This window comes from Oryx dammah, unplaced genomic scaffold (assembly GCF_014754425.2).
Source record: "Oryx dammah isolate SB20612 unplaced genomic scaffold, SCBI_Odam_1.1 HiC_scaffold_15, whole genome shotgun sequence".
NCBI classification, from domain to species: domain Eukaryota; kingdom Metazoa; phylum Chordata; class Mammalia; order Artiodactyla; family Bovidae; genus Oryx; species Oryx dammah.
Window position 1 is genome coordinate 37,192,985 of NW_024070199.1, and position 72,089 is coordinate 37,265,073.

Sequence of the window (72,089 nt, forward strand, 5' to 3'; positions counted from 1 at the left end):
GACACGACTGAGCAACTTCACTTTCACGCATTGCAGAAGGAAATGGAAACCCACTCCACTGTTCTTGCCTGGAGAATCCCAGGAACGGTAGAGCCTGCTGGGCTGTCATCTATGGGGACACACAAAGTCAGACATGACCGATGTGACTTAGTAACAGCATCAGGTCTTCACTGCTGCTCAGTTCAGTTCAGTTCAATTCAGTCAATCAGTCGTGTCCGACTCCTTGCGACCCCATGAATCGCAGCTCGCCAGGCCTCCCTGTCCATCACCAACACCCGGAATTCACTCAGACTCATGTCCATCAAGTTAGTGATGCCATCCAGCCATCTCATTCTCTGTCATCCCCTTCTTCTCCTGCACCCAGTCTCTCCCAGCATCAGAGTCTTTTCCAATGAGTCAACTCTTCACATGAGGTGGCCAAAGTACTGGAGTTTCAGCTTTAGCATCATTCCTTCCAAAGAAATCCCAGGGCTGATCTCCTTCAGAATGGACTGGTTGGATCTCCTTGCAGCCCAAGGGACTCTCAAGAGTCTTTTCCAACACCACAGTTCAAAAGCATCAATTCTACAGTGCTAAGCCTGCTTTACAGTACAACTCTCACATCCATACATGACTACTGGAAAAACCATAGCCTTGACTATATGGACCTTAGTCGGCAAAGTAATGTCTCTGCTTTTGAATATGCTATTTAGGTTGGTCATAACTTTTCTTCCACGGAGTAAGTGTCTTTTAATTTCATGGCTGCAGTCACCATCTGCAGTGATTTTGGAACCCAAAAAGTTAAAGTCTGACACTGTTTCCACTGTTTCCCCATCTATTTCCCATGAAGTGATGGGACCGGATGCCATGATCATCGTTTTCTGAATGTTGACCTTTAAGCCAACTTTTTCATTCTTCTCTTTCACTTTCATCAAGAGGCTTTTTAGTTCTTCTTCACCTTCTGCCATAAGGGTGGTGTCATCTGCATATCTGAGGTTATTGATATTTCTTCCAGCAATCTTGATTCCAGCTTGTGTTTCTTCCAGTCCAGCGTTTCTCATGATGTACTCTGCATAGAAGTTAAATAAGCAGGGTGACTATATATAGCCTTGACGTACTCCTTTTCCTATTTGGATCCAGTCTGTTGTTCCATGTCCAGTTCTAACTGTTGCTTCCTGACCTGCATACAGATTTCTCAAGAGGCAGGTCAGAAGGTCTGGTATTCCGATCTCTCTCAGAATTTTCCACAGTGTATTGTGATCCACACAGTCAAAGGCTTTGACATAGTCAATAAAGCAGAAATAGATGTTTTTCTGGAACTCTCTTGCTTTTTCCATGATCCAGTGGATGTTGGCCATTTTATCTCTGGTTCCTCTGCCTTTTCTAAAACCAGCTTGAACATGGAAGTTCATGGTTCACATATTGCTTACGCCTGGCTTGGAGAATTTTGAGCATTATTTTACTAGCATGTGAGATGAGTGCAATTGTGTGGTAGTTTGAGCATTCTTTGGCATTGCCTTTCTTTGGGATTGGAATAAAATCTGACCTTTTCCAGTCCTGTGGCCACTGCTGAGTTTTCCAAATGTGCTGGCATATTGAGGTCAGCACTTTTACAGCATCATCTTTCAGGATTTGAAATAGCTTCACTGGAATTCCATCACCTCCACTAGCTTTGTTCGTGTGATGATTTCTAAGGCCCACTTGACTTCACATTCCAACATGTCTGGTTATAGATGAGTGATCACACCATCATGATTATTGGGTCGTGAAGGTTTTTTTGTTCAGTTCTTCTGTGTATTCTTGGCACCTCTTCTTAATATCTTCTGCTTCCATTAGGTCCATACTATTTCTGTCCTTTATTGATCCCATCTTTGCATAAAATGTTCCCTTGATGTCTCTAATTTTCTTGAAGAGATCTCTAGTCTTTCTCATTCTGTTGTTTTCCTCTATTTCTTTGTATTGATCACTGAAGAAGGCTTTCTTATCTCTTCTTGCTATTCTTTGGAATTCTGCATTCAGATGCTTATATCTTTCCTTTTCTCCTTTGCTTTTCACTTCTCTTCTTTTCACAGCTATTTGTATGGGGCTTCTCTATTTTCAGCGAGCAGAGTCTACTCTGTAATTGCAGTGCACTGGCTTTTCAGTCTTGTGCTTCTCTTGATGTAAATCACAGGCTCTAACGCACTCAGGGAATGGCAAGCCACTTGAGTATTCTTGCCTTGAGAACCCCATGAACAGTATGAAAAGGCAATACGATAGGATAACAAAAGAGAAACTCCCCAGGTCAGTAGGTGCCCAATATGCTACTGGAGATCAGAGGAGAAATAACTACAGAAAGAACGAAAGGATGGAGCCAAAAAAAAAAAAAAAAAACAATACCCAGTTGTGGATGTGACTGGTGATAGAAGCAAGATCCAATGCTGTAAAGAGCAATATTGCATAGGAACCTGGAATGTCAGGTCCATGAATCAAGGCAAATTGGAAGTGGTCAAACAAGAGATGGCAGGGGTGAACGTTGATATTCTAGGAATCAGAGAACTAAAATGGACTGGAATGGGTGAATTTAACTCAGATGACTCTTATATCTACTACTGCAGGCAGGAATCCCTCAGAAGAAATGGAGTAGCCATCATGGTCAACAAAATAGTCCAAAATGCAGTACTTGGATGCAATCTCAAAAATGACAGAATGATCTCTGTTTGTCTCCAAGGCAAACCATTCAGTATCATAGTTATCCACATCTATGCCCCAAGCAGTAATGCTGAAGAAGCTGAAATTGAACGGTTTTATGAAGACCTACAAGACCTTTTAGAACACCCAAAAAAGATGTCCTTTTCATTATAGGGGACTGGAATGCAAAACTAGAAAGTCAAGAAACCCCTCGAGTAACAGGCAAACTTGGCCTTGGAATGCGGAATGAAGTAGGGCAAAGACTAATAAGGTTTTGCCAAGAAAATGCACTGGTCATAGCAAACACCCTCTTCCAACAACACAAGAGAAGACTCTACACATGGACATCACTAGATGGTTAACACCGAAATGAGATTGATTATATTCTTTGCAGCCAAAAAAAGAGAAGCTCTATATATTCAACAAAAACAAGACCGGGAGCTGACTGTGGCTCAGATCATGAACTCCTTGTTACCGAATTCAGACTTAAATTGAAGAAAGTAGGGAAAACCGCTAGACCATTCAGATACGACCTAAATCAAATCCCTTATGATTATACAATGGAAGTGAGAAATAGATTTAAGGGCCTAGATCTGATAGATAGATTGCCTGATGAACTATGGAATGAAGTTTGTGGTATTGTGCAGGAGACAGGGATCAAGATAATCCCCATGGAAAAGAAATGTAAAAAGCAAAATGGCTGTCTGGGGAGGCCTTACAAATAGTTGTGAAGAGAAGAGAGGCGAAAAGCAAAGGAGAAAAGGAAAGATATAGTCATCTAAATGCAGAGTTCCAAAGAATAGCAAGAAGAGATAAGAAAGCGTTCTTCAGTGATCAATGCAAAGAAATAGAGGAAAACAACAGATTTGGAAAGACCGGAGATCTCTTTAAGAAACTTAGAGATACCAAGGGAACATTTCATGCAAAGATGGGCTCGATCAAGGACAGGAAAGGTATGGACCTAACAGAAGCAGAAGATATTAAGAAGAGGTGGCAAGAATACACGGAAGAAATGTACAAAAAAGATCTTCATGACCCAGATAATCATGGTAATGTGATCGTTAATCTAGAGCCAGACATCTTGGAATGTGAAGTCAAGTGGGCCTTAGAAAGCATTACTACGAACAAAGCTAGTGAAGGTGATGGAGTTCCAATTGAGCTGTTTCAAATCCAGAAAGTTGATGCTGTGAAAGTGTTGCACTCAATATGCCAGCAAATTTGGAAAACTCAGCAGTGGCCACAGGACTGGAAAAGGTCAGTTTTCATTCCAATTCCAAAGAAAGGCAATGACAAAGAATGCTCAAACTACTGCATAATTGCACTCATCTCACATGCTAGTAAAGTAATGCTCAAAAATCTCCAAGCCAGGCTTCAGCAATATGTGAACCATGAACTTCCAGATGTTTAAGCTGGTTTTAGAAAAGGCAGAGGAACCAGAGATAAAATTGCCAACATCCACTGGATCATGGAAAAAGCAAGAGAGTTCCAGAAAAACATCTATTTCTGCTTTATTGACTATGTCAAAGCCTTTGACTGTGTGGATCACAATACACTGTGGAAAATTCTGAGAGAGATCGGAATACCAGACCACCTGACCTGCCTCTTGAGAAATCTGTATGCAGGTCAGGAAGCAACAGTTAGAACTGGACATGGAACAGACTTGTTCCAAATAGGAAAAGGAGTACGTCAAGGCTGTATATTGTCACCCTGCTTATTTAACTTCTATGCAGAGTACATCATGAGAATCACTGAACTGGGTGAAACACAAGCTGGAATAAAGATTGCTGGAAGAAATACCAATAACCTCAGATATGCAGATGACACCACCCTTATGGCAGAAAGTGAAGAGGAGCTAAAAAGCCTCCTGATGAAAGTGAAAGAAGAGAGTGAAAAAGTTGGCCTAAAGCTCAACATTCAGAAAACGAAGATCATGGCATCCAGTCCCATCACTTCATGGGAAATAGATGGGGAAACAGTGGAAACAGTGTCAGACTTTAACTTTTTGGGTTCCAAAATCACTGCAGATGGTGACTGCAGCCATGAAATTAAAAGACGCTTACTCCTTGGAAGAAAACTTATGACCAACCTAGATAGCATATTCAAAAGCAGAGACATTACTTTGCCGACTAAGGTCCGTATAGTCAAGGCTGTGATTTTTCCTGTGGTCATGTATGGATGTGAGAGTTGTACTGTGAAGCAGGCTGAGCGCCAAAGAATTGATGCTTTTGAACTGTGGTGTTGGAGAAGACTCTTGAGAGTCCCTTGGACTGCAAGGAGATCCAAACAGTCCATTTTGAAGGAGATCAACCCTGGGATTTCTGTGGAAGGAATGATGCTAAAGCTGAAACTCCAGTACTTTGGTCACCTCATGAGAAGAGTTAACTCTTTGGAAAAAAACTCTGATGCTGGGAGGGATTGGGGGCAGGAGGAGAAGGGGACGGCCGAGGATGGCATCACTGACTCGATGGATGTGAGTCTGAGTGAACTCCGGGAGATGGTGATGGACAGGGAGGCCTGGCGAGCTACAATTCATGGGGTCGCAAAGAGTCGGACACGACTGAGCTACTGAACTGAACTGAATGCGCTCAGACTCAGTAGTTGTGGCCCATAGGCTTAGTTGCCCTGGGGCCTTTGCAATCTTCACAAACCAGGTCTCAAACGCATATCTTAAGCACTGGGTCAAAAGGGAAAACACTCTGAGAAGAATTTGAAATAAATTACTTTTACATGAAACTTGGCACCATGGCCTATTTATGAGGAGAATGATATAGGATTGTCCCTGCTTCAAGCAACCTCCTGAGATCAGGACTGATTCATTTTCCCCTCCCAAAGGTCCCTACAGGATCTTGAAGCTGTCCTGCCATGTGGCTTTGTTCTTGCTTCAGTTTCTGAATCCCACACTAGAGCACAGTTTCCAGAGGGCAAGGCTGTCACTTGACTCACTTCTAAGTATACGTCAGTAGATATTGTCTCATTCAGACCCTAATGTCAAAACAAGGCTAACACAAAGGTCAGTTATTCTATTATGAGTGTTAGGTTACAAGTTCAACGACTGTAATCAAAACCTAAATAACATTGTTTTAAATACAATATAATTTCAATTGTCATATAATTTTAGTGCAGGTCTGTCCACAGAGATGAGGGCCCAACTTCTTTCTTGGCACATCTTCCACCTGTGCTACTTACCTCTGGTCTAACGTGGCTGTTCCAGCTCCTGTCATTACATCTGTATTCCAGCTAGTGGGACAGAAAATAATACTTCCATTTGGAAGTGACATATCACCTCTACTCAAATTCTACTGGCCAAAGTATCTTCCATGGTCATGGCAAACCTGGGGGTGGTGGGCACACAGAAGGGCAGGGGAATGTGATCCTAATTCAGAACATTCATGATGAGTAACAAGGGCCAACACTCTTCATTCAGGTCTCTGTAATTCATTCTTCTTTGGTTCTCTCCACAAAGCTCTCTGCCTTTTTTTGGCATGCAGATATGGATATGGATGAGGTTATAATAGAGGACACGGCCCAGGCTGTACAAATATGGAGAAAACAAGAAAGGAAAGAAGATACAAAGTATAAAAATTTAAAATCCAAAGGAAAGCATGCTTATAATCAAAATTTTACATTTATACAATTTAGGTATAATGATTGATGAATCAATTTATAAAATAAAAAAATAGAGAAATGTAAAATATAAATATATTCACTAAACCCAACAAAATAATAAAGCTATATCATATTAAACACCTAGTAGTATCAGGGTTAAGGTTGGATGCACATTGAAAAAAACTAAAACAACTATAACTTTAGCAAGATAAACTTGATTTTTCGCTCCCACTGAAACAAATCTGGAGGTGGGTCAGCCAGAGCTTGGGTGGTATCCATCTCCTACGTTACACGATTGGCCAATACAACTGCAGGAGTTCCAGCCATCACAACTAAAATCCAGGTTGCAGTTAGGAAGAAAGTAAGGAAGGGAAGATTCCCATCTCTCAGCTAAATCAGCTCCTTGAAAGCAGTCTTCCAATAAATCCCTCTTACAGATCTGTTTTAATTTCTAAGTCACCAGTCATGACTAAGAGCACGGATGGGTAGGAAGTGCAGTCCTGTAGCTACTGGGCTCATGGCTATATAACAAACTATTTTCATTTTTGAAATAGAAGCAGAAAATAGATAATTTTGTAGGTAGACTCTAGTGCCTGCCTAAAAGTATAAATCGAAATAAACAAACAAACAAAAAGAATGAAATAGGCTGAATGGCTAGGCACAGTGTAGGAGCCAGGAGAAAGGAGCAGCAATGAGAAATGGCTAGATGGATCTGAACTGTGCTCCAGAAAATAGAGGCAGACTGGTCAGTAGAGATCTTCTAAGGACTGAAGTGAGGATTACACATACCACATAACCCAATTTGTTTTGAAAACTGCTCTTCCAACTCAGGTCCCAAACCTCTCTCAATTCTTCATCTTCTAAGTACCTTCTCTATGTTACTTCACATTCTTAACTACCTGTCTCACCTTCCTTATTTCTGTTCACATCACTTCTCCATCTAGTCCCCCAGCATTACAAGATCCAGTACTGAGAACTTAGCAACACTTTCTAGAAGTGGGTAGAAACACAATGACTATTTCTACTTCAGTATTTGCTTGTCCTGATCAAGGTCTTTTGAAAAGACTGAAATGGCTAGAATTATGGAGATCTCACGTTTCCTCTAAAATCCCAACCAAGAGTGACTTCTTTGGACCTGGAGGGGATGCATTCACTTTTGGATCCACAGGCCTTAGCATAACAGTAAGTCCCCTGTATATGAACAAGTTACATTTGAAAAGAGTGTTCAAACATTCCAATTTCTTCATATCCAGCAAAGTTACTTAGGTAGCCAACTAAGACAAATGCCTATATATTACTGTACTTTAATAGCTTTATGATATTTTTCACACAAATATTACATAAAAAGCAAACACAAACAATAAAAGAAACATTTTTAATCTTGCAGTACCTGGATAGGGCATGTCAACCCACTCCAGTATTCTTGTCTGGAGAATCCTCATGGCAAGAGGAGCCTGGCTGACTGTGGCCCATATGTTGAAAATTCCGACACAGCTGAGCAACTAAGCACAACTTTAAAAATAGAATAGTAGTACCATCTACATTACCACTGAATTTATGCTTCCTTTCAGACAGTATAGGCTTGAAATAAAGTCCTGTACTATTGTACTCCATACAGTTCTGTACAGAAAAGTACACAAATGCACACCAACTGGTCTTGGATGTGCCCACGACAATGTGTTTCAGATCTGTGAACTAACTGATGTGATTGCACATGCAAATGCACTTTTACATGTTTGAAAGTTTTCTACTTGAACGTTTGTATGTAACAAACTTTCTACACAGGTTTTCAGTGAATGTAGGTAGTGAAGGAACAAGAGAGGAGATAAGGAGCTGCCTGTTCTTTCCCTTTTTGCGTGTATTATGGCCACTCTGAACAGGAATTTCACTGGGTGAGATTGAGGCCTGGTGTATGGGAACATGGCTGCAAGTGACAGAGGATCAGGATCCCAGGAGTTAGGCAAGAGCTGTGGTTAGTTGAAAAGAGCCAAGAGTGCAAAATAGGAGGAAACAAGTTGTCACTGGTTTATGTGAAAGACTCAGCAAATATCATCCAGCTCTGTGGGTAGTGATTGAGCTGTGGTTGAGAGGAGCAGTCCTGTTGCCCAGGATGAACAAGATAGGAGAAGAGAGAGGAGACTGAACCGTGAAAATCAAACATGAATGTCAGTATTGTCTGTGTATGACAAGTATGTTTAATATTGATGAGATATAAGTCCTGTCAATTTATCTGCTCCCTCCTGAGAAGAATTAGAGTTGTAAAAGAGGGAAGGTCGCACTATGCTGGCACCTTATTCTTCTTCTGTCCAGTGAACATTGATTTCTAATGCCATTTCTTTATAAACAGAAGATGTACTTTGTATGATTGAAGTCTTCTAATTTACTGTTTCATAGAAACTTTTGGTGCTGTTCTGTGCCCAGGCACATGGGGTTCTGGGGCCTGGCAGGCTCTGTTTCAGCTGCAGAGTGCCGTGTATGGGGATTTGCTGTCGTCTGAGGCCTGGGGTATATCTTCACTCTGGTTTCACATCTGAGGGGTTAACTCTAGTTGGATTTAATTCTATCATCTAGCTCTTTATCTTCAGTTTATCCCATGTTCTTTTTCCCATGTCTCTCTATCCCTGACTTCTTTGTGACTGAGCAGTTTTTTTGATTCCCTTCTGTAGAATTTGTCACTTTATTAACTATAACTGTTTTTTAAGTAGTTTTAAGATCCATGATATGCTCTTTAACTTGCCAGTCTATCATTATTAAATATGATAATTATTAAATTATTTATTCATTTATCATTTCTTTATTTGTACTGGGTCTTAGTGTGGCATGCAGGATGTTCCTTGTGGTAGGGACTATTTGAGCAGGGCACACTCAGTAATTGCAGCGTGTAAACTCTATTTGAGACATGCAGACTTAGTGGCTCAGTGGCATGTGGGACCTTAGTTCTCTGGCAAAGGAACAAACCTTTGCCATTTGCATATGCTTTGAACTGCAAAGCAGATCCTTAACCACTGGACCACCAAGGAAGTCCCTATATTTACCTTTTAATACATATTACATGTTTATCATTTTGGGTACTATTCATTTCTCCTCTAGATTCAGATTTTCACTTGGTGTTAAATTCCTTCTGACTTGAAACCTTTTAAAAAAGATTTATTACATTGGTCTGTTGGTGATGATGCAGTCTTGTAGTTGTTGTACGTCTGAGAAAGTCTTTATCTTGTTTTTCATATGTATTTTTCTTGAGTATAGAATTCTGTCAATTTTAATTCTCTCAGCATTTAAGATGTGGAGCCAGTGTCCTCTGGCTAACATTGTTTCATTTACCAAATCTGCTGTCATCCCCATTTTTTCTTCTACTGTGTCTGTTTTACCTTCTGGTTACGTTTCTTTGGTTGATTGTCTTAAACCATGTATTAGGTTGTGCCTTTATATAGTTGTCATATTTCTTGTCCTTGAATTAATTGAGCTTCTGTGTTAACAGGTTTAAAGCTTTCATCATACCTGGAAAATTTTCAGCCAGTAATTCTGAAGTTCTTTGATTTATTTTCCTGTCATTCACTTCCTGTGGGATTCCATTTAGATATGTTTTAGCACTCTTAAAATTACTTCAAAGGTCTCTGATTCACAATTAATTTTTTCCCACAGTCTTTGCATTTCTATTTTACATGTCTCTATTTAACATACTCAATATTCTTCAGCTTCATGAATGTAAGGATTATTGATGTAGAAGCATTTTAACGTCCTTCCCTGCTAATTATGTAATACATATTTTACTTGTGTGTTTTGTTTTGTTTTGTTTTCATTTTTTATTTATTTACTTTATTTTACTTTACAATACTGTATTGGTTCTGCCATACATTGACATGAATCTGACACGGGTGTACATGAGTTCCCAATCTTGAACCCCCGTCCCACCTCTCTCCCCATATCATCTCTCTGGGTCATCCCAGTGCACCAGCCCCAAGAATCCTGTATCCTGCATCGAACCTAGACTGGTGATTCGTTTCTTACATGATAGTATACATGTTTCAATGCCATTCTCCCAAATCATCCCACCCTCTCCCTCTCCAACAGAGTCCAAAAGTCTGTCTCTTTTGTGTCTCTTTTGCTGTCTTGCATACAGGGTTATCATTACCATCTTTCTAAATTCCAAATATATGTGTTAGTATACTGTATTGGTGTTTTTCTTTCTGGCTTACTTCACTCTGTATAATCGGCTCCCGTTTCATCCACCTCATTAGAATGGATTCAAATGTATTTTTTTAATGGCTGAGTAATACTCCATTGTGTATATGTACCATTGCTTTCTTATCCATTCATCTGCTGATGGACATCTAGGTTGCTTCTATGTTCAGGTTATTATAAACAGTGCTGCGATGAACATTGGGGTACACGTGTCTCTTTCAATTCTGGTTTCCTCAGTGTGTATGCCCAGCAGTGGGATTGCTGGGTCATAAGGCAGTTCTAGTTCCAGTTTTTTAAGGAATCTCCACACTGTTCTCCATAGTGGCTGTACTACTTTGCATTCCCACCAACAGTGTAAGAAGGTTCCTTTTTCTCCACACCCTCTCCAGCATTTACAGTGTATTATGACAAATTTTGGGGCAGTCCTATGATAGCTGAAGAAAAGGACAGGTAGGCCACTTTCTCCCCAAACAAATTCATCAAAAGAACATTTGAACGCTGAGTAAATGCCACAAAACACATTTCTGAATGCAGGCATAGGATGTCAGGCACCCAGAAAGGCAGCCCATTGTCTTCAAAAGGAGGTAGGAAAAAATGTAAAATATAAAAAGAGAGACAAAGGAGGTAGGGACAGAGATCTGACCCAGGAAGGGAGTCTTAAAAAAGAGAAGTTTCCAAACACCAGGAAACACTCTCACTGGTGAGTCTGTGATGAGCCTTGGAACCTCAGAGGGCAACATAACTGAGAGGAAAAATAAATAAATAATTTACACTCACAGATTACATGCCCAATGGTACCTCCCAGCAGAGAAGCAGCACAGACACCTGCATTCGCCACTAGCAAGAGGGGGCTGGGTAGGGAGATGTGGGCTGCATTGCTTAGAGTAATGAAGGACTGGGCCTGAATGCCCCATAGGACAATCTGAGGGAACTAACTTGAGATAGCAAACCAGGCCCCGGGAGAGTTACCCCAGTGAAAATCCCTAAACTAAGACACCACCAGACCTGCTCATAGAACAAAGGAGCAAGCAGAGGTAGCCGGCTGTGGACTGGCCCATCCCCTGCCAGAGACAGGAGATCAAGGGCAGCCAGAGCTGAAAGGGGGCAATCGTGGCCCCAGGGAGGCATCATCTACCAAACTGCAAGAAGGCTTCATTGCTAACCAAGACTTCTTGGGATTCTGGACGGTCAACATCCACCTGAGAATGTGTGCTGGTTGTACAGCCAGAAAACTGAGCAGCAGGGATGGGAGAGGCAATAAGTCACAGCAACGGTGCTCACCAAACACCTGGTCACCTGAGTGGCTCGGACCTGGGGCAGGCATAAAATGCAGGCCTAACTGAGTCTGCGCCTTTGAGAAGTACCCAAATACTTGAACCTGAGTGGCTTAGACCTGGCAAGTGCATGGAACTCAGGGCCTGCCTCAGACAGTTCCCCACAGAGCAACCTAGAACCTGAGCAGTATACACTGGGAAAGCACACATGCCATGAGTAGGGGCAAACCCAGTGTGCCAGAGACACTGGGAGCACTCCCCACACATGCCAGTGATATTTGTTTGCAGTGTTCCTCCTTCCTCAAAACACAACTGAACAAGTGTGCCTAAAGAATTGTCCATCTCCCCCTCCTTGGGTCAAGGCAGAAATTAGACACTGAAGAGACCAGCAAACAGAAGAATCTAAAACAGAGAGAACTGCCCCTGGAAGTGACAGGATCTATAGATTAAAACCCTGCATTTAGCTCTGACTACATAGGAAGGGCCTATCGATCTTGAGAAGTATAAGCAGGATCAAGGAAGTATCTGAAGGTGAACTGACCCCACACTGTCCACAAGAACACCAGAGAAAACCCTAGATTTATTTTTAGTATTTTAATTCCTTAAATTTATTTTTATTTTATTTTTAAGTCCTCTACTACTCCTTTAAATTTCATTTTTATAAAGTACTATTACTTTGAAAAAAAAAAAAAAACCCTATTTCTTAAAGTAAACATATATATATATAAGTTTTTGTGAATTTGTTTTCTTCTTTAATATTGCATTTTTGAGACTCCAACCTCTACTCTAGATTTTTAATCTTTCCTTTTTTGTATTTGTTATCAATTTTGTACCTTTAAGAACCCAATCTTCAGTAACGATTTTTACTTGGGAACAAGATCACTGGCCTGATTGCTCTCTCCTCCTTTGGATCTCCTTTTTCTCCACCAGGTCACCTGTATCTCCCCCCCCCCCCCCTTCTCTTCTCTACCGAACTCTGTGAATCTCTTTGAGTGTTCTGAACTGTGGAGAACACTTAGAGAACTGATTACTGGCTAGACTTGTCTGTCTCCTTTTGATTCCCCCCCCCCTTTATCTCCCTGGCCACCTCTTTCTCCTTCCTCCCTCTTCTCTTCTCTGTTTTACTTTGTGAACATCTATGAGGGATCTAGACTGTGGAGAGCACATAGTGAAGTGATTACTGGCTAGCTTCTGTCTCTCCTTTTGATCCCCTCTCTTCTCCTCCTGGTCACCTCTATCTCCATCCTCCCTCTTCTCTTCTCTGAAAATCTGTGAACATCTCTGAGGGATCCAGACGGTGAATAGCACATAAGGAAGTGATTACTGGCTAGCTTGCTCTCTCATTTTTCGATTCCCCTTCTTCTAATCCTGGTCACCTCTATCTCCCTCCTCCCTCTTCTCTTCTCCATGTAACTCTGTGAACCTCTCTGGGTGTCCCTCACTGTGGAGAAACTTTTCATTTTTAACCTTGATGTTTTATCATCAGTGCTGTATAGATGGAGAAGTCTTGACGCTATTGTAAGAACGAGACTGAAAACCAGAGGCAGGAGGCTTAAGTCCAAATCCTGAGAACACCAGAGGACTCCTGAAACCAGGGAACACTAATCAATAGGAACTCATCAAATGCCTCCATACCTACACTGAAACCAAGCACCACGCAAGGGCCAAAAAGTTCCAGAGAAAGACATACCATGCAAATTCTCCAGCAACACAGGAACATAGCCCTGAGCTTCAATATACAGGCTACCCAAAGTCACTCCAAAACCATTGACTTCTCATAACTCATTACTGGACACTTCATCATACTTCAGAGTGAAGAAATCCAGCTCCACCCACCCAAAGAACGTCACAGGCTTCCCTAACCAGGAAACCTTGACAAGCCACCCATCCAACTCACCCACAGAGAGGAAGCTCCACAATAAAAAGAACTCCACAAACTGCCCGAATACGGAAAAGTGACGTCAAACACAGCAATATACACAAGAAGAAGAGGCAGAGAAATACCCAGCAGGTAAAGGAACAGAATAAATGTCCAACAAACCAAACAAAAGAGGAAGACATAGGGAATCTACCTGATAAAGAAATCCAAATAATGATAGTGAAAATGATCCCAAATCTTGAAAACAAAAAGGAATTACAGATAAATAGCCTGGAGACAAGGATTGAGAAGATTCAAGAAAGGTTTAACAAAGACCTAGAAGAAATAAAAAAGAGTCAATATATAATGAATAATGCAATAAATGAGATAAAAACTCTCTGGAGGAAACCAACAGTAGAATAACGGAGGCAGAAGATAGGATAAGTGAGGTAGAAGATAGAATGATAGAAATCAATGAAATGTAGAGGAAAAAGGAAAACAAATGAAAAAAAAAAATGATCACCATCTCAGAGACCTCTGGGATGATGTTAAACGCCCCAAGATTCGAATCATAGGAGTCCCAGAAGAAGACAAAAAGAAAACCATGAGAAATACTTGAAATAATAGTTGAAAATTTCCCTAAATTGGGGAAGGAAATAATCACGCAAGTCCAAGAAACCCAGAGAGTCCCAAACAGGATAAACCAAGGGGAAATATCTGAAGACACATGTTAATCAAATTAATAAAGATCAAACACAAAGAAGAAATATTAAAAGCAGCAAGGGAAAAACAACAAATAGCACACAAGGGGGTTCACATAAGGAAAACAGCTGATCTTTGAATAGAAACACTTCAGGCCAGGAGGGAACGGAAGGGCATACTTCAAGTGATGAAAGGAGAAAAAAAAAAAAAAAATCCTACAGCCCAGATTACTGTATGCAGCAAGGATCTCATTCAAATTTGAAGGAGAAATCAAAAGCTCTACAGACAAGCAAAAGCTGAGAGAATTCAGCACCACTAAACCAGCTCTCCAACAAATGTTAAAGGATCTTCTCTAGACAGGAAACACAGAAAAGGTGTGTAAAATCTCGAACCCAGAGCAATAAAATAAATGGCAACGGGATCATACTTATCAATAATTACCTTCAATGTAAATGGGTTGAACAAACAAATGGGTTGCCCCAAACAAAAGACAAAATCTGGCGGAATGGATAAAAAGCAAGACCCCCATACATGTTATCTACAAGAGACCCACCTCGAAACAAGGTATAGGGAAAAGGAGTCCAAAATGGCGGTGGCTAAAAGACAAGGAAGGGAAAAGGAAGGTCCAAGGACCAGAGTGAAGACTTCAGGTAGAAGAAACAGCACTCCTGGCTAAGCCCAATTTGCATAGGGCAGGAGCAGGTGGAGGCAAAACATATAAAAGGAGGAACCAAAGCTCTTTCTCCCTCTCTCTCTCCCCCTCTCCCACACGCCCCTCCACTCTCTTCCCTTCAAATCTTTGGGTTGGCATGCCCTCACACTTCGAGGATGGATTCTCCTGCTATCTTCTAAATACAATAGAGCTGTAACACTGATTTGCCTAAGAGCTATAACACGGTTTCTCCAAGACCCGAGAGCTGTGACGCGCCGAGGGCTCTAATGTCCATTGCCCCAAATCTTTGTTGTGATGAGACAAAGAACTGGGGAACATACACTCGCATGACAAAGGGACACATACAGACTGAAAGTGAAGGGCTGGGAAAAGATATTTCACGCAAATAGAGACCAAAAGGAAGCAGGAGTAGTGAAAGGTTGTTGTTGAATCACAACGCTGGGATTCTTGGCCCCTGGAGGAGAAGAATTCAATCCGGGGCCAGAGATGAGGCTTGATCGCTCAGAGCTTTTGTGTAATAAAGTTTTATTAAAGTACAAAGGAGAAAGAGAAAGCTTCTGACATAGGCATCAGAAGGGGGCAGAAAGAGTACCCCCCTGCTAGTCTTCAACTGGATGTTATATAGTCACCAGCAGTCTGTTAATGAAAGAAAGGAATGTCTCAAAACTTAGAATGGCACCAGGCCCCTCACCCATAAGATGTATTTTGGGATAATCTTGGCACCGAATGGTTTATCTTGGGCCATAAAAAGATTAACTTGAATCTTGAAGAAGGGCAGATCACCATACAGATAGTTTCATTTACATAGATTAGAGGAACAATATCGGAGTATAACATACTTTTTATCAAGTAGGTTCTGAGTCCAAAAGGCAGAACCGACTTGAAGACAGCATTTGGGATAAATGCATAGTACATTAGCATAGCTTAAGATAAACATTTCCATAAGAAAAAAGCATTGATTATCTCTAGGTTTGAGAATAGTTAACTTCAGGTGAAACCAGGTGTCATGGCAACACAGAATTTTAAGAGAAACCTCCTTTTAAATTTGTATAGAGAAGGAAAAAATATCACTAGTTTGTTTCCTCCTGCCGCTTAAGAGAGATAAAAATGTCTAACACTTGCAGGCTATTTCCTCCATTTGGAGACCCCTGGCCTTCCTGCCTGTTACCTTCTCATTCCCCCTTTTCTTTTAGGAGAATTATGTTGCCTAGGGAAAAGGGGCGTCCTTTTCGTTCCATAACTGCTTCCAAGCTGAGAAGGGGCATTGTCCCTAAATTGGCAAGGCAACATATTCTCTTAATCCTCATATTGAGGATATCTGATTCAGGAACCCCAAATAGTAGTTGGAGGCAGCTGCAGCAGTAGCAGGAGTCTGAGCAACCATTTGTAACTTGAAAGCTTTCATGCGGCTAAAAACAAATCCAGTTATACAGTTACAGATGAAGGGAGCAAACAGTAAAAACAAAACAATCAGAATTATTGTAATTAGTTGTCCACCATGGAGAACTAGTTACCGTCTCCCAAAGTGAGGCAATTGAGGCTTCAGGAGTATCCATGGCCTCAATCATCTTGTTCATGTGTTTAGTAAAATGAGTAAATTCGTGCTCATATCAGGGATATACGTACAGCATTGGGTATGAATAATAGCACACGTTCCTCCTTGCACAGCTGTCAGAATATCTAAAGCCAATCTGTTTTGTAAAACCAACTTTCTAATTTGTGCTTCTTCAGCATTAAGAGCTGAAATAGCCTTTTGAGAATCTTGTAATGCCTGTTGAGTAAAATTAGTCAAAGCATCCACTCGTAGCATAGCATCTGTAGTTCCCAAAGAGGGAACAAAGACTGCAGCCAAATAATCATACCAGTGAAATACAGACCTTGCCCACCGAGTTTTAAGGTGGGGTAAATTAGCAGGCTTTTCTGGGAGCTCTGAAAATATAAAGCCGTGAGTAAAGGCTAAACTCAGGGTGCATCTCCCTATCCAATTAGGGGAAAGCCATGCCCATAGGTAAGAGCCACACATCCAGTAAGTCCCGTTTGGAGCAAGCTAGCGTGACTGAGATATCCAGTCCCAATTAGTGCCTGGCCACACAAAGGGAAGACCTGAACTGGGGTTGGAAAAGACAAGAATGATTATGTTGCATATTTCCTGAGGCAAAAATCCCAATTGTTTCCAATCATTGTAATTAAGTGTTGGCTAACGTTTGGGGATGGCTCTGTTTGTTCCCAGCATATAGGGGCAGTAGATATTAAACGTCCTTTTTCAGGAGTTAGCCATATAACCTCATCCCATATTTGATAAATGTCATGTAAAAAACCATTAGATCTAGACATATTTGCCTTATGTGTAGCAAAATAGTCATTGAACCAAGACAATGTATAATCAAAATTAAAAATCACATTATATCCATAGTTAAAGTACAAAGTGTTGCACCAGTCCATTTTAGGGTTGGTAGATGTCATCAGATGAAGGAGAGACATCGCATGTAATTGTTGTCAAAAGTATTTACACACTTGGAGAAAGTCTTTTCCTTGAAGTGGAGATGTCCACCATGAGAAGACATCCACTGATGAAGAGGGGAGTGCTCCACAGAACCAGCAGTTAGACTGATTGTGGAATGCAGCATAGGAGTGAGCCCAGGACAGGAAGGTATTGTCTTGAGGATCAAACGGCAGACTCAGGATATTTGGAGTCAGCAGAAGTAAGCTCACATAGGTTACCAGACCCATCTGAAAATTATAAAGTCAGAGCATAGAAAGTAAAGACATAAAAAGATGTCACTTAATTTTTGTCAGGGTGCCACCTCTTAACTCGAGTGTGATGTACCCATGAATCAATTCCTGGCACTTTTGACAGCTGTGGGAAAAGAAGGAATAACCTGGTAAGGGCCTTCCCAGAGGGGCTCGAGGGATGGGCCCCCAGATCCCAAGGTTTTTATGAGGACCTCAGTTCCTGGCTCAAATAGAGGCTTGCTTGACTCAGAGGCGGGGTCAGGAGTCATCTCCCAGAGATCTGTTAATGCCTGTTGAAAAGCTGAGAGATGAGTTACATAACTAGTTAATTCCAAGGCTTCAGGGTCTATAACAATGTCTGTGTGTAAGAAAGGCCTTCCATAAATACATTCAAAGGGGGACAGTCCCTCCTTTCTGGAGGCAGTTCGAGCCCTCATTAAAGCTATGGGTAGGACTTTAATCCAATGGTCCTGCGTCTCTTGAGTTAATTTGCACAGATGTCTTTTGATAATGTCATTAGCTTTTTCAACCTTTCCTGAGGATTGGGGTCTCCAGGAACAGTGTAAGTGATATTCTATTCCTAGAGCTTTAGACACCCCCTGAGTTACAGCAGCTTTAAAGGCGGAGCAATTGTCACTCAAGGCTCCGTGGCAGCCCAAACCTGGGGATAGTTTCATGGATTAAAATCTTTATAACCACCTTAGCCTGTTCACTACGACAGGGAAAAGCCTCAATCCATCCAGTAAAAGTATCTACCCAAACTTGTAAGCAAGACTATCCATTAGCTTTTGGCATATAAGTAAAATCAATTTCCCAGTCCTCTCCAGGATACTTCCCACTTCGTTGTAATCCAGATTATGCTAGCTTTTCAGTCTTTGGGTTATTTTTCTGACAAATCTCACACTTTCTGATAATGTTCTTTAAAGTTTTCATTACATTTTTACCTTCAAATAAATGAGAAGTCATTTGGTAAGTACTCTCTGCACCCAAATGAAAACTCTGATGTAAGCCCTTAAGAATTTTCCATTTATCATTTTCAGGAATTATTAATCGTCCATCCTCAGACTGTACCCATCAGTAATTTGTGTTCCTCTTTTTTCATATCTTTCTAATTCTTCCTCAGTATATTGTGGTTTTTCCTGTTCCACAGGACCTGTCCAGATCAAAGACATCTGCAGTGAAGGGGTTTCCTAAAGTGCCGCTTTTCTGGCTTGACAGTCAGCCAGCTGATTACCTTCAGCTACTTTACTCCCATCCCTGCTGTGCCCTTTGTAATGCATAACAGCTACTTCTTTAGGACAATATATAGCAGTTAAAAGTCTTTCGATCTCTCTGAAATGCTTAATAGGTTCTCCTGTTGCTGTTTTAAACTGTCTTTCTTTCCATATTGCAGCATGAGCATGTAAAGTCAAATAAGCATATTTAGAATCCGTGTAGATATTTACCCGCTGCCTTTCGCTTAACTCTAGAGCTCGGGTCAGAGCCACAAGCTCCGCTAACTGAGCACTGGTTTCCTGGGGGACAGATTTTGCTTCCAAAACCTGTTCAGCAGTCACCACGGCATAACATGCTTTACGCTTTCCATCCCAAACAAAAGAACTGCCATTTGTAAATATTTCCATGTTAGGATTGTCTAATAGGGTATCCATTAGATCTTCCCGAGCTGCATAGTTTAAAGTTAGGAATTGAGAACAATCGTGATCAGGTGTTTCATTTTCCTTCTCGGGAAGGAAAATGGCAGGATTTAAATTTCCACAATCTTTAAGCTTAGTGACTGGTCCTTCTAACAACAATGACTGGTATTTATGAAGCCTACTGTCTGGCATCCAAATATTAACCTTAGAATTTAAGATTCCACTCACATCATGAGAAGTCAGTACAGTAAAGTTTCATCCATTAATTATTTTAAAACTTCAGGTGCTAATAAAGCCACTGCCCCAATTACTCTTAGGCAGTGGGGGCACCCACATGAAATTACATCTAATTCTCTGATTAGATAAGCAATAAGTTGCTGCTGAGGCCCTCGGGATTGTGTCAAAACTCCCAAGAACATAACTCCTTTCAGTGACAAATTAAATTCTGACCCTGTAGTCAAGCTCAGACCTGGAACTTGCAGGAGAGCAGTCTGAAGAACCTTAAAAGTCTTTTGAGTTTCTGGAGACCAAACCAGTTTGGGCCTGCTGAGTTTCAGCTATAAGTTTATATAAAGGCCAGGCAAGTTCCCCATAACCCGAAATCCAAATGCAACAGCAACCTGTGATTCCCGAAAATCCTCTCAATTGTCTTAAAGTCATAGGTAGAGGATGCTTTAGTATAGGCTTAATTCTCTCAAGGCCTATGGCCCTAGTCTCTTCTGATATGATTAGGCCCAAATATCTAACTGATTGTTGACAAAGTTGAGCCTTTTCTCTTGATGCCTTGTAACCACACCCTGCCAGAAAGTTTAAGAAATCTTCTGAGGCTCGTGAACAAGCTTCCTCTGTCTCAGCACAGAGCAAAATATCATTTACATATTGTAACACCACCGCTTCAGAGCTATTAAAGTTTTGTAGATCCCATGACAAACTTCGTCCAAATAAGTGAGGACTGTCACGAAATCCCTGGGGCAAAACTGTCCAGGTAAACTGAGAAGCTGGCTGCATAGGGTCTTCAAAGGCAAATAGAAATTGACTTTTTTCTGCCAAAGGCACTGAATAGAAGGCATCTTTTCAATCAATTACTGAGAAATATTTGGCTCGTTCAGGAATTTCAGACAATAGAGTATAAGGATTAGGCACTATGGGGTGTAAAGGAACTACAGCCTCATTTATTATACGTTAATCTTGAACTAGTCTCCATTTACCATTTGATTTCTTTATACCCAAAATAGGAGTGTTGCAAGGACTGTTACAGGGAATTAATAGTCCCTGTTCCTTCAAATTTTCAATGATGGGTTTTGACCCTTCCTTAACCTCAGGTTTCAGAGGATACTGTTTCTTATGTAGAAATAAGTGTGGATCTTTGAGCTTGACAACTATAGGAATAGCATTTTGTGCTCAACCCAAAATTTTCCATCAGCCCATACTCTAGGATTTACATTTTGTTCAACTAGTGGGAGAGAAAGGGAGGGCTCCATATTCATAAAAACAGAGGCATGGACCTTGCTCAGTATATCCCTCCCCAAAAGTGGTGAGGGGGATTCTGGCACGATCAGAATCTCAAGTGAAAATAGCACAGAATCTAAGCTGCAAGATAAAGAATAACTGAAATAATACCTTTAGGCTCGTCCAGACAGTCCCATTACGGAAGCAGATCGGGAAGAAAGTGGGCCAGGGTCTTCAGTAAGCACAAAGTAAGTTGTCCCAGTATCTAAGGGAAATTGACGGATTGCCCCCCCCCCACAATTATTAATACCCAGGGTTCCTCAGGTGTAATTAGGATGGGAGCTTGTGTGGGAACCCCCGGGCACCTTCAGTCCTGACTGTCTTGAGAGTCCGACCCGGAGACCTATGCCTCTGAGGGCAGTCTCTCTTCCAGTGTGGTCCTTTATAGACCGGACATGGAGATGGGGGCGGCTTAGATGCCTGAGGGCAACCCTGCTTGAGGTGCCCCTCCTTTCCATAGTAATAGCAAGCCCATCCCTTTTCACCTGGGTCCCTCTGGACATTTTTCTCTGGCTGTTTAAGAAAGTTTTTCATAGCCATTCCGCCTTTTCCTTTGTCTTTCTTTGCCTTTTTTTCTTTGCCTCATATTCTCTACTGTAATAGACCGTCTGAGCCAGTTGTAACAGAGTATCTAAAGACTGATTTGGTCCATACGCCCGTTTTTGTAGCTTATGGCGGATATCTAGAGCCATTTGAGTGATAAATCTATCTTTTAGGATCACTTTTTCCTTGTTCCTCACAGAACCGGTCTAATTGTAAAACAGTATTATACTTAAGAGACCCTCCAACCGGCCACCATTCACCATCCTCCAGTGGATACCGTGGCCATGCAGTATCGCATAGGAAGACCAGGTGTGTCTTCTTTAAGCCCTGGGGACCAAATCTATCCCAATTTTTCAGGATACAGTTCAAAGGAGTGAGGCTGGAGTTGTTAGCTCTCATCTGTAAGAGAGAAAAAAAGCGACCAGTGCCATTTTTCTACCGGAGGTGTCCCTCCCTGCTCTAGATGGGGGTGTAGACAGACTTTACACCAAAAGCTTTTCCTTCCTGGTCAGACTTAGTCTGTCCCTTACCGATGCAGGCGCTGTCCTCCACCCTCCCAGTTCTCCCACAGAGATGGGGTGGGGATGTACCAGGGGTAAACTTGATAGCATCTCTACCTGATGTCCAGCTCTTCACCTTTAACCTTGCTTGCCTCTGATGCCACGCGGGGTGCAATCAGAGTAACCTTCCAGAATGCCTCCCAAGCTAAGACCGCTGGGGGAAACATTCATCACCTGAGTGCCTGTGCATGACCCTGAGTATATTTCTGACCACAATAAGACTGATACAAACATAAAGCTGGGATGTTCTTGGGGCTAGAGCTCCATCTAGCTTCTGAACTTTCGATTCCTAGTGAGGCTAGGCACTTTCTTGACTACCAATCCAAGTTTGGGACCTAAGCCACAGTACACAGTAACAGTATAGATCACAAGTCCCTTGAAAGTCTATGACCCAATAGATTAGGTTAGAACTTCTAATTCCCAAGGAGTTATGAAATGGTCAAAGAGACCAAAAAGTTTGACAGAGAAAAGAGAGTTTGGTCCACATGCTTTGCCCATTTCTGGTCGGTTCCCAAAGGAGACATTGGCTGCCTCTTGGCATTGGCAGGTCGGTATAAACCCCCTATAGGTTTCTGCTATAAGCTGTATGAGATCACCGTGGAACCGCAGAGCAAGGCTCCTTACTTGCTTCACACAGGGCATGCCATTCATTCACATGAGCACACCGTAGAGTTAGTAAAGCACAGCAGAAAATGTGTTTGCTAAGAGAACAAAGAACTAGAGCTCCAAGCATCCTTACCTTGTCCTGAAGGATCCTGGATGAGCCCCCAAGATGAAAGGTTGTTGTTGAATCACGACATCGGAATTCTTGACCCTGGAGGAGAAGAATTCAATCCAGGGCCAGAGACGAGGCTTGATCGCTCAGAGCTTTGTGTAATAAAGTTTTATTAAAGTACAAAGGAGATAGAGAAAGCTTCTGACATAGGCATCAAAAGGGGGCAGAAAGAGTACCCCCCTGCTAGTCTTCAACTGGATGTTATATAGTCACCAGCAGTCTGTTAATGAAAGAAAGGAATGTCTCAAAACTTAGAATGGCACCAGGCCCCTCACCCATAAGATGTATTTTGGGATAATCTTGGCACCGAATGGTTTATCTTGGGCCATAAAAAGATTAACTTGAATCTTGAAGAAGGGCAGATCACCATACAGATAGTTTCATTTACATAGATTAGAGGAACAATATCGGAGTATAACATACTTGTTTATCAAGTAGGTTCTGAGCCCAAAAAGTGGAACTGACATGAAGACAGAGTTTGGGATAAATGCATAGTACATTAGCATAGCTTAAGATAAACATTTCCATAAGAAAAAGGCATTGGTTATCTGTAGGTTTGAGAATAGTTAACTTCAGGTGAAATCAGGTGTCATGGCAACACTGAATTTTAAGAGATACCTCCTTTTAAATTTGTGTAGAGAAGGAAAAAATATCGATAGTTTGTTTCCTCCTGCCACTTAAGAGAGATAAAAATGTCTTACACTTGTAGGCTATTTCCTCCGTTTGGAGACCCCTGGCCTTCCTGCCTGTTACCCTCTCAGTAGCAATACTCATTTCAGATAAAATAGACTTTAAAACGAAGGCTGTGAAAAGAGGCAAAGAATGATCAAAATATCAATCCAAGAATAAGATATAACAATTACAAATATAAATGCACTTAACATAGGAGCACCACAATATGTAAGACAAATGCTTACAAGTATGAAAGGGGAAATTAACAATAACACAATAATACTGAGAGACTTTAATTCCCCACTCACACCTATGCCTAGATCAACTAAACAGAAAATTAACAAGGAAATACAAACTTTAAATGATACAATAGACCTATTAGTCCCAACTGATATCTATAGGACATTTCACCCCAAAACAATGAATTTCACCTTTTTCTCAAGTGCACATGAAACCTTCTCTAAGATAGATCACATCTTGGACCATAAATCTAGCCTTGGTAAATTAAAAAAAAAAAAAAAAAAACTGAAATTATTCCAAGCATCTTTTCTGACCACAATGCAGTAAGATTAGATCTCAACTACTGGAGGAAAACTATTAAAAATTCTGACATATGGAAGCTGAACAATATGCTGATGAATAACCAACAAATCACAGAAGAAATCAAAATATGCATAGAAATGAATGAAAATGAAAACGAAACAAGCCAAAACGTGTGGCACACTGAAAAGCAGTGCTAAGGGGATGGTTCATAGGAATACAGGCATACCTGAAGAAACAAGAAAAATGTCAAATAAACACCTAACTCTACACCTAAAACAACTAGAAAAGTAACAAATGAAGAACCCCAGTGTTGGCAGAAGGAAAGAAATCCTCAAAATTCAGGCAGAAATAAATGCAAAAGAAACAAAGAGACCATAGCAAAAATCCACAAAGGCAAAAGCTGGTTCTTTGAAAGGATAAATAAAATTGACAAACCATTAGCCAGACTCATCAAGAAACAAAGGGAGAAAAATCAAATCAATAAAATTAGAAATGAAAATGGAGAGATCACAACAGACGACACAGAAATACAAAGGATCATAAGAGACTACTCTCAGCAATTATATGCCAATAAAATGGACAACTTAGAAGAAATGGACAAATTCTTAGAAAAGTACAACTTTCCAAAACTGAACCAGGAAGAAACAGAAAAGCTTAACAGACCCATCACAAGCATGGAAATTGAAACTGTAATCAGAAATCTTCCAGCAAACAAAAGCTCAGGACCAGATGGCTTCATAGCTGAATTCTACCAAAAATTTAGAGAAGAGCTAACACCTATCCTACTTAAACTGTTCCAGAAAATTGCAGAGGAAGACACCCTTACAAAAGTATTTTATGAGGCCACCATCACCCTAATAGCAACACCTGACAAAGATGCCACAAAGAACGAAAACTACAGGCCAATATCACTGATGAACATAGAGGCAAAAATCCTTAGCAAAATTCTAGCAATCAGAATCCAACAACACATTAAAAAGATCATATATCATGACCAAGTGGGTTTTATCCAAAGGATGCAAGGATTCTTCATAACTGCAAATCAATCAATGTAATACACCACATTAACAAATTGAAAAAGAAAAGCCATATGATTATCTCTATAGATGCAGAGAAAGCCTTTGACAAAATTAAACATCTACTTATGATAAAAACTCTCAAGAAGGCAGAAATAGAAGGAACATACCTCAACAAAATCAAAGCTGTATATGAAAAACCCACAGCAAACATTATCCTCAATGGTAAAAATTAAAAGCATTTCCCTTAAAGTCAGGAACAAGACAAGGGTGCTCCCTCTCACCACTATTATTCAACATAGTTTTGGAAGTATTGGCCACAGCAATCAGAACAGAAAAAGAAATAAAAGGAATCTAAATTGGAAAAGAATAAATAAAGCTCTTACTGTTTGCAGATGGCATGATCCTATATAGAAAACACTAAAGACTCTACCAGAAAATTACTAGAGCTAATCAATGAATATGGTAAAGTTGCAGGATATAACATCAACACACAGAAATCACTTGCATTCCTATACACTAATAATGAGAAAATGGAAAGATAAATTAAGGGAAAAATTCCATTCACCATTGCAACGAAAGATTAAAATACTAAGACTATATCTACCTAAAGAAACTAAAGACCTATATATAGAAAACTTTAAAACACTGGTTAAAGAAGTCAAAGAGGACACTAATAGATGGAGAAATATACTGTGCTCATGGATCAGAAGAATCAATATAGTGAAAATGAGTATACTACCCAAAGCAATCTATAGATTCAATGCAGTCCCTATCAAGCTACCATCAGTATTTTTCACAGAACTAGAACAAATAATTTCACAATTTGTAAGGAAATACAAAAAAACTCAAATAGCCAAAGCAATCTTGAGAAAGAAGAATGGAACTGGAGGAATCAATCTGTCTGACTTCAGGCTCTACTACAAAGCCACAGTCATCAAGACAGTATGGTACTGGCACAAAGACAGAAACATGGAACAAAATAGAAAGCCCAGAGATAAATTCACACACCTATGGACACCTTATCTTTGACAAAGTAGGCAAGAATGTACAATGGAGAAAAGACACTCGCTTTACAAGTGGTGCTGGAAAACTGGTCAACCACTTGTAAAAGAATGAAACTAAAACATTTTCTAACACCATACACAAAAATAAACTCAAAATGGATTAAAGATCTAAGCATACAACCAGAAACTATAAAACTCCTAGAGGAGAACCTATGCAAAACACTCTCCAACAAAAATCACAGCAAGATCCTCTATGACCCACCTCCCAGAATATTGAAAATAAAAGCAAAAGGAATACAAATGGGACCTAATTAAACTGAAAGCTTCTGCACAACAAAAGAAACTATCAGCAAGGTGAAAAGACAGCCTTCAGAATGGGAGAAATAATAACAAATGAAGCAACTGATAAAGAATTAATCTCAAAAACATACAAGCAACTCCTGCAGCTCAATTCCAGAAAAATAAATGGCCCAATCAGGGAAAAAAAAAAAAAAAAAGGTTAAAGAACTAAACAGACATTTATCAAAAGAAGACATAAAGATGGCTAACAAACAGATGAAAAGATGCTCAACATCTCTCAATATCAGGAAATGCAAATCAAAACTACAATGAGGTACGATTTCACACCAGTCAGAATGGCTGTCCAAAAGTCTACAAGCAATAAATGCTGGAGAGGGTATGGAGAAAAGGGAACCCTCTTACACTGTTGGTGGGAATGCAAAGTAGTACAGCCACTATGGAGAACAGTGTGGAGATTCCTTAAAAAACTGGAACTAGAACTGCCTTATGAGTCAGCAATCCCACTGCTGGGCATACACACCGAGGAAACCAGAATTGAAAGAGACACGTGTACCCCAATGTTCATCGCAGCACTGTTTATAATATCCAGGACATGGAATCAACCTAGATGTCCATCAGCAGATGAATGGATAAAAAAGCTATGGTACATATATACAATGGAGTACTACTCCGCCATTAAAAAGAATACATTTAAATCAGTTCTAATGAGGTGGATGAAACTGGAGCCTATTATACAGAGTGAAGTAAGCCAGAAAGAAAGACACCAATGCAGTATACTAACATATGTATGTAATTTAAAAATATATTAATGATAACCGTGTATGTGAGACAGCAAAAGAGACACAGATGTATAGAACAGTATTTTGCACTCTGTGGGAGAGGGAGAGGGTGGGGTGATTTGGGAGAATGGCAATCAAACATGTATATTATCATATGTGAAACAAATCACCAGTCCAGGTTCAGTGCATGATACAGGATGGTAGTTGCTGGTGCACTGGAATGACCCAGAGGGATAGTATAGGGAGGGAGGTGGGAGGGGTGTTCAGGATGAGGAACACATGTACACCCGTGGGGGATTCATGTCAATGTATGGCAAAACCAATACAATATTGTAAAGTAATTAGCTTGCAATTAAAATAAATAAATTTATATTTTAAAAAATGAGTAATTTCCATGCTGGTGGGTGGGGATAAAAGTAGACTTGGTGCAATTTGAGACTCAAGGATTATTCCCTATAATTCAGACCAGTACTATCAACTCTCTGCTGAAAACTGGAAAGGTATCTCCTGTACCTTCCTACAGTTCTCTCTATGTAGCTCTCTCTTGTGAACTCTAACTATATAGAGTCATAAATCTCTCTTCTTTGGGAGACTGTTTGTCTCTGCCTAGGTACACCTTCCATGTATGTGTTGGAAACTATTTCTAGAGTTGGGCCAACTGTAGAACTCTCCTTGCTTGCTCACTGTCTCAGAAACTCATTCTATACTGCCAGATGTTTGATGTAAAACAATGCTCTTCATCTGTCTTTTCTACTTTGGAATTATTTGAGAAAGGAGGATAAATGTGTCTTTTGCTCCTTTATGTCTACCAAAATGGAAGTCTCCCTGAAATCAGAACTCACTGAGTGCCTTGTGAATGCTAGGCACTGACCTCTGTGCATGGGTGCAAACTTGATTGGGGATATGTGTTGGGTCCTTAGGGAACCCCAGTCTTGCTGGATAAACATGCCAATTACAAATGGCATTTGCTATGTGGTATGTTCAGTTCAGTTCAGTTGCTCAGTCATGTCCGACTTTTTGCAACCCCATGGACTGCAACATGCCAGGGCTTGCTATTATTCACCAACTCTTGGAGCTTGGGCAAACTCGTGTCCATGGAGTTGGTGATTACATTCAACCATCTCATCCTCTGTCATCCTCTTATCCTGCCTTCAATCTTTCCCAGTAACAGGGTCTTTTTTATGAGTCAGTTCTTCACATCAGTTGGCCAAAGTATTGGAGGTTCAATCTCAGCATCTGTCCTTCCAATGAATATTCAGGATTGATTTCCTTTAGGATGACTTGGTCAATCTCCTTGCAGTCCAAGGGACTCTGAAGAGTCTTGTCCAACACCACAGTTCAGAACCATCAATTCTTCATTGCTCACCACTCTTTATGGTGCAACTGTCACATCCATACATGACAACTGGAAAAATCAAACTTTGATTATACTGAACCTTTTCATCAAAGTAATTTCTCTACTTTAAAAAAAAATTGTATAGATTTGTCATAGTTTTTCTTCAAACGAGCAAGCATCTTTTAATTTCATGCTTGCAGTCATCATCTGCAGTGATTTTGGAGGCCCTGAAAATAAAGTGTCTCACTGTTTCCATTGTTTCCCCATCTATTTGAGAGACTGAACTGAACTGATGTACAGAGGATATTAGGGAGCAGGCAGAAGTCTCTGGGGTCCAGTCAAGCCTGTGGCCCTGGTGGGAGTGGTGAAAGATTTAGGTAGAAGAGGAGGCTTCCCATCCTGTGGTGCTGGTCCTTGAATCCAAGGCAAGGAGCACAAGATTTTGAATGTGTTATCAAATATTGTTTTCTAAAAAAACAAACACCACATAAAAAGTCTTTTCTGCAGGAGTGAGAACTTTGTCTGAGTCTGTTCTCTAGATTTTACTGAGGGATGTGGAAGGGATCTGGAGTGGGCTGAGTCTGCAAAAATTAGGTGACCAACTGCTGGAGGGCCAGGCTTATGGTAGACATTCTGCACTTGATGGAAAACAAATCCAGAGAAAATGTGTCCCTTCTGGAGTGTACATGTCAATGTATTACATTTTTTCATCAGATCACTTCAATGGTGTTTTGGAACAAGCAAATATGCATGATGGGTGATTTGCTTTTGTCAATTCCTATGGGTAGTTAAATGACTAAATGTTTGGTTACTTCATTGCATGGTTGGAATTATGCTTGGGAAAGAAAACTAGATGAAATCCACACATATTTCATCATTAAACAGCAAGGAAAGGAAGGTTACTAAAGCAAATATAAGTAATTTAAACATGAGAGGCCAAAGGGGGAAGATTCATTTAACAGGCTGAAATTGGACTATACAGGTTGCCATAGTTGTTGCTATGACAAGTAGCCATAACAGCTACTTGTTGCTACACTGGAGATGTGGGAAACTGAGCAGAGATCAAGAGCTTTTACCACATTCCTTGCAGTGTGATTTCAGGGGAGTAGTTGAAAAGGAAAGGTTGACTTATAAGGCTGAGGAAGGGAGTAATCTGAGACAGTAATTATTAGTTCTTCTGTCAGCCTAGAAAACAGAAACATCGACTCAGTCAGAGTTCTGGGTGAGGGTTCAGAAATAGATGTCTGAACATCTATTGGCTTGAATCAATATTTAGCCTTGGGGATGGCAGCCATAACCTCTAAACAGAAGACTTCCTTCTCCCAGATGGCAGAATAATTCATATTTGTTCCAGACTCAGGAACCCAGAAAGCCCTCTCAGGGCCACTTGCTCTGTGCAGGCACACATGCAATCTAGAAGGTGGAATTATCATCATGGTGCCCATTTTCCAGATGTGAAAACTGAAATCAAGCGACTTGACCAAGCTCACACAGCTAAACATGTGAAAAGCCAAGCACAAACCCAGGGTAACAGGCCTCAAATTGTATGTTTTTGCTCCACACCCACTGGGAGTGGTGGATCGTGATCTGGAAGCAATGCTTAGGCAGAAGCAAATAATACTCACGTTTAAAATGAAAGTAAGGAAAAGCACTAGAACATTCAGTTATGACCTAAGTCAAATCCCTTATGATTTATAGTGGAGTGAAAAATAGATTCAAGTGATTAGGTCTGTTAGACTGAACAATTATGGATGGAGGTTTGTAACATTGTATGGGAGGTGGTCATCAAAACCATCCTCAAGAAAAACAAAGGTGACAAGGCAAGGTGGTTGCCTGAGGAGGCCTTAAAAATAGCTGAGAAAATAAGAGAAGTGAAAGGCAAAGGAGAAAGGGAAACATATACCCAAATGGAATGCAGACTTCGAGCGAATAGCAAGGAGAAATAAGAAAGTCTTCATAGTGAATAGTGCAAGAATTAGAGGAAAACAATAGAATTGTAAAGAATATAGATCTCTTCAAGAAAAGTGGAGATACCAGAGGAAAACTTCATGTAAAGATGGGCACGATAAAGGACATAAAATCAAAGACCTAACAGAAGCAGATGAGATCAAGAAGAGGTGGCAAGAAAGCACAGAAGAACTATACAAAAATCGTCATAATGACCGGGATAGGGATGATGCTGGGGTCACTCACATAAAGCCAGATATACGGGAGTATGAAGTCAAGTGGGTATTAGGAAGCATCACTACAAGAAATGCTAGGGAAGGTGATGAAATTCCAGCTGAGCTGTTTAAAATTCCTAAAGAATGAGGCTGTAAGTATGCTACATTCAATATGTCAGCAAATTTGGAAAACTCAGCAGTCGCCACAGTGCTGGAAAAGGTCAGTTTTCATTCCAATCCAAATGAAAGGCATTTCCAAATAATGTTCAACCTATCATGCCATTGTGTGCATTTCACTTGCTAGCAAGGTAATGTTCAAAATCCTTCAAGCTAAGTTTCAATAGTACATGAACTGAGAACTTCCAGATATACAAACTGGTTTGAGGAACCAGAGATCAAATTGCCAACATTCGTTGGATCATGGAGAAATAAAGGAATCCCAGAAGAAAAAAAAAAAAAAAAAACATTTCGAAAGGCTTCACTGACTATGCTAAAGACTTTCACTGTGTAGATCACAACAAACTGTAGAAAATTCTTAAAGAAATGGGAGTTGCAGATCACCTTACCTTTCTCCTAACAAGTCTCTTATGTAGGTCAAAAAGCAGCAGTTAGAATCAGTCACGGAACAACTGAAAGATTTAAAACTGGGAAAGGAGAATGACAAGGTATGCATTGTCACTTCATTATTTAACTTATATGTAGGATACATCGTTCAATATGCTGGTCTGAATAAATCTCAACCTGGAATCAAGATTGATAGGACAAGTATCAACATCAATAGATATGAAGATGACCCTGCCCTAACAGCAGAAAGCAAAAAAGAGCTAAAGAGCCTCTCAATGAGGAGAGGAGATGAAAAAACTAGCTTAAACTCCACAATCAAAAAACTGTTCACAGAAAGACACTCAACATTCATGGCATCCAGTCCTACCACTTCATGGCATATAGAGGAGGGAACAGTGGAAACAGTGGCAGATTTTATTTTCTTGGGCTCCAAAATCACTATGGACCTTGACTGCAGCCACAAAATTAAAACACACTTGCTCATTGGAAGGAAGAAAGGCTATGAAAAACCTGCACAGTGTATTAAAAGGTAGAGACTCACTTTGCTACAGAGGTCTGTAGTGTCAAAGATATGTTTTCTTCCAGTAATCAGGTATTCATGACATATCTGGACCATAAGAAATGGTGAAACCAAAAAATTGAGCTTTTGAACTGCAGTGCTTGAGAAGATTCTTGAGAGTCCCTTATACAACAAGGAGATCAAACCAGTCAGTCTGAAAGAAAATCAACTTCTGACACCTGATGTCTTAACTGAGGCATCTACTGAGGGTCTCCAAATAGAAAGAATGGATGGTTCCACTGCAAAAGTGCCTAACCATGGCAGCTACAAGCAAATAGTTTGTAGCTCCACCCCTGGAGGAAGCTCAGAAAGGCTGAAGGGTCTGTGAACTCTGATACATGCATTGCATTCTCCCCAGCAGAATTGGAGGCCAAGGAAGGGGCATTCTGGGCCCTGGATGAGGGGATGACTCAGGGATCCACTGGGGCCCCCACTTACCAAGTGGGACTGGAAAGGACATAGCAGGCATATGTGGCAGAGGGGTGTGGGAACAAGAGGTAACCAGCTTTGCATGAAGTACCTCATCCAAAATCCCCTGGAAGAGAAGTCCAGCGATAAGATCATCTGAGATGGGATGAAGAGAGTCTATTTCATTACCCCTTATAATTCCTCTGAATAAGGAGAAACTGGAGTTGGTGGGTCATCACAGACTCTCCCATGGTGTAGACCATCCCCCAGTTGTTATCCTTGGGGCTGCCTCTCCCCAGCTTCAGTCAGGTAGTTCTGGAGGAAATTGAAAATCATTTGTGCTGCTGAGTCAGGGTCAATGACCATGTAAATCCAATCATAGGACCCCGTGGCCATGCCAGGATGGCTGATCTAGGGCCGTACATGTGAACTGAAGTGGGTCATTCAGAGAACACCCTTGAACTTGAATGGCTATGAGCTTCTTTTCTTACTAGGAGATGTGTTCGGGATATAAAACCCTAGGGCATGTAGCTTGGACTCCCTCACTACGTGTTGAAGCCTAAAGCAAGAAAGTTTTCAGGCTAAGACCATCAAAGAAGAGGGAAGGAAAACAGTGAGGGTGAGAGAGAATTGATGACTTCTGATTTCTTGTATCCAGTCACTGAGCTCTTTGTATTTGCTCTGAGTCTTGTGTCCTGAATGCTCAGAGTCATTTCAATGAGTCTCCCCTTTCCTAGCAGCCTGTTGGAGGTGGGCTCTTCTCAACTCTGAATCAGACTTTGTTCTAGATCCTTCCCGATCATTATACACCTCCCAGACTCAATCAGAACACCCATTTGTTTCAGCACCATTAGGTGTGAAACCCTTTAGTCTTTAATGAGAACAGGGTTTGCAGCCCACAAAATACAGTTCACCACCATCCTGGGAAAGAATGCCCTAAGTGTGAGTGAGTGTTTGTTCAGAGTGGCCTTACTGATTCCTGAACCACACCAAGCATTTCCACTACCTGTGCCAGGCCAATCCTGTCATTTCCTCGATCATAAACCGAGAAGTACTGCCTCAGGAAGATGTCACCCAGGATCCAGGTCTGTAGATATACTCACTGTGTTCTCTTTAAACGTGGTATAGCAGTGACCTCTAGAATCCTGAGGGAGTCAGAGACACACACCAGTCAGCCTGAGCTCTTGCCTGCAACTCCCGCCAATATTTAGACCCAGCACAATACTTGGTTGTATTTCCCTCTTTTGGTAAGTATCAAGGGGTTTTATGAGCAGCAGGGAATGTGAGAGTTCATCCAAAACCAAAATGGGACAAGACATGTGGTTGCCATGAATAAGGGTGTCAGGGAGGGGAGGCCTGGGAGTTGGGGATACAGCAAAATGATAAAAAACAAAGTCCTACTGTAGAACATAAAGAACCATATTCAATATCCAGTGGTAACTCACATGAAAAATAATATACATTTTTTACTGAATGTATTGTTTTTATGTGTGTAGCAGAGTCACATTGCTGTGCAGAAGAACTTAAAGCAACACTGAAAACCAGCCATATTTCAATAAAATTTTTAGAAAAGAACAATTGTGTCCATAGTTCTCCTCACTCCCTGTATCTTTCCTTCTGACTCCTGCTCCTTGTTTTCTCTGCAGAGAATGCCGGTTCTCCTTCTATATACCCACTATCCAAACTTTTATTGTTTTTTAATTTTATTTTGTATTGGAATACAGCTGAGTAACAGTATCTGAGTTTCAGGTGGACAGTAAAGGGGCTCAACTGTATGTATTCGGATATCCTGGTCCCAAAGATACCCCTCCCATCCAAGTTGTCATATAACTGAGTGGAGTTCCCTGTGCTGCAAAGTAACTTGTTGTTGGTTATCCATCTTAAATAGAGCAGTGCCCACAACACTTTCTTGAAGACTTAACTCAGGAACTCTGGGAAGCCTCCTTTGGCCCACACTTACCCAGTTTGACAACTCCAGGCTTGGTTGGGTAACGTACTCTGGTTCCCCATCCCCACCGATCAGTCCATAGCCCTCATGACCCCAAGTAAATCCCCAGTGCCCCAATGCAGAGCACCTTGGGATGGCATTTTCATGGAATCCAGTGCAGTTTTGCCTAGAACCAAGCAACTCTCCACATGGCTCCATGAGTTTACAATTTTAGAATTCCTGAAATTCCCTCCCTTCCTCAAAGTCTTCTTGGAGCCCATCAGCCAGCTCTGAACTCCCACAGGGAGCTGACATGAAGCCTCCACCCTGTGCCAGAGCTGAGCAGTCACTGTGCACCCTTTATTCATATTAGCATCCATCCTGCCCACAGAGGGGTCAGGTATCCCAACTCATAAAGGGGGCAACCGGCCAGAGCTAGGGGAAGATGCATCTGAGAAATAGGGTGACCATGTAATTTATCATCCAAACCAGGAAAACTGTGAGAATGGAAGGGAGACTGTTAATCGCTATGGTAGGAGAGCACACTGGGAGAGTTCTCAGTCATTCTCTTTTTCTCATGGCTTATGTCAGTGACTGTTAGAGTTGACTTTCATGTTCATGTATCTGAGGGTTCACATTGAATTGAAGCTCTTTGAGGACTGAGGACCATAGTGTTCCCCTCTCCTTGTGACTCCCACCATGCCAGCATGGTGTGGCGTCTCCACAGTTCTTTCAGGATGATTAGTGTCCCAGATGGCCATTTACTCTCAAGTGGTTGTTTTTGTAGCAGGTTCTGGCCGAGCAACAGGGCTCAGCAGCATCTGCAGTAGTGTGAGATGGCCTGCAGAGGGCGCCCTCCTCCCAGCAGCAACCCAAGGGTTCCTGCAAGTTCCACCCCTCACGGTTCTCCCCTCACCTTGAGGATGTAGGCTCGAGCTACAAGTGGGTATTTGATGTCATTGATAGTGAAGATAATAGAGGGCAGGGTTTTGACCCCAAAACATGAAACATAGTGTTGTTAGAGAGAGAGGGAGAGAAGTTGGCCCATCAAGGCCCTAATAACATCTCCATTGACAGATTCAGAAATTGAGACTAGGAGCAATTGAGAACCACGCTGAGGTCAGTTACTGGCTAATGAGTTGCAAAGAGGAGGTTAGAAGCTGGGTCACATAGTCTCATAGTCACCCACTATGTCTTCTGAAGAGGCCCAGGACCTCCTGCTACCTGTGTGCTCAGAAACCCTCAGATGACAGGGTGCTGAAGAGTTTTTGCTTTCCCCTTGTCCAGCTTCTCATTTTTCAGGAAAATCAAAGCCTGGTAGTGCTAAAGATGTTGGTTCAGGTCACCCAGAGTTGGTTCTGCTGGCCTGTGATCTCTACTGTCCAAAGGGCCCTTCACTCAGATGGGACCCCACCTCTGCTCTCCCTATCTTAAAATGACTAACATTTCTTGAACAAGGTATCCCACATTTTGTTTTGTGTCCCACACTTTTATTTTTCACTGGCTCCTGCAAATTGTATAGCTAGTCCTGGGCTCCCAGCGGAATGCTAATGAGGAAGGAAAGATATCCACCATCCTTCTCCTTCCTTCCTTATCAAATACATAAGCAAATCCTATTGCTTTTTCCTCCAACTTGTTTCCTGTTGCTTTCCAATAGTCTTCCTCCTCACTCACCCCACAAGACCAAGTTACTGGTCTTGAGCCCAGGAGCAGGGATGTGTTCCAATAAAATATTATTTATAAAAACTAGCAGTACCCCAATGTTCATTGCAGCACTGTTTATAATAGCCAGGACATGGAAACAACCTAGATGTCCATCAGTAGATGAATGGATAAGAAAGCTGTGGTACATATACACAATGGAGTATTACTCAGCCATTAAAAAGAATACATTTGAATCAGTTCTGATGAGATGGATGAAACTGGAGCCGATTATACAGAGTGAAGTGAGCCAGAAAGAAAAACACCAATACAGTATACTAACACATATATATGGAATTTAGGAAGATGGCAATGATGACCCTGTATGCAGGGCAGCAAAAAAGACACAGATGTGTATAACGGACTTTTGGACTCAGAGGGAGAGGGAAAGGGTGTGATGATTTGGGAGAATGGCATTGAAACATGTATAATATCATGTAAGAATCAAAATGCCAGTCTATGTCTGATGCAGGATATGACACGCTTGGGGCTGACGCGCAGGGATGACCCAGAGAGATGTTGTGGGGAGGGGGGTGGGAGGGGGGTTCATATTTGGGAACGCATGTACACCTGTGGTGGATTCATGTCAATCTATGCCAAAACCAATACAGAATTGTAAAGTAAAAATTAAAAATAAATAAATAAATTAATTAAAAAAAAAAAACAAAAAAAACTAGCAGTGATGCCAGGTAGGGTCATGGGGCCTTATTTATCCTGGGTTAGGTTATCTCTCAGGATACTTCTTTATCAAGTGTTCTATAATTTTTGTGCAACTGAAAGCACCTTACAGCTAATTTGGAGAAAGGGATTGTCCATCTCAGACTTACTTATTCAAGTAGAAGGCAAAAACATCTTCAGAAATGGCACCTTGATTCTTCAGCTTGTCACAGATGGGGATGGCTCTAGACAAGGATATGTTGTGGTAGTTCAAGCCCAAGACACCATCAAAAGGTATACCCTCAAACCCGGATTTGGCCAGGCTTAGACTGAACACCTGGTCAGTGCTTACAAGGTCCCCAATCTTTGGGAGAGAAGAGTGTTCCCACTTACAGATACATGAAGTGGAGCTAGGACTGGGCTGGGGGGTATTGCCGTTACATCCTCAGAGAAGAATTGAGGCTGGGCTGTGTCTTTGGTGGACCTCAGACAGTTAGGCCAAGCTGGGAGGGGAATTTGGTTTCCATTTTTGAAAGGCTGTGAATTTTAAAACGTCTGCCCCTCTGAAAAACACCACCTGAGTGAGTCAAATTGACCTTGTGGCTTCTGTCCAGGTTGCACAACCTAGAGTCAGGCCAGGACCCATTGGTGCCACCTTGTGGACAAAACAGTCGAGAGCAAGATAGCCTTCTGTTTGGCATGATGTAAAGATGGACTTGATAAAGGACAGAAATGGCATGGACCTAACAGGTGCAGAAGATATTAAGAAGAGATGGCAGGAATACACGGAAGAACTATGCAAAAAAGATCTTCACAACCCAGATAATCATGATGATGTGATCACTCACCTAGAGCAAGACATCCTGGAATGTGAAGTCAAGTAGGCCTTAGAAAGCATCACTACTAAGAAAGCTAGTGGACATGAAGGAATTCCAGTTGAGCTATTTCAAATCCTGAAACATGATGCTGTGAAAGTACTGCACTCAATATACTGGCAAATTTGGAAAACTCAGGAGTGGCCACAGGACTGGAAAAGGTCAATTTTCATTCCAATCCCAAGGAAAGGCAATGCCAAAGAACGCTCAAACTACTGCACAATTGCACTCATCTCATATGCTAGTAAAGTAATGCTCAAAATTCTCCAAGTGAGGCTTCAGCAATATGTGAACCATGAACTTCCTGATGTTCAAGCTGGTTTTAGAAAAGGCAGAGGAACCAGAGATCAAATTGCCAACATCCTCTGGATCATGGAAAAAGCAAGAGTTCCAGAAAAATATCTATTTCCGTTTTATTGACGATGCCAAAGCCTTTGACTGTGTGGATCACAAGAAACTGTGGAAAATTCTGAAAGAGATGGGAATACCAGACCACCTAACCTGCCTCTTGAGAAATCTGTATGCAGTTAGAACTGGACATGGAACAACAGACTGGTTCCAAATAGGAAAAGGAGTATGTCAAGGTTGTATATTGTCACCCTGCTTATTTAACTTCTCGGTAGAGTACATTCTGAGAAATGCTGGGCTGGAAGAAGTACAAGCTGGAATCAAGATTGCCGGGAGAAATATCAATAATCTCAGATATGCAGATGACACCACCCTTATGGCAGAAAGTGAAGAGGAGCTAAAAAGCCTCTTGATGAAAGTGAAAGAGGAGAGCAAAAAAGTTGGCTTAAAGCTCAACATTCGGAAAACGAAGATCATGGCATCCGGTCCCATCACTTCATGGGAAGTAGATGGGGAAACAGTGGAAACAGTGTCACACTTTATTTTGGGGGGGCTCCAAAATCACTGCAGATAGTGACTGCAGCCATGAAATTAAAAGACGCTTACTCCTTGGAAGAAAAGTTATGACGAACCTAGATAGCATATTTAAAAGCAGAGACATTACTTTGCCGACCAAAGTACATTTAGTCAAGGCGATGATTTTTCCAGTAGTCGTGTATGGACGTGAGAGTTGGATTGTGAAGAAAGCTGAGCATCAAAAAACTGATGCTTTTGAACTGTGTTGTTGGAGAAGACTCTTGAGAGTCCTTTGGACTGCAAGGAGATCCAACCCGTCCATTCTAAAGGAGATCAGCCCTGGGATTTCTTTGGAAAGAATGATACTGAAATTGAAACTCCAGTACTTTGGCCACCTCAAGTGAAAGGTTGACTCATTGCAAAAGACTCTGATGCTGGGAGGGATTGGGGGCAGGAGGAGAAGGGGATGACAAAGGATGAGATGGCTAGATGGCATCACTGACTCAATGGACATGATTCTGAGTGAACTCCAGGAGTTGGTGATGGACAGAGAGGCCTGGTGTGCTGCGATTCAAGGGATCGCAAAGAGTCGGACAGGACTGAATGACTGAACTGAATTGAATCATTAGCTCTTGTGTGAGCCCAGAAAACAGAAACATTGTCTCAATCAGAGTTCTGGGTCAGGGTTCAGAAATAGATGTCATTTGGCCTGAATCAATATTTAAACTTTTGGATGGCAGCCATAACTTCTAAACAGAAGATTTCCTTCTCCCCATGTGGCAGAATAATTCATATTTGTTCCAGACTCAGGAACCCAAAAAGCCCTCCAAGGGCCACTTGCTCTTAGCAGGCACACATGCAGTCTAGAAGGTGGAATTATCATCACGGTGCCCATTTTCCAGATGAGAAAACTGAGGTTAAGAGACTTGATCAAGCTCACACAGCTAAGCATGTGCAAAGCCAAGCACAAACCCAGGGTAACAGTCCTCAAATTGTGTGTTTTTGCTCCACACCCACTGGGATTGGTGGGTGGTGATCTGGCACCAAAATTAGGCAGAAGCAAGCAGTATTCAAATTTAAATTGAAGTAAGTGAGCAAAACCACTAGACCATTAAGTTATGACCTATATCAAATCCCTTATGAATTTATAGGGGAGATGAAAAATAGATTCAAGAGATTAGATCTGGTAGCCTGAAGAACTATGGATGGAAGTTTGTAACATTGTATAGGAGGTGGTTACCAAAACCATTCCCAAGAAAAACTAATGTGAGAAAGAAAAGGGGTTGCCTGAGGAGACCTTAAAAACATCTGAGAAAATAAGAGAAATGAAAGGCAAAGGAGAACGGGAAAAATATACCCAATGGAATGCAGACTTCTGGAGAATAGCAAGGAAAGATAAGAAAGTCTTCATAAGTGAACAGTGTAAGAATTAGAGGAAAATAATAGAATTGTAAAGAGTATAGATTGCTTCAGGAAAATTGGAGCTACCAGAGGGTCACTTCATGCAAGCATGGGCACAATAAAGGACAGAAAAGTCAAAGACCTAACAGAAGCAGATGAGATTAAGAAGAGATGGCAAGAATGCACAGAAGAACTGTATGAAAACAATCATAATGACTGGTATAGTGATGATGCTTGGGTCATTCATGTAAAGCCAGATATACTGGGGGATGAAGCCAAGTGGGCCTTAGGAAGCATCACTACAAACAATGTTAGGAGAGGTGATGGAATTCCAGCTGAGCTATTTAAAAATCCTAAAGAATGAGGCTGTAAAAGTGCTGCATTCAATATGTCAGCAAATTTGGAATACTCAGCAGTGGCCACGGTGCTGAAAAAAGTCAGTTTTCATTCCTTCTAAAAGAAAGGCAATTCCAAAGAATGTTCAAACTATCATGCAATTGTTCTCATCTCACTTGCTAGCAAGGTAATGTTCAAAATCCTTAAAGCTAAGCTTCAACAATACCTGAACTGAAAACTTCCAGATGTACAAACTGGTTTGAGGAACCAGAGATCAAATTGCCAACATTCATTGGATCATAGAAAAAGAAAGGGTATCCCAGAAAATATTTCTGTATACTTCACTGACTATGCTAAAGCCTTTCACTGTGTAGAAAACAACAAACTGTGGAAAATTCTTAAGGAAACAGGAGTACCAGATCACCTTACCTGTCTCCTGAAAAGCCTGCATGTAGATCAAAAAGCGGCACTTAGAATAAGACTCGGAATAACTGAAAGATTTAAAACTGGGAAAGAAGCGTGACAAGGTGTACATTCTCACTCTGTTATTTAACTACTATGTAGGATACATCATTCGATATGCTGGACTGCATAATCCCCAAGCTGGAATAAAGATTGCTGGGAGAAATATCAACATCCATAGATATGAAGATGACACTGCCCTAATAGCAGAAAGCAAAAAAGAACAAAAGAGCCTCTTGATGAGGAGAGGGGATGCAAAAACTGGCTTAAAATTCAACATTTAAAAAATTATTCACAAAAGTATGCTCAACATTCATGGCATCCTGTCGCACCACTTCATGGCATATGGATGAGGGAAAGGTGGAAACAGTGGCAGATTTTATTTCTTTGGGCTCCAAAATCACTATGGACCCTGACTGCGGCCACAAAATTAAAACACACTTGCTCCTTGGAAGGAAAAAGGCTATGAAAGACCTGCACAGTGTATGAAAAAGGAGAGACCTACTTTGCTACAGAGGTCTGTAGTGTCAAAGCTATGGTTTTTCCAGTAATCAGGTACCAATATGATATCTGAACCATAAGAAATGGTGAATGCCAAAGAATTGAGCTTTTGAACTGTGGTGCTTGAGAAGATTCTTAAGAGTCCCTTATACAACAAGATCAAACCAGTCAATCTGAAAGGAAATCAACCTCTGACCCTTGCTGTCTCAGCTGAGGCATCTACTGAGGGCCTCCAGGTGGAAAGAACGGATGTTTCCACAGCAAAAGTGCCTAACCATGGCAGCTCCAACAAACAGTTTGTAGCCCCACCCATGGAAAAGCTCAGAAAGGCTGAAGTCTCTGTGTATCCTGGGTCTCCCAATACATGTGTTGTATTCTCTCCAGCAGCACTGGATGCCAAGGAAAGGGCATTCTGGGCCCTGGACAAGGAGGATCGCTCAGAGATCCACTGGGGCCATGACTTACACAGTAGGAATGGAAAGGGCAGAGCAGGCATATGCCGTTGTGACCTCGTGACTTGGTGTGGGTAAAAAGGGAACCGGCTCTCCATGAAGTACTTCACCCAAACTCCCCTGGAGGAGAAGCCCAGTGATAAGTTCATCTGAGATGGGATGAAAAGAGTCTATTTTATTACCCCTTATAATTCCTCTGAATGAGGAGGTGGTGGAGTTGGTGGGTCATACAAACTCTTCTATGGCCTAGACTATCTCCCTGTTGCTTTCTTTGGGCTGCCTCTCCCCAGCTTCAGTCATGTAGTTCTGGAGGAAATTGACAATTATGTGTGCTGCTGGGTCAGGGTCACAGGACCATGTGAAGCCAATCATAAGACCCCATGGCCCTGCAAGGATGGCTAATCTAGGACTGTACATGTGATCTGAGGTGGGTCATTCAGAGAACACCCTTGAACTCTGATGTCTTCAATCTTTTCATTCCTTACTAAGGATGCCTTCAGGATATAAAACCCTAGGGCAAGTAGCTTGGACTCCATCACTAGGTGCAGATGCCTTAACGAAGAAAGTTGTCAGGCTAAGACCATCAAAGAAGAGGGAATGAAAGAGTGAGAGTGTGAAATAGAGAAATGATGACTTCTGATTTTCTGGTCCAGTCACAGAGATCTTTGTATTTACTCTGATTTTTGCATCCTAGATTCCAAGAATCATTTCAATGATTCTCCCCTTTCCTTGAAGCCAGCTGGAGGTGGGCTCCTCTCAACTGTGATTCAGACTTTGTTCTAAATGCTTCCCGATCATTTTACACCTCCCCAGACACAAACAGAGGCACCCATTTGTTTCAGCACCATTACGAGTGAAACCTTTTATTCTTTATTGACAATAGGATGTACAGACCACCTAATACAGTTCACAGGCATCTTGGGCAGGAGTACCCTAAGTGTGATTTAGTGTTTGCTTGGAGGACCTTATTGATTCCTGAACCACTCCAAGCATTTATACTGGCTGTGCCAGGACAACCTGTCATTTCTGCTATCAAAGACTGAGAAATATAGCCTCAGGAAGATTTCACCCAGGATCCAGGTCTCTCTAGATGTCCTCACTTTGTTTTCTTGAAAGGTGGTATAGCAGTGGCCTGTAGAATCCTGGGGGAGTCAGAGATACACACCAGTCAGCCTGAGCCCTTACGTGCAACTCCCACAAATATCTAGACCCAGAATAATTATTGGTTCTATTTCCCTCTTTTGGTATGTATCATGGGATTTTCTGCCAGGAGCCAGCACGAGGAGTCCTGCCCGTGGCAATGGTCATGAGGTTAAGGAGTCCAACAGGCAAAGGTGAGTCAGGCTTTAAGGGAGCCTTGCTGAATTTTCTTGAACATCTACCCCCAAAACTGGAGTCTGCCTGCCTTATTGTACTGTGGTTTCCACTCTTCTGACATAACAGAGGGCTATCCCTGACCACCTTTCTCTGGAAAGAGTTAACTTAGAGCTCCAGCTAACAGTCTCCTGCATATCAAAAGAATGTCTTGCCTTAAACCCCTTTGATAGCTTTCTAACTTACCTGACCAGTCTGTCCGGATTTTTACAACTACACATGTGATTGTTTATGGCTCCCCAACCACAAGAGGCACGAAGCTTAAAGCATCTTAAAGATATAGAGCCTTTTCTAAAAAGCAAAAATTATATTGGTAATGGGTTTCACTGTTGAGTCCATGACTGCTGCCAGGCCTCCATATTCTTTATCTTTAAAGCACCTGAAGGATATTAATCAGTGGGATTGGGATATAGAAAAAGGGATATAGTAGTTTTTTATGTTAGTAACACTAGACTTTTGAGTTAATGAACTTTCTATTTGTTATAAATCACTGTACTCCTCTTTCCTTGTTATAAATTGTTGTGTCCTTGCTATGTAAGAATATAACTTTATTTAGTGCTTTGTGAGAGTGGCACCAGACTTTAGGAAGAACAACACTATTAAGACAAATAAGTTTTCTGGTTGACAGATCCTTATCAGAAAAGGGCCATAAAATGTTAATGGGCCTTCTGGCCAGAAGATTTTGTAAATCACCTAAGACGTGTATACAGCTAGGTATGCAGAGAGAAAGCCTGGTCTCGATAAGAGTCAGGGCTGCTGGCGTTTCGTGCATTGGAGAAGGAAATGGCAACCCACTTCAGTGTTCTTGCCTCGAGAATCCCAGGAATGGTGGAGCCTGATGGCCTGCCATCTATGGGGTCACACAGAGTAGGACACGACTGAAGCGACTTAGCAGCAGCCACAGCAGCATTGATTTCTATGTACAACCAAAAGTATAAAAAGCCTTTCCGGACAATAAAGGATTGGCCAGTCACTGGAAAGATTGATTCTATTTTCTGGCTGAATTCCCATCTGGGGCGTGGAGGCTCACCATGTCTAGTTACTTGCCCTGGCTTCCAAGACGCATGCAAGAGGGAACCCAAGGGGCGGGGGGGGGGGCACCCTCCACTATTCAAGCGGGCACTGGTGGACTAGGTAGATGGTGCAAACCTCTTGTCTCGAGGTTTTATTAGCTTTCCATGTAAACCAAGGAATACAGCTTCTTTCTCTCCTCTATTTTCTTAACTGCAAACTCTTTCTTTATCTCTCTCTAAATCTATACATCTCTCTCGCCAAGCCGTCCCCGCTTCGAATTATCCTGGATCCACCAGGGCAGGACCCCGGTAATTTTCCCATTAGCAGGGAATATGAGAGTTCATCCACAACCAAAAAGGGCCAAGACATGAGATTTCCATGAGGAAGGGTGTGGGGGAGTGGAGGACTCACAGTTGGGGACACAGAGCAATGATAAACAATAAAGTCCTACTGCAGAGCATAAGGAAATATATTAAATATCCAGTCATAAAAGACATGAAAAAGAATAAGAAATATAAATATATTTCTGTATGTGTATAACGGAGTCACTCTGCTATGCAGCAAAAATTAACCCAACACTGAAGATTAGCCACAGTTCAATAAAATTTTTAGAAAAGAAAAGAATGTCCATAGTTCCCCTCTCTCCCTGATTCTTTCCTTGTGACTCCTGCTCATTTTTTTCTCTGCAGAGAATGCTGGTCCTCCTCCTGCATCCCCACAATCCATACATTATTTAAAAATTTTATTTTGTATTGGAGTATAGCTGATTAACCATATTCTGAGTTTCAGGTGGACAGGAAAGTGACTCAATCATTTGTATCCATGTATCCTGGTCCCAAAGATACCCCTCTCATCCAGGCTGTCATATAACTGAGTGGAATTCCCCATGCTACAAATTAACTCGTTGTTGGTTATCCAACAGTGCCCACAACACGTTCTTGAAGACTTAACTTAGGGACTCTGGGAATCCTCCTTCAGCCCACAATCACCCACTTTGGCCACTCCAGGCTTGGGTGGGTAATGTACTCTGGTTCCCCATGCCCATCAGTCAGTCCATAGCCCTCATCACCCCGAGTAAGTCCCCAGTGCCCCAATGCAGAGCACCATGGGATGCCATTTGCATGGAATCCAGTGCAGTTTCCGCTAGAACCAAGCAACCCTCCAATGGCTTCATGAGTTTACAGTTTTAGAATTCCTGAAATTCCCTCCCTTCCTCAAAGCCTTCTTTGAGCCCATCAGCCAGCTCTGAACTCCCCTAGGGAGCTGACATGGATCTTCCACCCTGTGCTGGGGCTGAGTAGTCACTGTGCATCCTTTATTCACATTAGCATCGAGCCTCCCCACAGAGGGGTCAGGTAGCCTGACTCACAAAGGGGTCACCCGACCAGAGCCAGCGGAAGATGCATCCGAGAACTAGGGTGACAATGTAATTTATCATCCAAACTAGGAAAACTGCAAGATGGGAAGAGAGACTGTTAATCCCTATGCTGGGACAGCACACTGGGACTGTCCACAGCCATTCTCCATGTCACATGACTTATTTCAAGGACTGCTAGAACTGGCTTTCCATGTTCATCCATCTGAGGGTTCAGATAGAACTGAAACTCTTTGAGGACTGAGGACCTGAGTGTTCCCCTCTCCTTGTGACTCCCACCATGCCAGCATGGTATGGTGTCTCCACATTTATTTCAGGATGATCAATGTCCCAGACGGCCCTTTACTCTCAAGTGATTCCTCTTGCAGGAGGCTCTGGCCAGCCCCAGGGCTCAGCAGCATGTGCAATAGTGCGAGAAGGCCTGAAGAGGGAGCCCTCCTCCCAGCAGCAGCCCAAGTTTTCCTGCAAGTTCCTATTAGAGAACCACCTGTCAGGGTTCTCCCCTCATCTTGAGGATGGAGGCTTGAGCTGGGACAGGGTAGTTGATACCATTAATGGTGAAGATAATAGAGGACAGGGTATTGACCACAAAACATGAAATGTAGTGCTGTTAGAGAGAAAGGGAAAGAGGTTGGCCCTGGAGATCCTTCTTGTGGTTGGATACTGGGAGTGAGCCTGGGGCATGAACTTTCATCTCGGAACCCCATGGCATGGTGCCAGTGAGCTTCTGGATATTATTGACCAATCTTCTTGGGCCAAGGATCAGTGATGTCCTGGTATCCACAAGGGCCTTGCAGTTGCCAGAACAAACAATAACCTTTCTTTTATGGAGATGATGAGAGACAGTGTGACAAAGCAGGCATCACGGTCACTCTGAGTCTCCCCAGAGCTGCCCACTTCCCGAATGTCTTCTAAACAGCCCTTTGTCTCTTGCCTTCTTTTCCTTTGCTCCTGACAGTGCACCTTCCTTGACATTCTTGAATGCAGTACTTGAATACACCAGGCTCTTTTGCACTTTGCCACAAGCTGGTCTTCCTTCCTAAAGCAGGCCCCTCCCCTTTGACTGGCAAATTTCTTCTCATCTTCCAGATTCCAGCTTAATTGTCATGGTTTCAGGGAAGTCTTTCCCCTGGTGTTTATCATCTCCTTTCTTGACAGTCTCTGTAGACACTTCCTCATATCTAGCATGTACCAATCACAATTCACTATGTGTGTGTCTCAATTCCTGTGCATCTGCCTTCTTAGATGTGAGGGAGAGTTTTATTCTCACTGCCTCCCTAAAGTGCCTGGCACACAGTGGATGCCCAAGGCTTGTCTGTTTAGTGAGTGAATGAAGACTTGAAAATAATGATTGAGAAAATTCCAGAGAGCTGTATCTGGCGGGGAACAAATAATGGGTCAATCGCAGAGTGAAGATGGAGATTCACGAGGGCAGCAGATTCTCATAGTGGTGGGAGAGAGGGGCTCCTCTGGGAGAGGGTGTCTCCCAGCACTGCTCCTACAACCAGCTCAGACCCTGAGTCCTTGGCCAGGAAATACATGACTAGCCCACATGAACTCCAAAGGACAGGTCAGCTTTTGTCTGAGGGTGTCACACAGAATCCTATCAATTAGGCCTCTTGTCCTCAGGTCACTCCTTGATCCCAAATTCCTGATTCTCTGTTATAGCCCATGACCCACTGTGTGCCCATGAACCTGTGGTGTCTTTTTCATTAGTTGCTTTCAAGTCTTAAGACTTCAGCAAATCTCTCTACACTTCTCAGTCCTTGATCCCTTAGGAGGCCAGTTCTCCCCATTTGCTCAGGACTTTTCCTGTTTTTAAACTGACATTTATGTGTACTGAGAACTTCCTATGTCCCAGATAGCCCCGGAAAGTTGGTCATCTTATACCTCTCTTCAGGTTGGAGAAATTCTCCCTGATCCTCTGTTCAACACACTGTAAAGTCCTCCATCTATGCTCCATGTCTCACAGGGCAGTGGGTGCAGCCCTCTCCCAGCTGCACAGACCTCTCCAGACCCTTTTAAGACCCTGGTGAGAGCCCTGGTCAGAAGGCCTGGGGATTATGAACCCATTGGCTGTTTGCATATCTATCTGCTTCTGTGTTTGTTTGTATACGTGTTTGTATGTGTCTCTGTGAGTGCTTGTGTGTCTCTGACTAGCTATGCATGTTTATAGGTATCTCTGTTTATGTTTATATATGTCTTCTTGTGTGTTTCCATGTGTCTGTGTGACTGTGTGTATGAGACTGTATTTGTGTGTGTCTGCCTGTGTCCATGTACAGTAGTGGGAGCATCACTCGGGATGACCCTCAGAGGATGAGTTTACCAGTCCATGTGTACACTCCAGTCACCCACTTTGATCAATGATATCCAGTTGAGCACTCCCTGGAAGTAGAATTTATCCACCGCACCAAACATCATCACACTGACTTTCATCCTGCATGCATAAAGAGAATAGAGTGGGGGGATTATTGGAGGACAATAACAACAGCAGTGTCTGAGAGCTGTGCTGGTCCACCTATCAAGGCCCTAATAAGGTCCCCATGTACAGAGGCAGAAATCGAGTCTAGAAGTGATTGAGATCCAGACTAAGGTCGATTCCTGGCTAATGAGTGGCACAGAGGTTAGAAGCTGAGTCAACTGTCTTGGCTCCCCACTATATCTTCTGAAGTTGTCCTACCTCCTGCAACCTGAGTACTCAGACACACTCAGAGGACATGGTGCTGAAGCACAATGGGTTTCTCCTTGTCCAGATTGTCATTTTTCAGGAAAATCAAAGCCTAGGAGTTCTAAGGGTGTGGTTTCAGGTCACCCAGATTTAGCTCCGCTGGCCTGTGACACATACTGTCCAAAGGGCCCCACACTCAGAAGGGACCACATCTCTGCTCTTCACATGTGTGACCTCAGCAAGGCCCTTGCTGTCTGCTCCTCAGTTTCCTCATATGTCTCAGGAGCTAATCAGACCACCTGTTGTGTGGTGTTGTTGCAGGATTAAACCAATTATTATCTGAAATGCCAGGAACAATCTGTGAATATAAACATGGGTGCTTTTCCCCCCTCTTCTCGCTCCCAGCAAAATGAACCTTGAACTTCCCGTGGGCAGAGGAGCTGCAAGTCCACACCTCAAGCCACTCTCTGGGTTAGCTAATCCATTTGCTCTTGTGTCACCACAGGCACTGCCTTCCCATGGACAGCATCCTGTGGGTAGGATGGCCAATGTCTATGGGAGTCAGGCTAGGAAGGGTCCTGCAAGATGGTCCTGCATCTGTTTTGCAAGCAGGTATCACTCCAAAGCCAGTCCTGACTCAACTTCTCTTTACATGTTACCCGAATAGTGTCACAAACAAGAAATACCTTCATGCTCCCAGATCCATAGGCGATCCTGAAGGTCTCTTGGGTAGGTCGGAAGGTGGAAGACTTGTAATGTTTGAACCTAACTTGTGTAGCTGCAGACACAAGAGATGAGTGTTATTAAGTGCCAAGGGTGGAAACAGGGTGACAGGGCAAGTGAAAGATGGTCCGGGTATGGGGTGTCTGTACTCAAAAAGGCTGGACTGGGGCAAAAGAGGGAGGGCACCCACAAGTCAGATGAGCCTGTGTCAAAGATAACCTGGAATTCCTGAGGGGGTGTTCCAATAGTTATGTTACCATCAAAGAGCATCTACAAGAAGAAGGAGGGAGTGGGTTAGTGCAGAACTGGCTACCCTATAATCACACACTGATGTCTCCCTCTGGGCGCTATATATCTCTTGAGATCACTTTCCAACCACTGTGAAGCTCACAGAATTGATCACAGAGGTGCTTGTTTTTGATATTTTTTTTTCATATGCTACATTGTACGCAGGATATTGATTCTATGACTAGGTGTTGAAGTGGTATTTCCTGCATTGGAAGCACAGAGGCAAAACCACTGGACCTCTAGGACCGTTGGACACCCAGGGAAGTCCTGGTGCCTTCATTTGAGAAACTCTGTAGCTCTTCAAACCCAGCCTTAGCACCCTTTTCTCCAAGAGGTCCTTCTAGATCAACCCCAGCCACTCCCTCTAAATTCTGACCACATCGAATCAACAACAAACAAGTGACCCTTTCATGTGACATGTATTTACTCTTTGCCTATCTCTCAGGCTGGCATGCTCATTCTTGAAGACAAAATAAGCCCTTTTCTAATCTAAAAACAGTAACCACTGTGTTAGATTCTGATGGCCTTACATGGAATACAGGTTCAGTAACTTTTTAGTGCTGTGGTTGTTGCATCTGCGGAAACTGAATTCCTCTGCCTGGTTATTCACAGTTGCTTTGCAGTTGGTTCTACCTTTTGATCAGAGATGGTTCACTCTTCGTCTGTAACTAGTTGACTGTCTTAGTTCAGAAGGAACTGAGGCTGCTGCTGCTACTAAGTCACTTCAGTATTGTCCAATTCTGTGCAACCCCATAGACAGCAGCCCACCAGACTCCACCATCGTGGGGATTCTCCAGGCAAGAACACTGGAGTGGGTTGCAATTTCCTTCTCCAATTCACGAAGGCAAAAAGTGAAAATGAAGTCTCTCAGTCATGTCTGATTCTTAGCAACCTCATGGACTGCAGCCTACCAGGCCTCTCCATCCTTGGGTTTTTCCAGGCAAGAGGACGGAAGTGGGTTGCCATTGCCTTCTGCTCAGAAGGAACAATCTCCCTCAAATTAATGACACATCTTTGACACAGAAATCGATGTTTACCTGCCACCTGGTAATTTCTGGGCCCAGTCACCAATACAACAGTTGTGGATGATATTGCCTGCTCCTCTGTGTGGGGCCCCTGTTGCCCAGTGTTTCTGACTCTTGCAGGTACCCCAGCCCCAACATCTCACGTGGTATGTCCGGATGAGCCCCAGTGCTAAGCTAGGGCACCAGGGGACGCTTGGAGAACCTCCCGAAACACTCACATCCATGATGTTCCTCAGGGGGTGAATAGTTATATTAGAGCCACAAGAAGAAATCTGAGACAGCCTGTAAGCATGTTCCTTCAGGAAATTGTTCATAATGTTTTTTTCACTGAAGGTATTTCTTATGGTCTTCACTTTCCTTAAAGGTATTCTTTCACCGAACATTTGACAAAGAAAACAAAGAAGATGCTACAATTAACTGTCAGTGTTAAGCTATAACTGTCATTGTAATGGCACTGTGTATTTTCTCATCATTTTTATGAGTCACCTTATTATAAGAATTGTGTGCATATTCCATGGCAAAGACGTAGATTTGAATAAATATTCTGTTCTGTAATACTGAGTAAGCAGTATGACCATGTGGGGTCTCATTCTCCCCTTTGATAAAATGGTGGAATGTAATGATTCAAACCCTCCAAATAGAATATATTGGGGATAAGTGAAGTGATGGATATAAGGTACCTGATAAATAGGAACTCTCAACAATGACAGCCATTGGCATTGCTGTTGCCATCCCCTGTATCCTTCTCATAGAAGCTCAGGGAAGGAGGTAGAAGGGGGATTCCTGTCCTCTTTTACAAGGGAGGAATTTGAAATGCAAGAGATTTGTTAATTGGCTGTGGTCACACTGCTTGTCAGATATAAAACAGTGTATAAGTAGCTCTCCCAATTTTTCTCCAAGTTGGAAGAGAAGAGAGAGTTGAAAGAAGAATCCAGGAGATAGGGAACAAGTTCAGGAAATGTAGAAAGTTAAAAGAAAACACCATAGAGAGAAATCCACTCACAGAGACTTCAAAAGTGATGGAGAGATAAATGATAGTGATACAGAGATGCAGACATAGACATATACACACTGAAGTAGAGAGGGAAGAAAGAAGTCATGCTAAATAAAAGGTAGAAAAGTGCTATTCCACAAGACCACACCTACATCTGCATTGACTGTGCACTGAACAATTGCAAGGCGTTCCAGTTTCAATAGGTCATGACCTGATTGGACCACAGAGTTGTGCAAATATGCAAATCTACACCAAGAACTTTGGGTCCCACATTTCCTATAGTTAAGTACTTAGTAGGAAAGGGTTGAACTTTAAGATTGTCAGGGAAATATTCCATTCCATCCTAAACCTGATGAGTAGAAGAATAATCAGATTGAAAGAAAAATCACAGAAAGGAAGATGATGTGGCTTACAGTTTCCATCCATACATGACTCAAATCTGAGGAGGTCACTGGCCCGAGGAGGACAAGCCACGTCATGTTTCTTTCCTGGCTCCAAGGACTCGGGGAAGTTCAGGTTCTTAGCATGTAGTGGTGACCAGGAGCCCCTAGTTATATATGCTCTGGCAAGGCCTAGTTTAGCCCTTTAGACCAATAATAGGTCTGAAAAAAACACAAAGGTCTTGATAAAATCTTTATCTTCATCAGTGTCCTTGGCGAGTGGACTTTGAAGCTTCTCAGAATACAGAGAATTGAACTGTAAACTCTTCCTTGAATATTGACTGGAAAATCAAACTGACCTGCATGGACATATAAGAAGATGGAGAACCTTGCCTACTTGGAGAAAAAAACTGCTAAGAACATCATAAAAATGGATACTAAGGGCCATGCTCGACATTCGTCATTTCATGTCAGCTTCTAGCCACTTCATGAGATATGCATTACTGTTTTCATTGGAGAGGAGATTGCTAGGAGGATAAGTTGTCAAGTGGCAAAGTGAAGACTTCAGGGACAGCCTAGGGACACACAGTTGGTTTTAGGTAGTGGGTCTAACGGCAGACATCGGGGGCATCTATATTGCCAGTCTACGTCAAAGATTTAGGGCAGAGCCATACTTCATTTCCATTTTTTCAGTATTGGGAGAGATGTCATATGCTTCCACAAGATATTTTATAGCATTCAACAAATGTACAAGGAAGAACTGTGTGCTAGGCTCTGAGTTAAAGGTTTCAAAGTCAAAGTTGATGAAAACAAAAGTAGTCTCTATCTTAAGAGTGCTAGCAGTCTAGTTCTCACAGAGTCATAGCCCCCAGAGGCAGGAGATATGATAATAAGACTAGGTGGCCATGTTGAACCATGGGCCGTGCAGGCTTTGCCACTGGGAGCAGCCTTTCTTCCACTTCACCCATGCTGGAAAGCAGGCCAGTTGGCCATGTTTTCAAGAGAATCAGAAGTTTGAATATTTATGTACAATATGCTGATTTTAATGTTAGCAACTTTTTTTTTTCCAAGAAAACAGTGGTAATGAAATCTCCACAGAGATGTTTTGGAATCAGCCTTCAGTCTCTGCAGGTTTTTATTTCTCACCTAGAGTTGGGAGTGCAGTGGGGACAGAGAGGAATTTAATTTATGTCAGTTGATTTAAAAAGACACTGAATGCATATTTAACATGTGTGTTTCCTTTCTATTTATAAAGAAAGAACATCAGGGGCATACAAACCAACAAAATTTAACTGCTGAAGATAAATGGATATATTTCTGATATAATTTCCCCTAGGGTCTATGTCATGAAAAATTTCGTCTGCCAAACCAACTATACAAAAGAAAAAAAAAAAAAAAAAGAAAGAAATGTCTTCCCAATCAAAGAAGACAAAACTACTGTGGCAGCCAAAGTAAAGACAATCGTGTTTAATGACTCATGCAGGACTTCCAGGGCCTATTCCTGCATGAGATCTATCTGTGCCTGTCCCTTGAATAAAACTGGAAACTCTCCTGTTGCCAGGTGTGTTTAGATGGAGCACTGTGACTTAATCCTCATTTTTGTATGTTGTTTAAATTCAGTTATGGTGGTTAAATCCCAACAGGGGGAATATGACGTCACTGACAAATGACACACATATATGTCCTCTAAACTATGGTGTTGGAGAAGACTCTTGAGAGTTCCTGGGACTGTAGGAGATCAAACCTCTCCATCCTAAAAAAAAAAAAAATCAGTCCTGAATATTTCCTGGAGACTGATGCTGAAGCTGAAGCTCCAATTATTTGCCCACCTGATGGGAAGAACTGACTCATTAGAAAAGACTCTGATATTAGGAAAGATTGAAGGCAGGAAGAGAAGGGGAAGACAGGATGAGATGTTTGGATGGCATCACAAAGTCGATGGCCATGAGCTTGAGTAAGCTCCAGGAGTTGGTGATGGATAGGGAAGCCTGGCATGCTGCAGTCCATGGCATTGCAAAGACACGGACACAACTGAAAGGACCGAATTGAACTGAAAAAATTGAGAACAAAGAGACTGATAAATCTAATTGCATCAAGTTGGTGACTAGCTGCCCATAACAGCACACTACTTAAGTGGCTTTAAAATTCAGAATTATGACTACATTCAGTGTGGAATACCTTCTAAGGAAAAACAAAAATACTGTCCATCCAAAACAAAACCAAAGAAAATCAAGAGAAAAACAGGAAAGAAATCTGAAACTATATTCAACAACTTACTGTTTCTCATAAATCATGTTATTGTAACAGAATCATATGCATGTTAACAGGTAAAAGAAAGACAATACTTAAAACTAATGTTCTGAAGTAACCTTTCAGTGGCTAGAAAAGGAGGTTCACACATAACATAAAGAAGTTTAATTAAAACCCTGCTGTCTTAATCTGGAACTGAAAGCAAGTTTGTAACAAATAATTATATTCATTCTTATTTTATTTTTTTAAGGAAAATGCGTACTTCCTACTCTGACCAGTGTAGAGCCGACAACAAATGACAACTTGATAACAGTGACTATTCTGAGGTCTAACATGTAGCTTCTAAATACGTTTCCCATCAGACGATGCATGGATTCTTAAAGAGAAGGCTGATTTCAGGACTTGGTAAAGAAATGCACAAAATAATCTTGGGAATCGTGAAGGACCAGAAAGCTAAGGGGCCTCAAAGACCAATGGGGACTGGACAGAAAGTTGAGGAATCCAAATGAAAAGGCCAAACATCTACCAGTTTTTTGGCAGAATGATGTTTCTGCTTCTCAACACACTGTTTACATTTCTCATAGCTTTCCTGCCAAGATGCAATCGTCCTCTGATTTCATGGCTGCAGGCAGCATCCACAGTGGTTTTAGAGGCTAAGATGAAGAAATCTGTCAGTGCTTCCACCTTTTCTCCTTCTATTTGCCATGAAGTATGGGGCTGGATCCCATGATCTTAGTTTTCTAAAATTTAATTTTAAGTGGCCGAATGTGTCCAAATGGTAATAGGCAACATGTAATTTGTCACTGTGATAGATTCCTGGGGCACCAACTCACCATTCTGAGAACTGAGAAAGGGAAATAATCATCGATATTTATGCTATTTTTGTTTCTATTAAGCATATGTTATGTAACTACAAACAGTTCCAGGAAAACAAGCTAGAGTGTCCCTTCTGGGGGTGATGAGAGAGTGATGGGGAGCAGTCATAATATAGATGAAGCCTCACTCACTGGCCTGCAGCTCACCTCCTGCTGTGGAGATCTGGTTCCTAATAGACCAAGGACTGCTAGTAGTCCTGACTACTGTGCTGATATTGTGGACTCCTGCTCTAAACCCAATAGAAGGGATATTCTGTAAGACAAACCACCCTGCTTCTGCCCAGTTTCTGAACAAATAAATGACATTAAAATTGGGAAGCAGTTATTTAGTCTCAAAGCAGAACAAACAAGTGCAACATATGACAACATTCTTTCAATAAACTGTGAACAGTTTTTTGAGAAACAGGGAACTTTGTACATGGACTGGATATTAGATGTTATTTTTATTGGGAAAAAATGAGCATTTTTTTCACATCCTATCATTTTATCCCAAATATTCATTATATATATTTTGTGAAATGTTCATCTTGTCCCTAAAACACTTCAGTAAAAACGAATAAGTAATAAAAGAGTGAATGACATGAGGGTCTGTCTTGATTTAAAAACAGATCTCCATAGCTGCTATGGATTGAATTGTGTCCACCCTTGACTCCCAATGTGATGGTATTAGGAAGTAGAGCATTTGGGAGGTACACAAGTTGACATGGGGTTTTGATGGTGTCCCTCTAGATGGGATTACCCTCTCCCTCTTTTTCTCTCTCATTCTCCCTCTTCCTTCTTCCCTTCCCCCACCACAAATGAGAACATAGAAAGAAGAGAAAGACCTGATATAAGTCAAGAATGTCTTCACCAAGAACTCAATTGTCCACAACATTGATGTTGTATAATCTCTGGTTTATGACAACCTGTGGGACTAAGAGGTTAGTTTTGTAGTTATTGATGCCAAATGATGAAATATAAGGTTCATGACTCTCTTCTTTCTTATATTTGTTATGTTTGAAATTGTTTTGTAGTAAGAAGTTTATAGAATGAAGTTTCTGGCTTAGTGATATCCTGAGGGGCCCAAGATGACAGATTTAGGCAGGTCCCCGATGAGTGAATGGTTGGAGGACCACATGCTCCTTCCTCCAACTCTTCTCTTGTCATCTGAAAACTATCCCCCCCCCCAGTACCTGACAACCTTACCTCCAACACTATCTGCATCTCTACTCCCCTGTTAAGCTACTAAGGCATCTAGTTGGAGATCTTGGTCATTCAAGACAGATCTGGAAGGAGAAGGAATGCAGACATTTTTAGAAAGAACGATCTGGGCAACCCTTCCTTGGTTTTCCCTTCTTTATTGCCATCTGAAGGAGAGGGATAAGGCCTGGGTAGAGAGGAACCCACAAGTGAGACTTCATGGATATTTGCAGGAGAAAGGAGGAGGAATTCACAACCCAATAACCAGGAGGTTGGCAGCTGCACAGGACCCAGGACGGAAGGAAGAAACATTGGGAAAAGAATAGTGCCTACCTGAGGGTCAGACCTACCTGAGTCTTCCTGTTAAACTTGGAAGTTGTGTCCTTCCTGATTTAATTTCTGCTCCAGATGTGGAGGGGATAGAGCTGTACTGATTGCTAATGAGTTATGGGGAGAGGGACATCCTCCCCCAGGAGCCCTTTGATTTCACTATAACTGTGGGTATCATCCCAAGCCAGATAGAAAATGGCAGGTCATCCAAAAGGTGACCTACTTTAAATAGTATTTAAAATACTAGAGAATTTGTCTAATAGTCCTGGCATATCTGTTCCCAGAGGTGTGTTTTTTTCTTTTCTTTTCTTTTCTTTTTTTTTTTTAGGAGAGATGATTAGTTATCCTAATTTGGGTTCTGCTGAGGAATCTACAAGCTTCCCCATTGGTAACTTCTGACTTATAAACACCTGATCACATCCCACAGAACCCACATGATGGTAAGTTACAGTGGGAAAGGCCTCTAAGGTCCTAGTGTCACAGCATCTGTGTGCCAAGTGGTCTACCACTCTCAGTCCTGAGTCAAGAACCCATGAATATCACCAGACAGTTACAGCCCCCTGCCCACAAGAGGCAGCCTCAGCATAGTCAGCAACACCCTCCTCTGAGCCACTTGTCCACTGATTGGCACTGAGGTTCAGTCTGGAACAAGTGTTCTGGAGCAAGTCTAGTTTCCCTCATCTAAGAGATGGGAAATTGAACCCTGGGGTGTATGACTCACCTTAAGGCTGCAGGTAAGTTAGTGAAGACTTGGGACCAAGGAACTCTGCTTCCCAGGCTAGGAGACTTCAAGGAAGGGAAAGATGAAAGAAAGCTCAATTGCACCCACTGCTGGGTAGCTCTCAGATGTCTGCAAGCACCAGAGTGGAAGTTCTCTTCTCTTTGCCCCTCAAGTCTCATTCCGATTTTATCAGCAGACCTGCCTTCTTGTAGCATCAGGAAAGCAAAATTCAGGGCTGTTTCTTCTGGGTTCGAGGCACAGTGGGAGCTGCCCAGTTGTAGTGATCCCAGGAGGCATTCTTGCAGGTGGTGACTGACTCACTCCCAACTCCAAATCCAAAGAGCTCCCGCTTCTCATTCACACAACACAGACCTTGGGTGACTGGATAACATCCACCTGCATTCAAGTGAGAAGCATTCCTTTCTCAGCCTTCTGGTAACTTAGATAAGTGCCATATATTTACTGAGGGAACCCCTGGCTGAGTGAGGCTGGGGTCTGAGACTAGCCTGCATGAAACATATCTGTTCCCTCTTTGATGCTCAAAATAGACCTTGGAGCTTCAAAGGCCTTCGGAAGGTTACAATTACACTTATGTTTTTTCAGGACTTTGTTTTATGAATCTGGTTGGAGCAAAGGGATAGAAACACAGGACAAGGCTGGACATCTCTGGGTCCCAGCTGACTCTGAGTTGACTTCCAGCCACCAGGCTTCACAGTTAGGTGCTGCTGTTATTCATAAGCCACCTTTGAAGAAGGAATAGAGGAAAGAGTTTTTGGGCAGACAGCAGTGTGGTCAAGGGGCCATGGGAATCACACGGGGCAAGATGAAACAAGAGTCATTACTTGTTTCTTTGCTCTATCAGTTCCTTGGTGTTTCTACTCCTGAGAACAAGTACATGGAGACAGTCAGAGTCATTGGTGTTGCCTCTGGCACCTGATCCTCCTGGTGATAACCAGTTTGTGGACACGTCCCTGAGTTCATAGCATATTCAGCCTCGTGAAAGCCCCAGTTTCTCCCTTCTTGTGGGGGGCTGACATGGCTCATTGCTTATAACTCACAACTGAAACATGGGATGAGGTCATGGTGGTTGACCTGTAGGCCAAGTTCCGAGCATGGAAGGAAGGCTGGCAGTGGAAGGGTAGCCATTTATTAAGCTTGGTTACTTTGGTCCTTAGCAGGGGCTATTTCCCACATCTACAATGTTTTTCTCCCAGGCTTTTGCATGGCCAGGTCCTTCTCAACATTTAGTATCATCTCAAATGAGTCTCTCTCAGGCTTGCTTTCCCTGGCCCTGCACTCTCACAGTACAGACCCTCATCCAAAAAGTTCCTATGCCCTTCCCTCCATCAAAACAATAATTATAGTTAACAAAGTGGAAAGGTGGGAGAGGTGTGAGAGTTTGAGATTAATACATGTATACTATATGTATACTATTTTATTTAATAGATAATCACCAAGGACCTACTGTACAGCACAAGAATTCTGCTCAATAGTCTGTAATATCCTGTATGGGAAAATAATCTAAGAAACAATGGATACATGTGTATGTATGATGGTATTCATTTCCCATAAAACTAATATTAATACAATGCTGTAAATCAACTACACTCCTATATAAATTAAAACCTCAATTTTTTTTGTTAAAAAATGCTGACATGTAGAGACTCATGGAGTTCTTTAGACTTGCAGGATTTCAGATATGATGCTGGAGAAGGCAGGCTGGGGGCAGAAATCTAGACATTATCTGAGGTTGCATTTTCTTGAGCTTTGGTGTCTTTTGCTTCTAGTGCCACTTTTGATTTGTCTTTGGAGGATCTAATACAAGGGCTTGGAGACATCAGCTGGGTGTTAGTTGAAGAATAAGAAGAAGGCACTAGTGGGAGTGTGAAATCCCAGCTCCCTAGCCTTGGGTTTGGGCACGTTTGAGGCACAACTTATATCCCAAGTTCCTTGTGAAAACAGGCTGTAGGTTCCCTCTCCATGACTTGCATGAAATCAGATCCAGATTGATTTCATCCTTTTTCATGTCCTTCTTCCCCTAAGACCTCACTGGTTTCTCTAGGAGAATTTTTTTTTTTTTTTCATTTTGGTAGCACTAGGTCTTCATTGCAGAGAAGGCAATGGCATCCCACTACAATACTCTCGCCTGGAAAATCCCATGAATGGAGGAGCCTGGAAGGCTGCAGTCCATGGGGTCGCTGAGGGTCAGAAAGGACTGAGCTACTTCACTTTCACCTTTCACTTTCATTCATTGGAGAAGGAAATGGCAACCCACTCCACTGTTCTTGCCTGGAGAATCCCAGGGACGGGGGAACCGGGTGGGTTGCCGTCTATGGGGTCGTACAGAGTCGGACGCGACTGAAGTGACTTAGCAGCAGCAGCAGGTCTTCATTGCTGTTCAGGGCTTCTCTATTTTCAGCAAGCAGGGACTACTCTGTAATAGCAGAGCACTGGGTTTTCAATCCTGTGCTTCTCTTAATGTAGATCACAGACTCTGGGGCACTCAAGTTGTGGCCCACTGGCTTAGTTGCCCTAAGGCATTTGCAGTCTTCCCAAACCATGTCTTAAATGCGTATCTTAAGCACTAGATCAAAAGGGAAAACACTCTGGAAAGAATTTGAAATAAATTGCTTTTATATGAAACTTGGCACTATGGCCTATTTATGAGGAGACTGAGAGAGGATTGTCCCTGCTTCAAGCAGCCTCCTGAGATCAAGACTGATTGAGGTTCCCCTCCCAAGGGTCCTACAGGATCTTGAAGCTCTCCTGCCATGTGGCATTGTTCTTGCTTCAGTTTCTGAATCCCACACTAGAGCACAGCTTCCAGAGGGCAGGGCTGTCACTTGACTCACTTGAAAGTATACATCATAGATATTGTTTCATTCAGACCCTAATGTCAAGACAAGGCTAACACAAATATCAGTTATTTTTTGGACCTTTAGGTTACAGGTTCAATGACTGTAATCAAACCTTAATAACATTGTCTTCAATACAATATAATGTCAATCTAGATAGCATATTGAAAAACAGAGACATTATTTTGCCAACAAAAGTCCGTCTAGTCAAAGCTATGGTTTTTCCAGTGGTCATGTATGGATGTGAGAGTTGGACTGTGAAGAAAGCTGAGTGTCAAAGAATTGATGCTTTCGAATTGTGGTGTTGGAGAAGACTCTCGAGAGTCCCTTGGACTGCAACCACTCCATTCGGAAGGTTATCAGCCCTGGGATTTCTTTGGAAGAAATGATGCTAATGCTGAAATTCCAGTACTTTGGCCACCTCATGCAAAGAGTTGACTCATTGGAAAAGACTCTGATGCTGGGAGGAATTGGGGGCAGGAGGAGAAGAGGACGGCAGAGGATGAGATGACTGGATGGCATCACTGACACGATGGATTTGAGTCTGAGTGAACTCTGGGATTTGGTAATGGACAGGGAGGCCTGGTGTGCTGCAATTCATGGGGTCGAAAAGAGTCAAACACGACTGAATGACTGAACTGAACTGAACTGAATTTCAGTTCTCAGTCATAATATGGTAGTGCAGGTCTCACCACAGAGATGAGGGCCCACTTCTTTCTTGTCACATCTTCCACATATGCTACTTACCACTGGTCTAACATGGCTACTTCAGCTTCTGTCATTATATCTCCATCCCAGCTAGTGAGACAGAAAGTAATACTTCCAGTTGGAAGTGAGATATCACCTCTACTCAAATTCCACTGGCCAAAGTATCTTCCATGGTCATGGCAAACCTGGGGATGGTGGGCACACAGAAGGGCAGGGAAATGTGATCCTATTTCAGAACACACATAATGAGTAACAATAGCCACAACCCTTCGTTCATGTCTTTGTAATTCATTCTTCTTTGGTTCTCTCCAGACAGCTCTTAGTCTGTTTTGGCCTGTAGATATGGATATGGATGAGGTTATAAGAGAGGACATGGCCCAGGCTGTACAAATATGGAGAAAATAAGAATGGAAAGAAGATCAGTTCAGTTCAGTTCAATTCAGTCACTCAGTAGTGTCCGATTCTTTGTGACAGCATGAACCGCAACACGCCAGGCCTCCCTGTCCGTCATCAACTCCCGGAGTTCACTCAGACTCACATCCATCGAGTCAGTGATGCCATCCAGCCATCTCATCCTCTGCCGTCCCCTTCTCCTCCTGTCCCCAATCCCTCCCAGCATCAGAGTCTTTTCCAATGAGTCAACTCTTTGCATGAGGTGGCCAAAGTACTGGAGTTTCAGCTTTAGCATCATTCCTTCCACAGAAATCCCAGGGCTGATCTCCTTCAGAATGGACTGGTTGGATCTTCTTGCAGTCCAAGGGACTCTCAAGAGTCTTCTCCAACACCATGGTTCAAAAGCATCAATTCTTCAGCGCTCAGCTTTCTTCACAGTCCATCTCTCACATCCATACATGACCACTGGAAAAACCATAGTCTTGACTATACAGACCTTTGCTGGCAAAGTAATGTCTCTGCTTTTAAATATACTATCCTGGTTGGTCATAAATTTTCTTCCAAGGAGTAAGCATCTTCTAATTTCATGGCTGCAGCAACCATATGCAATGATTTTGGAGCCCCCAAAATGAGGTCTGACACTATTTCCACAGTTTCCACATCTATTTCCCAAGAAGTTATAGGACCAGATGCCATGATCTTCGTTTTCTGAATGTTGAGTTTTAAGTCAACTTTTTCACTCTCCTCTTTCACCTTCATCAACAGGCTTTTTTGTTCCTCTTCACTTTCTACCATAAGGGTGATGTCATCTGCATATCGGAGGTTATTGATATTTCTCCTGGCAATCTTGTTTCCAGCTTGTGCTTCTTCCAGCCCAGCGTTTCTCATGATGTAGTATGAAAGAAGATAAAAAAGTATAAAAATTGAAAATCTAAACGAAAGCATGCTTATAATCATAAATTTGCATTTATACAATTTAGGTATAATGGTTGATGAATTAATTTATAAAATAAAAAATAAGAGAAATGTAAAATATAAATATATTCACTAAACCCAACAAATAATAAAGGTATATCGTATTAAACACATAGTAGTATCAGGATTAAGTTTGGATACACATTGCAAAAAAATAAAACAACTATAACTTTAGCAAGATAGACTTTATTTTTCTTTCCCACTGAAACAAAGCTGGAGGTGGACAAGCCAGAGCTTGGGTGGTATCCATCTCCAAGGTTACATGATTGTCCAATACAACTGCAGGAGTTCCTGCCATCACAAATAAAATCCAGAAAACAATTAGGAAGTAGGTGGGGAAGGGAAGAGACCCATCTCTCAGCTAAATCAGATCCTGAAAGCAGTCTTCCAAGAAATCCCTCTTACAGATCTACTTGCATCTCCAAGACACCTGTCATGAACACGGGTGTGTAGAAAGTGCAGTCCTGTAGATACTGGGCTCATGGCTATATAACAAACTATTTTCAGTTTTGAAAGAGAAGCAGAGAATAGATCATTTTGTATGTAGCCTGCAGCGCCTGCCTTAAAGAACAAAATAATAATAATAGTGGAATAGGCTGAACGGCAGGGCACAGTGTGGAAGCCAGTAGAAAGGAGTAGCAATGAGAAACAACTATATGGATCTGAACTGTGCTCCAGAAAATAGAAGCAGACTGGTCAGTAGAGATCTTCTAAGGACTGAAGTGAGGATTACACGTACCACATGATCAATTTAGTTTAAAAACTGCTTTTTCAAATCAGGTCTCAAATCTCTCTCAATTCCTCAGCTTCTAAATACCTTGTCTTTATTACCTCACATTCTGACCTACCTGTCTCACCTTCCTTATTTCTGTTCACATCTCTTCTCCATCTAGTTCACCAGTATTACAAGATCCAGTGTTGAGAACTTAGTAACACTTTCTAGAAGTCGGTAGAAACACAGTGACTATTTCTACTTTAGTATTTGTTTGTCCTGATCAGGTCTTTTGAAAAGACTGAAGATCTCATGTTTCCTGTAAAATCCCAACCAAGAATGTGACTTCCTTGGACCTGGAGGGGATGTGTTCACTTTTGCATCCACAGGTTTTAACAAAACAGTAAGTCCCCTGTATATGAACAAGTTACTTTTCAAAAGGGTGTTCAAAAATCCCAATTTCTTCATAAATCCAGCAAAGTTACTTAGGTAGCCAACTAAGACAATTGGCTATACATTACCGTAGTTTAATAGCTTTATGTATTTTTTCACACAAATAACACATAAAAAGCAAACACGATAAAAGAAACACTTTTAATCTTGCAGTACTTGGATAGGGCATGGCAACCCACTCCAGTATTCTTGTCTGGAGAATCCTCATGGCAAGAAGAGCCTGGCGGACTGCAGTCCATATGTTGAAAATTCAGGCACAGCTGAGCAACTAATCACACCTTTAAAAATAGAATAGTAGTACCATCTACATTACTACTGCATTTATGCTTCCTTGCAGACAGCATAAGCTTGAAATAAAAGTCATGCACTATTGTACTCCATACAGTTCTGTACAGTAAAGTACACAAATGTACACCAACTTGTCTTGGATGTGCCCACAACGATGTATGTCAGATCTGTGAACTAACTGATGTGATTGCACATGCAAATGCACTTTTACATGTTGAAAGCTTTATACTTGAATGTTTGCATGTAACAAACTTGCTACACAGGTCTTCAGTGAAAGTATGTAGTGAAGGAACAAGAGAGGAGAGTAAGGAGCTGCCTGTTCTTTCCATTTTTGTGTGTATTATGGCCACTCTGAATAAGAATTTCATTGGCTGTAACTGAGGCCTGGTGTATGGGAACATGACTGCAAGTGACAGAGGACCAGAATCCCAGGAGGTAGGACAAGAGCCGTGGTTGGTTGAAAAGAGCCCAGAGTGTGAAATAGGAGGAAACAAATTTTCATTGGTGAAAGACTCGGCAAATATCATCCAGATTTGTGTGCAGTGATTGAGCTGTGGGTTAGAGGAGGAGTCCCTCTTGCCCAGGATGAGCAAGAGAGGAGAAGGGAGAGGAGACTGAACCGTGAAAATCAAACATGTATGTCTAGTACTGTCTATGTATGTCAAGTATGTCTAGTATTGAAGAGATGTAAGTCCTGTCAATTTATCTGCTCCCTCCTGAGAAGAATTAGAGTTGCAAAAGAGAGAAGGTCCACACTATGCAAGCACCTTATTCTTCTTCTGTCCTGTGAACATTGATTTCTAATGCCATTTCTTTATAAACAAAGGATGTACTCTGCATGATTGAAGTCTTCTAATTTACTGTTCCATATAAACTTTTGGTGCTGTTCTGTGCCCAGGCACATGGGGCGTTGAGGGCAGGCAGGCTCTGTTTTGGCTGAACAGTTCAGCGTATGGGGATCTGCTGTCATCTGGTCCCTGGGTTATATATTCAGTCTGAGTTCACATCTGAGGAGTTAACTCTAGTTGGGTTTAATTCGATTCTCTTGCTCTTTATCTTCAATTTGTCCCATGTTCTTTCTTTCCATGTCTCTTTTTATCCTTGACTTCTCTGTAATTGAGTAGTTTTTCTGATTCCCTTTTATATCCTTTGTCACTTTATTAACTGTAACTTTTTTATAAGTAGTTTTAAGATCCATGGTATGCATCTTTAACTTGCCAGTCTATCATTATTGATTATGATGATTATTAAATTATTTATTTATTTATCATTTCTTTGTCTGGGTCTTAGTGTGTCATGCAGGATCTTCCTTGTGGTAGGAACTCTCTATTTGAGGATGGTAAGCTCAGTACTTGCAGTGTGTAAACTCTATTTGAGACATGCAGGCTTAGTTGCTCAGTGGCATGTGGGATCTTAGTTTGCTGGCAAAGGAACAAAACTTTGCCATTTGCAAATGCTTTGCATTGCAAAGCAGATCCTTTACCACTGGACCACCAAGGAAGTCCCTATATTTACCTTTTAATACATATTATATGGTTATCATATTGGGTACTGTTCATTCCCCCTTTAGATCCAGATTTTCACTTGGTTTTAAATTCCTTCTGACTTGAGACCTTTTTAAGAAATTTATTACATTGGTCTGTTGGTGATGATGCAGTCTTTTTCTTGTTGTATGTCTGAGAAAGTATTTTATCTTGTTTTTGATATGTATTTTTCTTGGGTATAGAATTCTGAGGCAATTATCTTTCTCTCAGCATCTTGATGTGGTGCCAGTGTCCTCTGGATAACATTGTTTCATTTGCTTCATCTGCTGTCTTCCCCATTTTTTATTCTACTGTGTTTTTCCTTCTGGTTATATTTCTTTGGTTGATTGTCTTAAACCATGAATTATGATGTGCCTTTGTATAGTTGTCTTATTTCTTGTCCTTGAATTAATTGAGCTTCTGTGTTAATGAGTTTAAAGCTTTCATCAGTCCTGGAAATTTTTCAGCCAGTATTTATGAAGTTCTTTGCTCTATTCTCCTGTCTTTCACTTCCTGTGGGATTCCATTTACATATATTTTAGCATTCTTAAAGTTACTTGAAAGCTCTCTGAAGCACAATTAATTTTTTCCCCACAGTCTTTGCATTTCTATTTTACATGTCTCTATTTAACATACTCAATATTCTTCAGCTTCATGAATATAAGGATTATTTATGTAGTAAGCATTTTAATGTCCTTCCCTGCTAATTATGTAATAATAATTTTACTTGAATTTTTACTAATTGAATTTTCCCTCATTATGGATATTTTCTTGCTTCTTTACACATCTGGATTTTTTTTTTCTTTTTAAATTTATTTATTTATCTTAATCAGAGGAAAATTACCTTACAAAGTTGAGATGAAACTAGGACAAATGCTTTCACAATTTATATGTAAATTTTAAATTGAATGGTGGATGTGGTCACTTTACCTTTGGATGCTGGATATTTTTTTTTTTAATTTTTATAAATTGTTCCTTTTACTGTTTGCAAACAGTGTTAATTTCTTGGAAACAACTTTATTTTTTGAAGGCTTGCTGTAAATTTTTTTAAGCTGAGATGAAACCAGCCTTTAGAACAGGTTTACTATTCCCCACTAGCAAGGCAATATTGTCTTCAGGGCCCTGTTGATCTCATGGGAATTATGAATAATTGGGGGGGGCGGTCCTAAGGTGGCAGAGTAATAGGACAGGGAGACCAATTTCTCCCCAACGAATTCATCAAATGAACACTTGAATGCTGCATAAATGCCACAAAACAACTTCTGAATGCAGGCAGAGGACATCAGGCACCCAGAAAAGCAGCCCATTGTCTTCAAAAGGAGGTAGGAAAAAATGTAAAAGATAAAAAGAGAGGCAAAAGATGTAGAGATGGAGATCCGTTCCGGGAAGGGAGTCTTAAAAAAGAGAGAAGTTTCCAAACACCAGGAAACACTCTCACTGGCGAGGCTGTGGTGAGCCTTGAAACCTCAGAGGGCAACATAAGTGGGAGGAAAAAGAAATAAAAAAACTAAACCCACAGATTACATGCCCAATGGTAACTCCCAGCAGAGAAGCAGTGCAGAGGCCTGCATCTGCCCCTAACAAGAGGGGGCTGGGCAGGGAGGTGCGGGCTGCATTGTTTAGAGTAAGGACCAGGCCTGAATGCCCCAAGGGCAATCTGAGGGAACTAACTTGAGATAGCAAACCAGATGCTGGGATAGCTACCCAAGTGAAAAGCCCTAAACTAAGACACCGACAGGCCTGCTCAAGGAACAAAGGACTGAGCAGAGGTATCCACCTGTGGACCAGCCCATCCCCTGCTAGAGACAGGGGAGTGAGGGCAGCCAGAGCCAGAAGGGGGCAATAACGGCCCCAGAGAGGCATCGTCTACCAAACTGCAAGCAGATTTCATTGCTAACCAAGATTTCTTGGGATTCTGGATGCTCAATATCCGCCTGAGGTGTGCTGGTTGTACACCCAGAAAACCAAGTGGCAGGAACGGGAGACGCAATACATTGCAGCTACTGCACTGACCAAACATCTGGTCACCTGAGCAGCTCGGACCTGGGAAGGGCACAAAACTCAGGCCCAACAGAGTCTGCGCCTTTGTGGAGTACCCAAGTACCTGAACCTCAGTAGCTTAGACCTGGGAAGTGCATGCAACCGAGGCCCTGCCTCAGACAGTTCCCAGCAGAGCAACCTAGAGCCTGAGCAGTGTAGACAGGGAAAGCATACACGCCATGAGCGGGGGAAAACTCAGTGTGGCCAAATTACTGGGAGCACACACCAGTGTTATCTGTTGGCAGTGTCCCTCCCTCCTGACAGCACAACTGAACAAGTGAGCCTAAAAAATTGTCCACCACCACCCCCTTGGGTCAGAGTGGAAATTAGACACTGAAGAGACCAGCAAACAGAAGAAGCTAAAACAGAGGGACTGCCCTGGAAGTTACAGGTCCAATAGATTAAAACCCTGATGTTAGCACTGGCTACATTGGAAGTGGCCAATAGATCTTGAGAAGTATAAGTTGGATCAAAGAACTATCTGAAAATGAACTGACCCCACACTGTCCACAACAACACCAGAGAAAATCCTAGATATATTTTTACTATTTTCATTATTTAAATTTATTATTTTTTTTGATTTTTAAGTCCTCTACTACTCCTTTAATTTTCATTTTTATAATCTACTATTACTTTGAAAAAAAAATACCCTATTTCTTAAAGCAAAATTCATGTATATATAAATACACACACACACATATATACATATATATACACAATATATATACACACATACATATATATATATAATATATATATAATTTTTGTGACTTTTTTCATTTAATATTGTATTTTTGAGAATGCAAACTCTACTCTAGATTTTTAATTTTTGCTTTTTTTTTTTTTTTTGTAATTTTGTACCTTTAAGAACCCAATCTTCAGTAACGATTTTTACTTGGGAGCGAGATCACTGGCCTGATTGCGCTCGCCCCCTTTGGATCTCCTTTTTCTCCACCAGGTCGCCTCTATCTTCTCCCTTCCCCTTCTCTTCTCTACCCAACTCTGTGAATCTCTTTGTTTGTTCTGGACTGTGGAGAGCACTTAGGGAACTGTTTACTGGCTGGATGTTTCTCTCTCCTCTTGATTTCTCCCTTTATCCCCCTAGCCGTCTCTGTTTCCTTCCTCCCTCTTCTCTTCTCTGTGTAAACCTGTGAACATCTCTGAGGGATCCAGACTGTGGAGAACACATAGGGAAGTGGTTACTGGCTAGCTTGCTCTCTCCACTTTTGATTCCCCCTCTTCTCCTCCTGTTCACCTCTAACTCCATCCTCCCTCTTCTCTTCTCTGTGTAACTCTGTGAACAACTCTGAGGGATCCAGACTGTGGAGAGCACATAAAGAAGTAATTACTGGTTAGTTTGAGGAGAGTGAAAAATTTGGCTTAAAGCTCAACATTCAGAAAACTAAGATTATGGCATCTGATCCCATCACTTCTCGGGAAATAGATGGGGAAACAGGGGAAACAGTGTCAGATTTTATTTTGGGGGGCTCCAAAATCACTGCAGGTAGTGATTGCAGCAATAAAATTAAAAGACGCTTACTCCTTGGAAGGAAAGTTATGACCAACATAGATAGCATATTGAAAAACAGAGACATTACTTTGCCAATAAAGGTCCATCTAGTCAAGACTATGGTTTTTACAGTGGTCATGTATGGATGTGAGGGTTGGACTGTGAATAAAGCTGAGCACAGAAGAATTGATGCTTTTAAACTGTGGTGTTGGAGAAGACTCTTGAGAGTGCCTTGGACTGCAAGGAGATCCAACCAGTCCATTCTAAAGGAGATCATCCCTGGGTGTTCTTTGAAAGTAATGATGCTAAAGCTGAAACTCCAGTACTTTGGCCACTTCATGCAAAGAGTGGACTCCTTGGAAAAGACTCTGATGCTGGGAGGGGTTGGGGGGAGGAGGATAAGGGGACGACAGAGGATGAGATGGCTGGATTGCATCACCGTCTCGATGGACGTGAGTTTGAGTGAACTCTGGGAGATGGTGATGGACAGGGAGGCCTGGTGTGCTGCGATTCATGGGGTCACAAAGAGTCAGACACGACTGAGCGACTGAACTGAACTGAATTGAACTGAACTTTCTCTCACCTCTTTTGATTCCTCTTCTTCTCCTCCTCGTCACCTCTATCTCCCTCCTCCCTCTTATCTCCTCTACATAACTCTGTGAACCTCTCTGGATGTCACTCACTGTGACTAAACTTTTCATCTTCAACCTAGTGTTTTATCATTGGTGCTGTATAGATGGAGAAGTCTTGAGGCTACTATAAGAATAAAATTGAAAACCAGGAGCAGGACACTTAAGTCCAAATCCTGAGAACACCAGAGAACTCCTGACTCCGGGAAGCATTAATTGATAGGAGCTCATCAAACGCCTCCATGCCTACACAGAAACCAAGCACCACCCAAGGGCCAACAAGTTCCAGGGCAAGACATACCATGCAAATTCTCCAGCAACACAGGAATATAGCCCTGAGCTTCAATATACAGGCTACCCAAAGTCACTCGAAACCCACTGACATCTCATAACTCATTACTGGACACTTCATTGCACTTCAGAGAGAATAAATCCAGCTCCACCCACCAGAACACCGACACAAGCTTCCTTAACCAGGAAAGCTTGACAAGCCACCTGTCCAACCCCACCCACAGTGAGGAAACTCCACAAAAAGAGAATTCCACAAACTGCCAGAATACAGAAAGGCGACCCCAAACACAACAATATAAACAAGATGAAGAGGCAGAGAAATACCCAGCAGGTAAAGGAACAGGATAAATGTCCACCAAACCAAACAAAACAGGAAGAGATAGGGATTCTACCTGATAAAGAATTCTGAATAATGATAGTGAAAATGATCCAAAATCTTGAAAACAAAAAGGAATTACAGATAAATAGCCTGGAGACAAGGATTGAGAAGATGCAAGAAAGGTTTAACAAGGACGTATAAGAATTTTTTTTCAAAAGTCAATATATAATGAATAAGTTAAGTTGCTCAGTCGTGTCCAACTCTTTGCGACCCCATGGACTGTAGCCTACCAGGCTCCTCTGTCCATGGGATTCTCCAGGCAATAGTACTGGAGTGGATTGCCATTCCCTTCTCCAGGGGATCTTCCCTACCCGGGGATTGAACCCGGGTCTCCCGCATTGTAGACAGATGCTTTACCGTCTGAGCCATCAGGGAAGTCCTGAATAATGCAATAAATGAGATCAAAAACACTCTGGAGGAAACCAAGAGTAGAATGGAGGCAGAAGATAGGATAAGTGAGGTAGAAGATAGAATGGTAGAAATAAATGAATCAGAGAGGAAAAAAGAAAAACAAATCGAAAGAAATGAGGACAATTTCAGAGACCCCTGAGACAATGTTAAATGCCCCAACATTTTAATCATAGGAGTCCCAGAAGAAGAAGACAGTAAGAAAGACAATGAGAAAATATTTGAGATAATAGTTGAAAACTTCCCTAAATTGGGGAAGGAAATAGTCAAGCAAGTCCAAGAAACCCAGAGAGCCCCAAGAAGGATAAACCCAAGGTGAACCACCCCAAGACACATATTAATCAAATTAATAAAAATCAAACACAAAGAACAAATATTAAAAGCAGTAAGGGCAAAATAACAAATAGCACACAAGGGGATTTCCATAAGGAAAACAGCTGATCTTTGAATAGAAACTCTTCAGGCCAGGAGGGAATAGCAGGGTATACTTAAAGTGATGAAAGAAAAAAAAACCTACAGCCCAGATTACTGTATCCAGCAAGGATCTCATTTAAATATGAAGGAGAAATCAAAATCTTTAAAGACAAGCAAAAGCTGAGAGAATTCAGCACCACCAAACCAGCTCTCCAACAAGTCCTAAAGGATCTTCTCTAGACCGGAAACACAGAAAGGGTGTATAAGCAATAAAGTAAATGACAATGGGAGCATACTTTTCAATAATTACCTTAAATGTAAATGAGTTGAATGCCCCAAACAAAAGACAAAGACTAGCTGAATAGATAGAAAAACAAGACCCTTTTATATATTGTCTACAAGAGACCCACCTTTAAACAAGGGACACATACAGACTGAAAGTGAAGGGCTGGAAAGAGATATTCCACACAAACAGAGACCAAAAGAAAGCAGGAGTAGCAATCCTCATATCAGATAAAATAGACTTTAAAACAAAGGCCATGAAAAGAGACAAAGAAGGACACCACATAATGATCAAAATATTAATCCAAGAAGATGATATAACAATTATAAACGTAAGTGCACCCAACATAGGAGCAGCACAATATGTAAGGCAAATGCTAACAAGTATGAAAGGGGAAATTAACAATAACAAAATAAAAGTGGGAGACTTTATTACCCCACTCACATCTATGGCTAGATCAACTAAAAAGAAAATTAACAAGGAAACACAAACGTTAAGTGATACAATAGACCAGTAAACCTACTTGATATTTATAGGACATTTCATCTCAAAACAATGGATTTCACCTTTTTCTCAAGTGCACATGGAACCTTCTCCAAGATAGATCACATCTGGGTCATAAATCTAGCCTTGGTAAATGAAAAAAAAAAAAAAAGAAAGAAATCATTCCATTCATCTTTTCTGACCACAGTGCAGTAAGATTAGATCTCAATTACAGGAGAAAAAACTGTTAAAAATTCCAGCATAGGGAGGCTGAACAACACAATGCTGAATAACCAACAAATCACAGAAGAAATCAAAACATACATAGAAATGAATGAAAATGAAAACAAAGCAACCCAATCCCTGTAGGACACTGTTAAAGAAGTGCTAAGGGGAAGTTTCATAGCAATACAGGCATACCTCAAGAAACAAGAAAAAAGTCAAAAAAATAACCTAACTCTACACCTAAAGCAACTAGAAAATGAAGAAATGAAGAACCCCAGGGTTAGTAGAAGGAAACAAATCTTCAAAATTCTGGCAGAAATAATGCAAAAGAAACAAAAGAGACCGTAGCAAAAATCAACAAAGCCAAAACCTGGTTCTTTGAGAGGATAAATAAAATTGACAAACCATTAGCCAGACTTATCAAGAAACAAAGGGAGAAGAATCAAATCAACATAATTAGAAATGAAAATGGAGAGATCACAACAGACAACACAGAAATTCAAAGGATCATAAGAGCCTACTCTCAGCAACTATATGCCAATAAAATGGACAACATATAAGCAATGGAGTATTACTCAGCAATTAAAAAGAATACATTTGAATCAGTTCTAATGAGATGGATGAAACTCAAGCCGATTATACAGAGTGAAGTAAGTCAGAAAGAAAAACACCAATACAGTATACTGACACATATATATGGAATTTAGAAAGATGGTAATGATGACCCTGTATGTGAGACAGCAAAAGAGACACAGATGTATAGAAGGGACTTTTGGACTCTGAGGGAGAGAGAGAGGGTGGGATGATTTGGGAGAATGGCATTGAAACATGTATACTACCATGTAAGAAATGCAGTGCCAGTCTATGTTCAGTGCAGGATATAGGATGCTTGGGGCTGATGCATGGGGATGATCCAGAGAGATGATATGGGGTGGGAGGGGGATTCAGGACTGGAAGCTCGTATACACCCGTGGTGGATTCATGTCAATGTATGGCAAAACCAATACAGTATTGTAAATTAAAATAAAGTAAAAATAAAATTAAAAAAAAAAAAAAAGAAATGGACAAATTCTTAAAAAAGTACAACTTTCCAAAACTGAACAA

The 72,089-nt window shown here is 41.7% G+C and overlaps 1 protein-coding gene across 1 annotated transcript; it reads right to left on the reverse strand.

Annotated features, from left to right (window-relative positions):
• Positions 1–36,495: 36,495 nt before the first annotated feature.
• LOC120874078 (pregnancy-associated glycoprotein 1-like) lies at positions 36,496–51,160 on the reverse strand. Its single transcript, XM_040255195.1, has 6 exons — positions 51,118–51,160; positions 50,820–50,829; positions 49,906–50,056; positions 48,524–48,644; positions 48,311–48,429; positions 36,496–36,693 (listed from the first exon to the last, which is right to left on the reverse strand). Exons 1-6 carry the CDS (start codon positions 51,158–51,160, stop codon positions 36,496–36,498), a joined length of 642 nt encoding a protein of 213 aa, XP_040111129.1.
• Positions 51,161–72,089: the final 20,929 nt, after the last annotated feature.

Coding starts and splice junctions, on each gene's coding strand:
- LOC120874078 (XM_040255195.1), bottom strand. CDS start 51,160: ATGACGTGGCTTGTCCTCCTCGGGCCAGTGACCTCCTCAGATT. Junction 48,645..49,905: donor CCCTGAGGAACATCATGGAT/GTGAGTGTTTCG, acceptor TTCTTCTTGTAG/ATGCTCTTTGATGGTAACAT. Junction 36,694..48,310: donor TTGTTTGTGACACTATTCGG/GTAACATGTAAA, acceptor TCTCTCCCAAAG/ATTGGGGACCTTGTAAGCAC.